We start from the raw sequence: 72,089 nt of genomic DNA, 5'->3' as shown, positions 1-72,089 counted from the left end.
TCACTGAGACAGAATACAGGTCTCACAGGAGACAGCACAGAGGAGCAACCCAACATACAGAGGGCTCTGACCCAAAACCCAGGGACCTGAGTCATCAGGGTTGTTCTCCACCACAATGCCCAATGACAAAAGACAAGTGAGGAAGGATATAGACTCTAAAAAAAAAAAAAAAAAACTCTAAGCAGAGAACTTTTCTCAAATATCCAAGAAAAACTCATGACAAAATTATTCATTTTACTTTATTTTTCCTTTATCTTCTGAAGCCAACAAGTAACTTTCAAATATGTACTATGAAACAAATTCTGAGACTTCATAGAAAAACATGCTAGTGTGTTCACCAATATATTTTTTCCTTTGTCCTCAAGTGCACAGATGTCAATTTTATTGCCCATCCCTCTTAAATGAGACCAGGGTCATAGGACTGGGTACTGGCCAATGAAATGCTGACAAGTTTGATGTATGAGTGCTCCTCAACTTAAGGTGGGGCCACATCCCATAAACCTAAAATTAGTTGAAGACATCATAAACCAAAAACGTATTTAAGCCTTTACCAGTGTGGCTCAGCTTGTTGGGCATCCTCCCACAAAGTGAAAGATAATCCACAGGTTCAATTCCTAGTCAGGGTCCATTCCTTGGTAGCATATTGGGTCCCTGGTCAGGGAATGAGCAAGTGGCAACCAAGCAATGTTTCTTTGTCATGTAGATGTTTCTCTCCCTCTCTTTCCCCCTCCTTTCCCTTCTATCTATAAACAAACAAGTAAATAAATAAACAAGTACATTTGATATGCATTTATAAAGCTTAGCCAAGCCCGCCTTAAATGTGCTCAGAGCACCTGAACTGGCCCACAGTTCAGCAAAATCTTCCAACATAATCAACACATTATAGAGTACAAGTTTTGACCCTCATGATTGTGGGTATGATGAGAAACTGTGTCTTGATGTGGCTGCTTAGCATCATGAGAAAGTATCTACTACAAATCTATAGCCCAGGGAAAATATCACCATTCAAGATTCAGGGTACAGTTTGTACTGAATGTATATCACTTTTGAATCATAATAATGTTGAGTCATAATAATTTTGTAAGTCAAATTATTGTTAGTCATGGAAGTAAGTATATAGATACCAGACCTGGTGACTCTTCTCCTTTATGTTCCTTGATGATTATGAATATCATACATCAAAGATAATCATCCAGTAGGACAGAAAGAGCTAAAATATCTGAATGACTTTTGGAGAAGAGCCCCCTTGACACTTGCAGTGGTTTGTCACACAAGCAAGTTACTGGACTAAGTAAGCCATTGATATTTGGAGTTTGTTGTAAGCAGTTAGCATCCCCTGATACATAGAGTTTGATACAAGAAATAGAGTACCACAGTAAAAGAACTTGTCCACATGGCATTGACTTTGTGACCAGAGACTGGACAGTGAAGAAACTGACTCAAAGCTTGGAAACTGAAAATCCATATTATATTGGGCAGAATTTTGGGTGATACCATCTTCTGCATTAACCTGGAAGAAATTCCATGCTAGGAGCTTCAGGGAAAGTGACTGGGAAGAGTTAAAAACTTACTCTGAGTAGACAACCATTGGCTATATTTGGCAAAAAGAAAATAACTTCAGAGAGCATTGGACACAATACAACATGAAAGAGAGAAGAGTCCAAAGGAGGAATAGTCTTGGAATTTGCGACATTGACATCATAGAAAATGTGTGTGCTTCTAAGCATAACAAAAGGGAAATTTGAGAAAACAGCAAAGACCTATTAAGAGTCAGGTTTTTATTTTTTCCACTGAAACTAGTTTAGCCTCAAAGTAGCAGGCATTTAGTTAATAGAAATAGATGTTTTCAAGGATGCAAAGACATGATGCAGTCTTTAAAAATATGACTATAAAAATACACACACACACACACACACACACACACACACACAGTTATTGGCACCAGAAATAGATGGACAACCGATAGATCAGAAGCCCATTAAGTTCTAGAGGAATTATGTGAGTCTTTCCACAAGGTATATAGCCATGTAATATGAAAAATATTCCTCATATCTTATATGAGGAACATGTAAGATACAAGAAACATTGTACATAGGACAATGAAACCTCAGACCCCTTCAAAGTAGGCACCTTGGGACCTCATACAGTTCTACCAATCTTTATCAGCTGCCCTATCATATTTTCCTGAATATCACTGATGATCTGAAACCTCTTACCTTTCAAAGATGATTTTAGTTTAGGGAAAATCCAGAAGTCACAGGGTGCCAAATCTGGTATGTAGTGAGACCTAGTCACCTGCGTGATTTGGAGTTTTGCCAAAAATTCTGCAGGAGACATGATGCATAATCAGGGGTGTTGTGGTTTTGAAGCTGCGAATCATCAGGTGTCCATAGCTAAGGCCTTCTGAATCATCCAAATATTTTTTATGGAAGAATGGTCAAGTTTAATACAAAATTTGATGCAGATTTGTTGCTCTCCTTAGTCATTTTGAATTTGATTGCAGCACAGTACACATGCTCACCCAATGGTGTCTACTGTTCTCATTGACTAGTCCAGTGGTGTTGTCATTGTTCATATGGCATGTGTGATGCACTTGCCTGTCTGCTCTCCTAGGCTGCTAGGTTACATTGATGTGCAAACCATTCTGGTTATATAACAATGGCTGTACTTTTTCTGGACAGACCTCATGCATGTGCACATGTGTGTGCATCATCGAAGACCTCTTTCAAATGTGGTCAAAGAAAACTTACTCCCATCCATTAAGGAGAGCAATAGAGTTCAGAAAAAAATGAAGAAATACTTCATTTGAAGAACTGGAACAGAACTAATGCAATAACATTCTTTCCTCCCAAGTCAGGGACCACACATTCACTCCTAAAGATCCTAGCAATTCTGGAACTGCTGAAAATAACTCATCTCATTTCTAATTGTTAGATTTTATAACAGTAATGCTAACCTTATATGCCTTATGTATGGGTGATATTCAGGGGCCTTTTAGATAGTAGGTTAGTTAAACCAAGAGGAATCACATTCTGACCAGTCTACAGTAGTGTACATTTGTCCTAGGTATTACACTGTATGCTTACTAGATGGTGGTATTCTGGGTGTTCTAGGTATAGAGGAGTATTAGTCCTCTATACATAGAATGAAGAATAAAGTAAGTGCTTGGTGGATGCAGAATACACTGACACAGACTCTGGTCCTAGATCAAGCCCATTTCCTCTTCTGATTCATGGACTGAGCCAACCTCCATTGTCTGTGATTTCTCTTCCACTTTATGGTTAATCTCAGAGGCTACATAAAAGCTGTGGTGACATAAGATGGAAAACATCTTTTCCTTGACTACAAGGAGCTGAAATTCTTTGTAATCTACTTGTGACATGAGTGAGGTTACCATGAAGTTGGAATCTCAAGTGACAGATATGAACCTATCCTGATGAATAGGAACCTTTTCCTAGGAATAGGATTCCTTTTAGAAACTTCTAGAACTCAACAACTAAATTTGTGGCTTAACTATAACCCTCTATACAAATGGTAGTTAAGATATTTTTATTTTCCATTACAGACTTTGCTGATATTTTTGTGTAATCAATACTCAGATATTTGCCTAAAAGACATTGAAAAATGAGGTTAATCATTTTTACATCATTATGCATTAAACATTAATTTATAATAAATTTTTAGAATAAGAATTTGTCTATATTAATATATGCTTTTAATTACACTAGGTAATTAAAGTTCACAGAAATGAGGAACATTAAAAAAGAGAAAATAGAGGTCCTGGCTGGCATAGCTCAGTGGATTGACCGCGGGCTGCAAACCAGTGTCGCAGGTTCGATTCCCAGTCAGGGTACATGCCTGGGTTGCAGGCCATGACCCCCAGCAACTGCACATTGATGTTTCTCTCTCTCTCTCTCTTTTCCCCTCCCTTCCCTCTCTAAAAATAAATAAATAAATAAGATCTTAAAAAAGAGAGAGAGAGAATAGGATCACTGAAACATGAAATACAGTAAGAAGTAAACGAAATAAAAATAGGACATTCAGAATCCAGTAATGAAAACAGGATGAAAGATATAAAAAGAAGCAGAAGAGGTACAAAATAAGTCCATCTTCCAGATGAGTTTTAAGAGGTTGGAGCAAATAGTTTCAAATATGGCAGAGATTTTACGGAGCTTAGGAACTAAGACAGATATCAAAAAGCTGAATGAATGTTTCACAAGTAAAACAACTTGTGAATAACAAGAAAAATACCTCCTGAAATTTTGTATACTTTATCTTTTTCAAAACTTATTTGCTTTGACATTTTCCCTAACTGTTCCAACCACATCAAAAAGTGCCATCTCAGGTAGACATAGCACTGCTTATTATGATATAAATATGCTCCTTTTTCAGGATATTGAAAACTTGGACTTTTTCTGGACTCTTCCCTATTTACTCACCACTTGCACATCTACAGATTATTTAGTTATTAATTGTAATTTATGGTTGATATAGTCATTATACCCTTGGACATTTAATGAAATCTGCACATAAATCAATTGTGTTTCTAAAATAAAATATATTTCTTCTTTGGGATGGCCTTTATAAGGATCTTTTATAATCTGTCTTCCCTTTTTAAAATATAGATTCACATACCACCTTAGAATCATTTTATAAAACTAAACAAGCAACCAAATGATAAGCATGTTCCCTTGTATAATTAAGAGCCACAGATTACTAATTAAATTTATACCCATGTGAACATTGAAACTTATGAATTGATATTATTTATTGAATGCATATAAAAGTAAAAAAAAGAAAAGATTATTCTTCAGCCTTCATTCTTTCCTCCTCCAATTCCTACTCCCAAGAGGCATCTACTTTGAAAGCCATTTAGTTGCTTGTTATGCTATTTGCCTTGTATTTCTAAATAACATGAGATGTCTACCCTTCACTTCAGCATGAATGGAACTGGAGGGCATTATGCTAAGTGAGATAAGCTAGGCAGTGAAAGACAGATACCATTTGATCTCACCTATAAGTGGAACTTAATCAACAAAACAAAACAAACAAGCAAAATATAACCAGAGACACTGAAATTAAGAACTGACAGTAACCAGAGGGGTTGGGGGAGAGGGATAATGGAGGAAAGAAGGGGAAGGGTCATCAAGGAACATGTATAAAGGATCCATGGACAGAGTGAAAGATAGGAAGGATTGTGCGTAGGATGGGGGGGGTGGGTGGGACAGTGGAAGTGGTGGTGTGAATATAGAGACAACTGTAACTGAACAATAAAAATATAACATGCAATGTTACTATTTATTGACTTTTTTGTTTTTAGTTTTTCTTGTTATCTTAGTGCTTCATGTTATAGCAGATGAGGATTTAGCTTTCTCATAATACCATTCTTAGACTCAAAAAGAGTGAGACCCTTGCTTTGCCTCAATGGGCTTCAGTGTTTAAGTGCTTTTCCTTTGTGTAAGACGCAACCTGACTCAGCAGTGCCTTCCAAGGTGAAGCACCAAAAGCCAACATCAGGTGTCAAGTTAACACAGGTCCCATTTTTTCCTCTTTGAGTTTCTTGATGACCTGCAGCTGTATCTAGGGTCAATCAGATATCCAAAAGTTAAGGACTCATGTCTACAAGGTATCCCAGACTTTAAGGCTGAACAGGATGGCATATGGTATAGATCATTCTTACCAGCTGATGTGGTATGTCATTCTGGAATTGTGGGGGATTAGACTGCCAGGCTATCTGAGACACTTATTTTTTATGACCTTTAGTCATGTCAAACACAGGATGACTACAGAGCTCTGGACTACCAACAGGCTAGAAGTCTGGACCTGAGGATTGAAGGCAGACTTGGGCTTGAGCTGTATGTAGGGATCTGTGTATCGACTCTTGCCTATTCATGCCTACACCCAAGAGCCCCCTCTGGTGTAGAACTCCTAAAACATAACTGATTTAGTGTAAGTTTAATGGGTACAACCTGATTATTTGATACATGTGTATATTGCAAAATGATTGCAAAAATAAGTTTAGTTAAAACATCCTAGCCCTGGCTGGCGTAGCTCAGTGGATTGAGCACAGGCTGGGAACCAAAGTGTCCCAGGTTCGATTCCCAGCCAGGGTACATTCCTGGGTTGCAGGCCATAATCCCCAGCAACCGCACATTGATGTTTCTCTCTCTCTCTCTCTCTCTCCCTCCCTTCCTTCCCTCTCTAAAAAATAAATAAATAAAATCTTAAAAAAAAAAAAAAACATCCTTCACCTCCCAAAATTATGTTTTGTGTGTAGAATTACTCTCCTACAAAAACATTAGTCTACAACTTTTCCTCAATCGCTGACTTACTCTTTTTTATTAAATTTATCGAGGTGCCAATGGTTAGTAAGATTATATAGTCTTTAAATGTAGATTTCTATGATAATTCATCTGTATATTGCATTGTGTGCTCACCAGCCAAAGTCAAACCATCTTCTGTCATCATGTATTTGAACTTCTTTACCCTTCACTAGCCCAACACCATTCCCTCTGGTAAATACCATACTGTTGTCTGTGTCTATGAGTTTTTGTTTGTTGCTTGCTTTCAGATTTATATCATACATATGAGTGAAATCATATGGTTCTTAGCTTTCTCTGACATTTCACTTAGTATAATATTTTCAAGATCCATTAATGTTCTTTCAAATGGCAAGATTTCATCTTTTCTTATGGTTGAGTAGTGTCCCATTGAATATTTGTACCATATCTGCTTTATCCAGTCCTCTATAGGGGAAAATTTTGGTTGTTTCTATTTCTTGGCCACCATGAATAATGCTGCAATAACCATAGGGGTCCATGCATCTTTGCAAATAAATGTGTTCAAATCTTTTAGGTAAATACCAGGAGAGGGATTGTTGGGTCATATGGTAACACTATTCTTAATTTTTTTAAATATTTTATTTATTTATTTTTAGAGAGGGAAATAGGGGGCGAGAGAGAGAGAGAGAGAGAGAGAGAGAGAGAGAGAGAGAGAGAGAGAGAGGGAGACATCAATGTGCGGTTGCTGGGGGTTCTGGCCTGCAACCCAGGAATGAACCCTGGCTGGGAATCGAACCTGGTTCACTTTGGTTCCCAGCCCATGCTCAATCCACTGAGCGATGCCAGCCAGGGTTTTATTCTTAATTTTTGGAGGAACTGCCAGACTTTTTCATTGTGGCTGTACCAGTCTGCATTCCCCTCAGCAGTGAATCAAATTTCCCTCTCCAACACTTGTTGTGACTTGTCTTGTTAATAATAGCCATTCTAACATGCATGAGGTGGTGTATCATAGTTTTTTGGGGGGGTTAGATTTTATTTATTTATTTTTAGAGAGAGGGAGGGAGAAGAAGAGACAGAAGATATGAGAAAAAAAAACATCAATCCATTCCCTCTTCTATGTGCCCTGACCCATACCAAATTGTAACCCAGGCATGTATCCTAACCTAGAGTAAAACCAGCAACCTTTCTTTTTGCAGAATGATGCCCAACCAAGTGACTATGTTGATCAGACCTCAGTGTAGTTTTAATTTGCATTTCCATAATAGCTAGTAAAGTTGAGCAACTTTTCATATGCTGTTTGCCATTTGTATGTATTTTTGGGAGAAGTGTCTGTTTAGTTCCTCTGCCCATTTTTAATTAGATTGTTTTATGTTGAGTTGTATAAAGTTTTTATATATTCTGAATATTAATTAACCCTTTGTCGGAGCTGTTGTTTGCAAGTATCATCTCCCATTTGGTTGGTTGCCTTTTTGTTTTATTGGTGGTTTCTGTTGCTGTACAGAAACTTTTTAGTTTGACATAGTTCCATTCACTTATTTTTGCATTTACTTCCCTTGCCTTTGGGGCCAAATATGCTTTTTGATAAAAGTTGGCATTGTAACCGGAAAAGACACCAGCATTTGGGCTACCTGTCACTACCAAATCCAATAAGCAATGACAGCAATTGAATCTTTTATGGGCACTTTATTCAGATGGCCATCTGTCTGAGAAGATGGTGGGTTCATACACTAACAAACCATCTTCCCTTCTCTTTCCTGGCCAGATCTTTTGTAAGGGGGTGGGGAAGGACAAACAAGGTGTAGTGAGGGCTTTGAGATTCAGAAGCTGCAACATTCCTGTCCTGGGCAGTTAGCTGATTCCCAAGGGGGAGGGGTGGTCATCTGTTCTCCCTGGAACAAAGGTTTGGATATCCCCAAGGCAGTAATCTTCTATCAGTGCCCCAGGAGGTCGGCTGTTTTTCCCAGGAGCCAGGATGGGCCTTATCTGTAGTTTCTGAAACAAAAGCTTTAACATACACATTATTTGCTATACTCATAACTTTTTACCTTAAGCTAAAATTTTCCAAGTCTTGAGTCCTCTATCAGCATGAGCTCTTATCCTCAGTATTCAAGGAATTTAAGAAAGAGACACCCCAAGTCGAAGGGGGTATTTGCAAAATATAATATACATATTAAAATATTATTAATCACTTTTGCAAAAAGATTATCAAAGGTAACACCAGAACACTTGTCACTTATTGACCTTAATATAGTAATAAATTCAGACAAACAACTATTTTTCTTCCATTCCTATGTATTTGCACGTTTCTTATTGAAATGTTTTGCTATTAAAAAAAACACTGAAAAAAATAACTATCTCTTGGAAAGACAAATATTTACCGGCTTTGGTTTTTTTCCTTTTAATTTAAAGTTATGTTATCAAAGTTTTAGGCAATTATTAAAAATACTGCCAACAGTTTTTACAATATGTTGTATTTTGCAAGCCAAATGTTTGCTACAATCTATCAAATTGTAATCTAAAAATGGAAAACATGTTTTGAAAATAAGAAATGCAAAAATGTTAGGTAGTTTTACTATAGGGCATAAATTTTATGATATCTATTGCTTCATGAATGAAAGATGATTTACTGATAAATATCAACTTGTCAAGTAGTTTTAAATGCACCCCATTAAGATTTTTAAAAAATGTTTCCTAAACAGTAAGTAAAAACTTGTGAAAAGAAAAAGAGGTAAAAGGATAGAAATACAAGCAGGCATAAGAACCATTTATGTCACTGTTCAGCATCAACATAATATATTTTAAATAACCAATTAAGTGCTAATTAACAAAGGTGCTGAAACTGTTTAGCTTTTTGGAAAGTCAATATCAGAAATACTAACAACCACAATTAAGGATTTTTAAATAACTAAAGGATTAACTAAGAACAAATAACACCCTTTCAATTTATCTCACTCAAGAGGGGGAATGGGTCAGAGTCCTTTAAAAAGAGACAATTAGAGGTTCTTCTTGCTTCAGCTATTTACATAGAGAATAAAAGTTTTGATAGTAAAGAAGGTTATAAAGTGTAAATCATAGGTAAAATATACTATGGATACTATGTTAATCCATAGTATTCCATACTATGTTAACATAGTATGGGATACTATTAATACTATGTTAATTGAACCCTAAAGAAAAAAATATATTAAAACATATTTAAAAATATAATTATTTAACGTGCAAGGTTATTTATTCTTATTTACATTTAAAGACTTTAGAGGGGAAAGAAAGCATTACCAAAGAGGGTTATCACCCTAAAGAATCTTGGGTTACAGATTCAAAATTAGGATGTATTTGGTCTGTACTATCTGAGGGAAAAAATTATGACTATGGGGTGCAAAAGCTCTCCCTCTCTCTCTTTTTTATTAAATAAACCTCTTTGGTGTGATTAAGTCATACTTTATAATGTTTCTTAAAATATTCCCCCAGTTCACACTTTAGTTCTTAAATTTTCAAGAAGCTTGATACTGGTGGCAAAATAGAGATTATATACATTTTAATTAATAGAATAAGATAATTACTTCATTAATTAAAGTAATTATATTTGTTTGTTTCCCCTTTTACTAGTATTTTTTTCCTTACTTTTTTAACATTTATTTTATCATGTGTTTGGCTCAGTCCTACTTCAAGATTGGACTATAGGGCCCTGGCTGACATAGCTCAGTGGATTGAGCGGGGGCTGCGAACCAAAATGTCGCAGGTTCGATTCCCAGCCAGGGTACATGCCTGGGTTGCAGGCTATAACCCCAGGCAACTGCACATTGATGTTTCTCTCTCTCTCTATCTCCCTCCTTTCCCTGTCTAAAAATAAATAAATAAAATCTTAAAAAAAAAGATTGGACTATAGGAGTACTTATATTGATAAACATTTGAATAATTTATTCTGATACAGATTTGACTACATGGAAAAACTAATGCTTATGCTTCAATATAGCAACAGTTGAAATCTATTATCTAAACATTGATCTTTTTCTGTAATAAATTGATTATACATGGAAAATAAGATTTACAATAAATCTCCAGATGAAATATGGCATCACAATGTTTAAAATTTCTTAAACCTGTCATTAATTAGAGGTGAACCATTGTCAAAGGCATGTAAACAAAGGATATGAGATGGTATGTAGCTTTGAAATCAGACATTTTATCTTATAATAGGAAGGTAGGTGTTTAGGAAATGAAATAAAATTAATACACATGAAAATATATATAATAAATGACAAGAATGCATTATGGAAGATAAAGATATAGGAATTTACAAAATTCAAAAGAGAGAATAAGTAATGCAAGATGTGAAATGTTGACTTATAAATATATTATAGAAATACAATGTGAATTTTAATGGTAAACTATTTAATTTGATGCAAATATTTTACTTGACCCAAATAGTGGAGTTCAAATATGAACATTATTTTTCCTACTGAATTATTTATAAAGAAAACTTGTTATGTTTATTTAGATATATCTGCAAATGTGCTATGTAAAAGCACTTACCTAAGGAAATTAGAATCCATGATAGATGTAGCATCCAGCACACGCGAAAACCAATATCAGAGACTTTCAGGGGTTCAAAGATGTTATTTTATTGGCCAAGTTTAACCTGCACAGGGGCGAACTCTCAAAGTGTCCAGCAACACAGAGCCCACAAGGAGCTGCAAACAAGAGCTGCCGCGAGTGCGTACAACTACTTTCTTATATAGGGGCGGGCAAGCAAGCGTTATACAGAAGCAGACGTGGCAGTTAGCAATTCGCTTACAGAGGCTGCGCACGGGAATTTCAAACCAAGCATTTTTGCATAAGGCGGGAAGGCAGGCTGTTTGTTCATTAACCTAGTAATCTCCTGGCTCTAGCTAGCTAGTTTTCTATTTTCTCATTAAAAACTACAAAGCACTGCTTATCTAGCCTACTCAGGGGAGAGTGTCTGCTAGACACGGGATGTTTGCTTAACTGCCATGTGTCTCCCTTATCATTTCCTTTTAGCTACATTGTGGTTCTTGTCTATTAGAGGGAATTTAGTTCTTAATTTCTTTATTCCCAACAATAGACACATGGAACAGAGAAAAATGTAATCCTAATTGTAATTGTAATTGTAAATGTAATCCTAATCTCTTCCAGAGATTATTAAGAAATATTGGAAACTATATTATTCCTTGATGAGATTGAGAACAACTGATATAGTTTTTTCCCTATAATCTATGTTCTGAAACATTTTAGTTAAAAATTAAGGTATAAATGGACATTTACAGATGATAAATAAACAGATAGGTAGATGATAGACAGATAGATAGATAGATAGATAGATAGATGGATAGATAGATGATAGAGCTTTCTGATACAATTTATACAGTATTTAGAAAGGCCATAATTTCAATAAGACATTAGCCCAGTAATACTGTGGTGATGTGGAACACTTTTGGTTAATCCATTTCATCACGGACTTACTAAAAATGCTACATAGGTCAATAACTGATGCTTGATTAATTTCACAGGAATTTATTACAAGTTAATTATACCAACCGAGCTATTCTCCTACCATTGTCAAAATTTTACAATAGAAAGGATGAATGTTTATTTGACCAATTCCAATCATTTTAATTATTAACGCATTTTTTTTTACTCGTATTGATTTTTCTAACTTGAAATCAGATAAATTATGTTAAGTTTACAGATATTTACAACAGGATACAAATTTCCCATTTATTTATTTATATACTTTAATGAATTTATTAGGTGACATTGGTTAACAAAATTATATGTTTCAAGTATGCAATTCAATAATACTTTGTTTGTACACTGTAGTGTGTTTACCACCCCAAGTCAAGTCTCCTTCCAACACCATTTATCCCCATTTACCCACTTCTACCTTCCCCCTACTCCTGCTGAATTCGCTGTAGTAATCATCATACTACTGTCTCAGTCTATGAGGTTTTCCTTTTCTTTTTCTTTTTTACTTAATCCTTTCACCTTTTTCATGCAGCCCCACAACCCCCCTCCCTTCTGACAACTGTCAGTTTATTCTCTGGATCTAAGAGTCTTCTGTTTTGTTTGTTAGGTTATTTTGCTCATTATATTTCACATATAAGTGACACCATATGGCAGACTGGTATAGCCACTGCATAAAACAGTATGGATTTTCCTCAAAAAATTAAAAATGGAACTTTCTTATGACCAAGTGATTCCACTCTGGGAATATATCCAAAAAGAAGCCCCAAACTAATTTGAAAGAATATATGCACCTTATATTCATTGCAGTGTTTATTATTTGTTTATTACTTGTTATTTATTCCAGCCACGATTTAGAAACAGCCCATGTTCAAGAGTTGATGAGTGGATTAAAAAGCTATGGTGCATTTACAAAATAGAACACTACTCAGTCATAAAAAAGAAGGAATCTTACCCTTTGTGACAACATGGATGGACCTGGAAAATACTATGATAAGTGAAACAAGCCAGTTAGAGAAAGATAAGAAACAGGATATAAATTTAAATATTATTTATTTATATGTCAGGCTATGATCAAAGAGAAGGGGCATTCTGTGTAGTTAAAATGAAATACCAGTTGTAAAAAAGCAAATCTGTTGAGACTCAGTGCCATAGTGTCCTAGGAACAATAATGCACATGGAAGACATAAGCTAAGTAAGTAACTTCAGTCCTCAGTATTCACGTATATTGGAAATACCTAGAAAACATACTTCATATCACAATCAAGCAAAGTCTGTGAGGTAATTTTTTTCATTGATTTAACAGTGGGTAAAGGGGGAATAAATGGTGATGGAAGGAGAATTGACTTGGGGTGGTGAACACAAAATATAATGTATAGGTGATATTTTATAAAACTATATACATGAAACCTATATAATTTTATTAACCAATGTCATCCAAAAAGCAATTAAAATAAATAAAATCCTTTAACAAATGGAAAAAATCTTGTATTTCCATCTAGGACCACTCCCTGCAATTCCATAGGTATTTTCTCATCCAGCATAATATGGACCTGACTTCTACAAAAGCTGAAGCTCAAAAATCTTCAGAGCTTATAATTAAGGCACTAAGAAATATATTTAAATTGATAACTACAATCATGCTCTCAAATGTTTAACACAACTGGTTTTATAAATACTGTTAAAACTTTACAGTACCTGCACAATGGAAATGTAAAAAATATTTTCTTTAATTTTCTTAAATGCATACTCTCAAGATCATAAGCCATGGTTTTCTTAATAAATAATGTTTTGAGCCCTGGTATAGCTCAGTGGATTGAGTGCGGGCTGCAAACCAAAGTGTTGCAGGTTCGATTCCCAGTCAGGGTACATGCCTGGGTTGCAGGCCATGACCCCCAGCAACCACACATTGATCTCTCTCTCTCTATCTTTCTCCCTCCATTCACTCTCTAAAAATAGATAAATAAAATCTTTAAAATAAATAAATATTTTTTTGAATTTTTTCTGGAAGATGACAATAATAAGGAACTCCTAATAATCTTTGCTGTTATTTCTTTATTTTTACCTACCCATTGTTAAAATAATTTATATGATGTGAGGTATTAACAAACATAACTTGAAATGAAATACAATGAAATATATTTATAAATCTTTGATTTCTGATAAAAAAATTGTATATTCTTTAGTATCTTGCTGAATATTTGATTACAAAATTAAAGTAGGGAGAAAGTAGGTATAACTTTACTCATAATAAATCCTAGTATTTAAGTTGATTTAATATAATTTTTAATAAAGATTCCAGTGTTATCTGAATATAGCAGATAGATGAAAGTTCATATCTTCTTTAAAATTCAGACTTTTGCAATTCAGTTACATTTACTTCCCTTTATTTATATAAAGTGCCATAAGCTTGCATTAAGAATATGAAAATGAGCTTGTCACAAACATCAATTTCAAGAATAGTATCAAATTGAGATAATTTGGTATTCGTCTTTCACTGCCTGGCTTATTTCATTTAGCATAATGCTCTTCAGACAAACAAGCAAAATATAACTGAAGACCTTGAAATTAAAAAACAAACTAACAGTAACCAGAGGGGGAGGAGAGAGGGGATAATGGGAAGAAAAGGGGGAAGTTTTGTCAAGGAACCTGTATAAAGTACACATGGACAAAGCCAAAGAGGGGTAAGATTGAGGGTGGGAGGTGAAGATGACTGGGGAGGGTGGAAATGGTGGGGGTGAAATGGAGACAACTGTACTTGAACAACAATAAAAAAAGATTAAAAAAAGAATCGTATCAGATTGAGCTTCATGTGATGTTTTAAGATCAAAGCATAATTCAAATTCCCTTGCTTTTGTAAGTGGGTGCAGCCGGGGGGGGGCAAAATGAAGGATTTGTAATGGGGTCCAGAACTCAGGGTGTCCAGGAAATATTAAAATATGGGATGTCCTCACCCCTATAAGTCTGAACTGGGGGATGGGACACATGGACCATTGAGAATTGATTTGCATAGCAACAGTTTTGCAAATAACCTCTAGAATGGTCATTTAACATATCTAAACCTTTAACTGGTTTCACAGATATGTTAAATAGCTGAAGCCATACTTTGAGCTAGGGAGATAGGAATGACTTCTACCCAGGATGTAACTGGGAGGCAACTCCCTCTGGTTACAGAGCCTGAATAAGAGCTTGGAGATCACTGGCTCCATACCACAGAGCCACACCTGCCCAGACTTATTATGGAAGCCCAGGAAAGCTGGAAAAATAGAGGAATGCTGGCAAGTGTAGCCTTTTGTGGGAGGAATCAGAAATGGGGCTGCAGAAGAAGACTGGTACTGGCATTTAAACCCAGGCATGACAGCCAGGTCAGGAAGAACCACAGGGCTCTGGCAGAGAAGAACCATGTAGCTTTAGCAGGAGAGAACCACGTGGCTTTGAGTCTCCATTTGCCACTCAGCTTAGGAAGCCAGAAAGCAGGATATAGCAGCGATGCAGAGCTCTTTCTTAGGAGTTTGGAAGAATGCAGGAAAGATGCTGTGGGAAGGAAAGGGGTGAAAGGACTCTTACTGGTGGCCATGAGAAGGCACCATGTGGTTTTAGAATAAGAACTGGAGATCCTGCTGACATAGCTGATAGTCCTGGGAACCTAGGGAGGCCTGCCAGCTGATCATGGATTACTGAGAACTAGGGGCCACCTGAGCCACAGACCTCTATTCCTTTTCCTGAGATATGGTACTCTGGACTAGGAAAAGGGGGGAAGGAAGGACTGTGTGTGTTTGTGGGTGTTTTAAAGGACTTTGGGATTTTAATGAAGACTTTAAGTCATTACTCTTGTTTGTATAATTTTTGAATAAATAATCCCTTTCCTTTTCACCAATCTCTGACATGGAGAACTATAATTCCCTGGTGGCAGGCAAGGCAAATCTAGTCCCCTTCTCCAGGGGACCCCAGGAGAAGAGGGGGTCCATTCAATAACATTGTGTGACCCCTTCTCAGATGGCCAATCGAGGAAAACCATGGGACGCCACATGCTCAGCAGCTTTAAAGTAATATGACTACTTGTACATGCCCAATAAAAGCCCACCAAAACTAGCCAGGAAGGATACTCCCTATAAGAATAGAATCTCTCTAGCCCCTGAGGTCAGTCTCTGCTCGGAGTTGGCCCACTCCCATGTTCTATAGAGTATACTGTTGCTTAACAAATCTGCTCTCTCTCTTTATGCTATCAACTCTGAGTGTTTGGTTTAATGCTTTGTCCAAGATCACCAAGAACCTGGTTACCTGTGCCCACCTGTTAAACTTACTTACATAGCCAATACAAAACATACAACAAGTAGATTTCCATCTAAGGAATGGGGGTGACTAACAGTTCTACCCATCTCTGTGGGCAGAACTACAACAATCAGACATAGAGATATATAGGCATGTGCAACTAAGGCATCTGATCAAATTCTTCCCCTAAAAACCATGAACAGAGTATAAAGATGTATCTAGACCCAGTCTTGAGTCACATTTATTCAACTCACACATTCCTTTGTGGATCAGTATTTGATACTGAACAAAAGCCATAGTTAAAAAAATTCAGTTTAGTGTTCTTATTGATATTTAATGTCTATGTGCATAATACAATTTCTACAATGAATCTAAAGAGAAGTAAAAATTACAACTAAAATGATTAGAACACCCTTAATTCAATGGAGGTTTAACATTTTGTTTCTTCTGTCTGGAAAGCCTGTTTTCTAGGAAAGCACCTGAGGTCCTGTTTCTTACTTCAGTGTAACAGGGTGCAGCCAGAGCCTCCTGCAAATGAAGGATTTGAAATGGGGCCTAAAACTCCTATAAAAGCATAGGCTATCCCTATACCCACAAGTCTGGACTGAGGGATTGGACACATGGAGCAAGGTCATTGAGAGTTATTTTGCATATCAACAGCTGTCCAGCTTCATAACTGATACGCAAAAATGGTTATTTTACATATCTATAATAGCTGGCTAGCCTCATAGATATGTTAGGTAGCTGTTACCTTGCTTTGAGCCAGGAAGATGGGAGTGACTTTGACCCTTGACATAACTGGGAGGTAGCTCCACTTAAAGCTCCTGTGTGAGAGCTTGGAGATGGTCACTCCACTGCCACAGAGCCATGCCTGCTCAGACTTATTATGGGAGCCCAGAAAGACTGAAAACTTCAGGAGTGCTGGCAGGTGTAGCCAGTTTTGGGAGGAGATGGAAATGGGGTTGGAGAGGAAGATCTGCACCAGGACTTAAACCCAGGCACAGAAGCCATGCAGGTGCTAACCACGTGGTTTTGGGACTCCCTTTACTACTTGGTTTAGAAAGCAGGAAAGCAAGATGTAATAGACATACAGAGCTCTCTTTTAGTTCAGAAGAATGAAGGAGAGACAATGTGGGAAGGAAAGGGGTGAAAGGACTCTTGCTGGTGGGCCATGAGAAAGTACCATGTGGTTTTGGATTAAGAATTGGAGATCACAGCTACACAGCTGATGGTGCTGGAAACCAAGGGGGGCCTGCCAGCCGAGCACAGATTACTGGAAAGAACTGGGAGTCTGGCTGAGCTAAGGACTTCCATTTTTCCCTGAGATAAGGTATACCTGACTGGCCTGACTGGGCAAAGGTGGGAAGGATGGACTGTGTTTATGTTTGTGGGTGCTTTAAGGGACTTTGAGATTTTTAACAGCAACATTCCACCATTGCTCTAAATATGTATAACTTTTGAATAAATAGTTCCTTTCCCTTTTACCAAACTCTGGCATTGAGAGCCACAATTCCTAAGGGTGGTAGGCAAGGCAAACCTAATAAAGAGGGACCCCAGGAGTAGGAGGTAGTCCATTCAGTAACAGTATCTTGTCCCCCATCATGGGTCCATTCCATAACATCAGGGGCTGCTCAAAGTACTACCTAGTGTAGTCTTCTTACTGAAACTGTACCCTTAGTCTATTGCTAGATGCAATAGGATTCTTTCAAGCTATCACAGGAAATGCATTTCAGGGACACATCACATAGAAACATTCAAGGTAAGTTGCAAAATTTATTGGAGTAAAGACAAAGAAGGGCTTAGGCAATATCTCATCCATAACCAGGTGGCTGATCTCTATCTATTTGTGGAAGAAATCCAGCCTCTGGGTCCCACAAGTTCATACTTGGGCCCACCAAACCCAGGAGGATGTCTAGGACCCAGCACTATGATGCCCTAAGGTCAGCATCTGAGGGTCTAGCAAACTAGTTTAGTCTTTATTCCAAGGGCAGTCTCTGCCCTTGAATGGAGTTGCGCTTGGGTATGCAGTGCTACTGGAAAGAGCTTAAGAGACTCAGGCTTCTGTTAAGCTTTGATTAAATTAATATTTCCCTGGGCTTGAGTGAAAGCAGGCTTTTTTTTCAAACTATCCAATCTCTTTCCTGGATCTTTCCCAGCCAGTGCCCTTATTTTATCATATTTTTTCCTCAGATTTTCCCAGGGTAGACTTCCTTTTATGGTACCCAGTTTGCCTCCTATGGTGTAAGACTCAAAGTTTTACTTCACTATCTGGCTTCTACTGTGAGTGCACCAAGTGAAGAAATTTCCCTCTTCCCTCTCACTGTTTTCCCCTCACCATTTAAGCTATAGGAATAAGCAAGGTATTCCTTGGGTAGATTGGAAAACCATATTTCCTGCCTACTCCAGGATTAGCATCCCCTTGGCAAAACATGTGGCTCTTCTCTGAAGTATCTGTGAAGCTGCCCCTTCCTAGGTAATGAGCTTAATTAGCTGACTCCCTTCTCTTTCTTGAATATGTAACTAGCTGCCTAGTGTAATGTTTTTGCTCCCAACATCTCTTTCTTACCTTATTTTTCTTTGTGGATTTTTGATATTTGGGATGGTCCTTTTCATAGAATATTTTGTCATTATTTTATATAATATGTTTATTATATATGCATAAATATATTTAAACCAAGGAAAGTTCATATATAAATACATGTTCCATGAGGTTGAAAATGTTTGTGAAGCAAATCAAATAACATTTTCTGTTGAAAAGAAACCTTTCCTCAAGTCTAAAATTTAAAATGATTATTTGCATATAAAAATTACATTGTGGTTTTAATTTGCATTTCTCTGATGATTAATGATGTTTCACATTGGTCATTTGTATATCCTCTTTGGAAACTTGTCTATTCAGGTATTTTCCCATTTTTTTTAATTGTGTTGCTTTTTTTTTTTTTTTGGTATTGACTTTTGTAAGTATATGATAAATTTTGGATATTAGCTGCTTATCAGATGTATCAGCTAATATATTCTCCCATTCTGTAGGTTGTCTTTTTATTCAGTTGATGATTTCCTTTGCTGTTCAAAGCTTTTTAATTTGATGTAGTCCCATTTGTTGACATGTTCTTTGTTTCCCTTGCCTGATAAAAATCTGATAAAATATTGCCACAGTCAATGTCTGAGATTTTCCTGCCTATGTTTTATTCTAGGATTTTTATGATTTTAGGTATAACATTTAAGTATTTGATACATTTTGAATTTATTCTTGTGTGTGGTGTAAGAAGGTGGTCTAGTTTTATTTTTCTGTGCTTATCTGTCCAATTTTCCCAATGCCATCTATTTAATAAACTATCTTTAGCCCATTTTATGTGCTTGCTTCCTCTTTTAAATATTAATTGAGTATAAAAGTGTCTTTATTTCTGGGCTTTCTATTCTGTTCCATTGACCTATGTGTCTTTTTTTCTGCTAGTACTATGCTGTTTTGATTACTATGGCCTTATAGTATAATTTGATATAGGTGGTATGATTCCTTGAACTATGTTCTTCTTTCTCAGGATCTCTGTTGCTATGCAGGGCCTTCTGGGGTCCCATATAAATTTTTGAAATATTTGTTCTAGCACTGTGAAATATGTCATTGGAGTCTTTATAGGAATTGTGTTGAATCTATAGAGTGTTTGGAGTAGCAGAGACATTTTATTCTTCCTGTCCATGAACATGGTATGTGCTTCCATTTATTTGTGTCTTCTTCAATTTCTTTCTTCAGTGACTTATAATTTTTTGAGTACAGATCTTTTACATCTTTAGTTAGGTTTATTTCTGGATATTTTATTCTTTTTGAAATAACCATGAATAGAATCACTTTCTTAATTTCTCTTTCTTTTAGTTCATTATTGGCACATAAACATGCAACTGATTTCTGAATATTAATTTTGTATTCTGCTACTTTGCTGAATTAATTTCTCAGTTCTAGTAGCTTCTTGCTAGAATCTATGATGAATAAGAGTGGTGAAATTGAATACCCCTGTCTTGTTCCGAGTCTTAAGGGGAATGCTTGTAGTTTTTGGCCATTGAGTATGATGCTGGAAGTGAGTTTGCAATATATAGCCTTTATTATGTTTATGAATGTTCCCTCTATTCCCACTATGGTGAGAGTTTTTATCATAAAATGGTGCTAGATTTTATTAAATGCTCTTTCTGCATGTATTTATATGATCATGTGGTTTTTATCTTTCATTTCATTTATGTGGTGAATCACATTTATTGATTTGCAAATGTTGTAGCAATTTTGCATTTCCAGAATAAATTTCACTTGACCATGATGTATGGTCTTTTTGATGCATTGCTGTATTCAGTTTGCTTCTATTTTGTTGAGGATTTTAGCATCTATGTTCACCAGGGATACTGACCTATAATTTTTTTTTGTAGTGCCCTTATCTGGTTTTGTAACTAGGATAATCCTGTCCTCATAAAATGAGTTTAGAGCCTTACCCTCTCTTGAATATTATGAAATTGTTTGAAGAGCAGAGGTGTCAGTTCTTCTTGGAATGTTTAGTAAAATTCCCCTGTGAAGCCATCTGGTCTAGGGCTTTTGTTCGTTGGGAGTTTTTTTTTTATTACTGCTTCAATTTCACTAGGTGTAGTCTGTCCATCCAGATTATCTGATACTTCCTGATTTAGTTTTGGAAGGTTATTTGTTTCTTGGAATTTATCCATTTTGTCCAGGGGGTCAAGTTTGTTGGAAAATAATTATTCATAATATTGTCTTACAGTCATTTGTATTTACATGATATCAGTTGTTATTTCTTCTCTTTCATTTCTGATTTTATTTGTTTGGGTGCTTTCTATTTTTTTCTTAATGAGTCTCATTAAAGGCTTGTCAATCTTGTTTACCTTTTCAAAGAACCAGTTCTTGAATTCATTGATCTTTTATATTTTTTAAGACTTCATTTTATTTATTTCCACTCTGATCTTTATTATTTGCTGCCTTCTACTTTCTTTGGTATTTTTGTTGTTGTTATTGTTCTTTTTCAAGTTCTTTTAAGTATGAAGTTAGATTGTTTTTTTTAGCTGTTTCTTTTTCTTTTTTAAAAAAGATAGTCCAGTAATGCTATGAATCTCCCTCTTAAGATTGCCTTTCCAGTATCCAAACAGATTTTGGATTGTTGTGTCCTCATTCTCATTTATTTCAAGATATCTTTTGATTTCTTCCTTGATCTCATTTTTGATCCATTCGTTATTTATAAAATGTTATTCAACTTCAATATATTTGTGGGTTTTACAATGTATACTGTGATTGATTTCTAGTTTCTTAGCAGTGTGGCCAAAGAAGTTGCCTGATATGATTTCAATCTTCTTAAATCTTACACATCTCAGAATGGCTATCATCAATAAATCAACAAACAAGTGCTGGTGAGTATGTGGGAAAAGGAGAACATTTTTACATTGTTACTGAGAATGCAGACTGGTACAGCCAATGTGGAAAGTATTATGGAGATACCTCAAACAATTAAAAATAGATCTGCTTTTTTACCCAGAGATTCCACTTGTGAGATTGTATCTGAACAAACCCAAAACATTAATTCAAAAGAACATGAGCACTCTTATCTTCATTGAAGCATAATGCATAATTTATAATCAGTAAGATATGGAAGCACCCCAAGGCTCCATCAGTAGGAGTGAATGAAACTATGGGATATTTACACAATGAAATAGTAGTTGGCCATAAAAAATAAAAAAGAAAAAAGATTTACCCTTTGGAACAGTATGGATAGAACTAGAGTACTTATGCTAAGTGAAATAAGCCAGTCAGAGAAATACAAATACCATATGATTTCACTCATATGTGGAATCTAATGAACAAACTGAACTAATAAGTAAAATTGGGACAGACTCATAGATGGAATGCAAATGACAAGTGGGGAGGTTAGGGGGTGCAAGGATTGTGCAAAAAGGATTCATGGACATGGAAAACTGTGGTAATTGCTGGAGGGGAGGGGGTATAAAGGGACTAAAAGTTAATGTAAAAAATACAATAAAATGAAATTAAAAATAAAGACAGTTATATAAAAATGAAAATTCATTGTATAAAAAGAGTACTGTTTGGTTTTCAGATTATTCTTTGATATTCATAACATCCAATTTAATGCCATGTTATATTTGGAGCATATTATCTTTGTAGATAAACATTTGATTGTCAATATGATAAGGTAAAATCTGGAGTCTTAGCAAGTATGCCAGAATTCTCATGTATGATACATATCACTTTACATTGAAGTTTGGTTTCTTGGATTTCAGACACCTCTAGACCTTTCCTTTGGTAGGAGGTCTGCACTTAGATCTCCCATGGCCTTCAGGGGAACCCATTTATAAGATCCCAGGAGCTTCAGAGCCTCGAGCTATCTTCCCTTAATAAGGACATTTGGCCAGCAAAGATGCTCGCAGGTGAAGAGAAAATATTTTTCTCAATGCTGTTAAATTATTTCTGAGACTGTAATACTCAGAATGGATCAAAACTGAATTAGGATGCTTCCTTTGAGAAAGATAACATCATATGAATCCTGAGAGGATTTTAGCCATCCAAACAGAGAATTAAGGTGAATAGGGACTGGTTTATCAATCTAAAGAAACTACATTTAGAAACTGTTCTAATAGCAAATAAGAAACTTGAGAACTATGGTTCAGAGTAAATGTACACTGTGGGCGAGCTTCATCCAGCAAAGCTCTCCCAACCATGGTGGGTGACAGTAAGTCTACCAAGACATGATCTGCTTGGGGAGGAAAGGCTGACCAGTCTCAGAGGAGAAAGGGAGTAAGCCTCTTTCCCAATGGGCTTTTATTGGGTTTACTTTGCATAGGAATACAGGGCATATATGTAAAGCTCATCAGTCATTGTCAGCTAGTAATGGCCAAAGAATAGATAACATTTAAAGAAGTATAAGGGCTTATTCTGAGTCAGAGTTAGATAGAGTGACACCAAAGTACCACAAAACTTTGGGAAACAAAGTCATTTTATCCTGGGAACCTTAACATTTAAGTTGAAGGTATTCTTAACAAAGCAAGTTTCAGTGTATTTTATGCATTCTTTCATAGGCCTGATCACCCTGGGTAACCACCCTTTCCAGCACAGGGCTGCACCCCCTTCTGGCATTGTTTCAGGCCTGAATCAGGTGGGAGATGTGGGCAACCAAGAGATTAGGAGACTTGGCTATGAGGACTCGGGCTATGACAAAGCTGAGGGATTAAGGTCCATCGCCCCTTTTCTACAGTCTCCTAAGTCCTTCCCTGATGGTCCCTTTGCAACAATGCCTGTCTTATGTTGTTCCTTCCTTGAGGAATCTTACCCATCATTCACAATCCAGCCATCCTCCAGGGGCTAAGCAGGGTAAAGTAAAGGGAGTGGAGGCTGCCCCCCTGATGTAAGGATAAATTTTGTTTCTTTAGTGGCTTATGGTTTCAAGGTATTTTTACTCAGCCTTAGCTAAGTGGAGTTACAGCTTCTGAAACCAGGCAGGGCAATTCCCAATAGTACACAATGATTAACATATGTACTATTGATTCTATATGAGGCTCAAACAATTTTCTGTTAAGTAAATTTGGTTAATAGAGCAGAATATTTAAAAAGTAAGGTATTAGTCATATGTGCTATATAAATAAATCATTTAGGGTTTATGTTAATTATAGCTGTTGGGTATTCATTCAATTATATATTATGTATATATATAAAATGAGAGAGTGAGAGGGATAGAATGGCATTTGATAAATGTAGGTTTGAATCTCATCTTTTTTCATACCAACTGTATCTTCATGGATATGATGTTTATTCTTCACCCATCAGAGTAGTAATTTCCCTAGATGCTTGTGAGAATTTAATGAGATCAGTCTTGAAAATTGGTTCTATAATGTCTGGCTCTTATTATATACCAAGTAAATAATAGTTTAGTAAATAATAGTCTTTTCCATTGACTTCTTTTCCATTGATTTTGCTAGTTGTGTAGTTTATGAACATACATTGGGTTGTTGGTAAAAATTCATACATTCTTTTGAAGAACCAATGATCTAATAAAATGAGGCATTTATTATACTCTTTTCAATAGAATAAAAATATACATAAAGTAATTACACAAGATAATTTGATGATTAAAAAATGAATCACTTGCAGTATGGTCAGCCCTTTTTTTAAGTACAAAATATGTTTTTGTCTTTATAGCTTTGTATTATGAGAAGGAAAAGACTAATGAGGTATAAACACCGTCTAAAGAAAAGAAAACTGGGGGAGAAATGCATCCTGAAGTAAGCCTGCAGACGTATTATTGTTAATGGTTTTATTCAACTTTAGTCATTTGCTTAAATAATGTATTGAAATGGTGTCCTTGTAGAATATTCCATAACAACTTTTAAAAGTTTGTAAGTAAATTAACTTGACATCAAATTTTTGCTGAGACTGTAAATAGTAAAAATAACCAGCTGAAATAAAACTTTAGGTGATTTATTTCCAGTTGGAAAAACTATACACATTTTTACATACCATTAACATTCAGATAGAAATGATATTAATTAGAGGAATGACGTCCAAAGAAACTAACTCTAGGGAAATATAAGAAAATCCTTGCTAATTAACACTGACTATGAGAGGGAGAGTGATGGGGTGTAAATGCAGACAACTGTACTTGAACAACAATAAAATAATTTTAAAAAACACTGTGATTTCAAACAAGTAGAATTTTTGGCGAGATACAGAATTTTTAAGGAAACTGTGGACCAGGTCATTATATTTTCTTAAATTATTTATGACTTCTTTGACAATTCCATGCAGCTTGAAATTTACTTTAAAAGAAAATTATTATATTTTGTATTTAAAGGTTTTCCCACAAGAGGTAAATGGTGAGAAGAAATTCTGACATAAATTGTAACTGACCCAAATCCATGTTTAGACTAATATGAAAAGGTAGACTCTGCTTGTTTTTACCAGGAAGCCACCTGACTAAGTAGACAAGCAAATATAGTGCCCATAGCAGGTTAGTAGTGGCACTAGTGTTACTTGTTACTAGTGTTAAAAACAGGGCTAAAGTGAAATTCTATTTTCACTTTACTTATTTTCACTATTGTCTGCATTATTTTTTCTTATTATTCTTATGTTGTCCTTAGAAGAATCCTTTCCAACATCTGCCATATCTTGTCTTTTTAATAACAGGAATTCTAATAGGTGTGAGGCTATAGCTCACTGTGGTTTTGATTTGCATTTCTTTGATTATTAGTGATCTTGAATACATTTTCATAACTTGTTGGCCATTTGTGTCTCTTCTTCAGAAAAAGCTTATTCAAGTGCTGCAGGGTGCGAACTCATGATGTTAGCATGAGGTTTGAGTGGGCTGTGCTGGCTGTTGGTTTGTTTGGTGGCAAATGCTGCTGGGTTTATTTGCAGAGCAGGTCACTGGGAACCTCAATTGCTCTCGCTCTGTAGCTGCTATGGGAGCCCCTCCTTTTCTTCCTTGTTCTTAGCCATCTCTATACCTCTCAGGATTTGCAAGGCTCTAGGTGGAGTGAAACTAAAGTGAAACTTTCATATGGTGTCTGCTCCCAAAGGCTAGGAAGCTGGTCAGTCACCCTTCTCTCTCCTCCTCCATGAAGGGAACTCTTAACTCGGGAGTTTCTGCTTAGCATTGAGAAAAGCTGGCTGGAGGGATAGGATAAAACAGGTATCTTCCTCCTCTTTTTGCATGGTTATTCTCAAGTGTTTTGTTCCACTGTGACTGGCATTTCCTAAATGGTCTCCAGAGCTATCTCTGAGCTGTCTCTGTTAGTGGACAGAGGTGTCATTGCTGAAGTTTGTAGGGGAGGAGGCTGAGGTTTCTTGCTCTGCCATCTTGTTCATGCCACTCTACTGACAGTTTTCTATGACTGATTCAGTAGCATTGCTTGCCCCTCAATTAACATGAAGATAAAAATATTAATTTGGGAACAAGAAAACCCACAACTATTTAAAAAAATATTTTTATACAACATTAGTGTGGAGTCTGCCCTCATTGAGACCTGTGGAAGGAGGTAAAGCATATATTTCTCTTTGTTATGTATTACCCCTATTCTAAGTATTATTCATACATTTATCTTCCAGTCTTGTAGGTGAACTCACACAAACAGAGAGTAGATTGCTGGTTGCCAGGGGATGGAGGACTGTGTGGGGAAATGGGAGATGGTGGTCAAAGGGTGCATTCTTCCAGTTTTAAGATGACTCAGTACAGGGGAACTCATGGACAGCATGTTGACTATAGCTAATAATACTGTGTATTATATATGTGTTTAGTAAATAAATTTCAAATGTTCTGTTCTCATAATAAAACATGGCAATTACATTGGATGATGGAGGTGTTAACTAACATTGTGGTTATCATTTCACAATATATGTATCAATTATCACCATTGTACATCTTAAATTTACATAATTATTACATATCAATTCTATTTCAATAAACTCTTAATCTTAGAAAAATAATAAAAGAAGTCTCCAAAGCAATTTCAATGTGAAAACAATCACATGACTTTCAACCTCTCAGTTAGCTGCCATTGTCATCCCCAAGAAGCCTAACAATGAAATGGGTTATGAGCATTTCATAATAAAGACATTATTTTCAACAACACAAATAAATAAACTGCTCTATATGTGGATGTTTATCCTTTCATGTTAGGGTTTTACATAAAATAAGGACATTACTTCTACCTATACTAGAAATATCTTGGATAATACTTTTGATGCACTATTACTAATGGATATAATTGTAATGATTCTTCACCTATAAATGAGCTTTAAATCTTAATGACATGAAACACATTATCTTAATTTTTGTTAATTTTTAAAAATCTACTCTATGTCTCTGGGCCCTCTGTATATCTTCCTTGGAGAAGTGTCTGTTCAAGTCCTTTGCCCATTTTTTAATTGGGTTGTTTGTCTTCCAGGAGTGGAGTTGTGTGCGTTCTTTATATATTTTGGAGATTAAACATTTGTCCAAGATATCATTGGCAAATATGTTTTGCCTTATGGTTGATTCTCCTTTCATTTTAATGCTGTTTTCTTTACCTATGCAAAAACTTTTTATTTGGATGAGATCCCATTTGTTTATTTTTTCCTTTTGTCTCCATTTTTTTAAATATTTTATTTATTTATTTTTTAGAGAGGGAAGGGAGGGAGATAGAGAGAGAGAGAGAAACATCAATGTGCGGTTGCTGGGGGTTATGGCCTGCAACCCAGGAATGTACCCTGGCTGGGAATTGAACCTGGGACACTTTGGTTCCCAGCCCGCACTCAATCCATTGAGCTACGCCAGCCAGGGCTTCCTTTTGTCTCTTGCTCTAGGGGACACAGCAGTGAAAATATTGCTGTGCAGAATATCTGAGATTTTCCTACATATGTTTTTCTGTAGGACTTTTATGATGTCACAACTTACATTTAAGTCTTTCATCCACCTTGAATTTGTTTTTGTTTATGGGGATGTTCAACATCACTAGCTGTGAGAGAGATGCAAATTAAAACCACAATGAGCCCTGGCTGCCGTAGCTCAGTGGATTGAGCGCGGGCTGCGAACCAAAGTGTCGCAGGTTTGATTCCCAGTCAGGGCACACGCCTGGGTTGCAGGCCATGACCCCCAGCAACTGCGCATTGATGTTTCTCTCTCTCTCTCTCCTTCCCTCCCCTCTCTAAAAATAAATAAATAAAATCTTAAAAAAAAAACACACAATGAGATACCATTTCATGCTGGTAAGAATGGCCATCATAAACAAATCAACAAGCAACTATTGTTGGAGAGGGTGTTGAGAAAAGGGAGCGCTGGTGTATTGTTGGGGGGAATGCAGACTGGTGCAGCCACCGTGGAAAACACTATGGAATTTCCTCAGGAAGCTAAAAATAGAACTTGCTTTTCACCCAGCAATTCCACTGCTGGTATTATACATTAAGAGCCCTGAAACACCAATCCAAAAGAACCTATGTACCCCAATGTTCATAGCAGCATAATTTACAATAGCCAAGTGCTGGAAGCAAACTAAGTGCCCATCAGTAAATGAATGAATCAAAAAATTGTGGTACATTTTGTGGTACAGGATGAGATACTATGCAGCAGAAAGAAAGAAGGAGCTCCTGTTCTTTGTGACAGCATGAATGGAACTGGAGAGCATTATGTTAAGTGAAATAAGCCAAGCAGTGAAAGACAAATACCATATGATTTCACCTATAAGTGGAACAGAATCTATAAAACTAACAAGCAAGCAAAATATAACAAGAGACATTGAAATTAAGAACAAACTGACAGTAACCAGAGGAGAGGTAGGAGGGGATAATGAGGAGCGGTAAGAGGAAGGGTTTTCAGGAACATCTATGAAGGACATATGGACAAAGCCAAAGAGGGGTAGGATCAAGGGTGGGAGGTGGGGATGGCTGGGGTGGAGGGGAGTGGAGAGGAAAGAAAAATAAATAAATAAAAACCTACTCTAATCCTGTTTCTTGAGGAATGGGAAGCCAAAATGTTAATTTCCCAACTTTAGGAATAAATGTAAATGTTTCATTTAGTATGAACATATTGCATTTTAAAAAATTAAATTCACATTTAATTATTCTCAGATTGGCATTTGGACAGGACTGTGAAGATCTTACACTTCTGAAATTCCCAAACCCGCTTGCTCCTTAATGTATCAATGTTTTTATCACAGTTTCCCTAACTAAAAGAAATGCCTGAGAAATTCTCTTTTAAAATATTTATGTTCACCCTGAATGGTGTGGTCAGTGGACTGAGCGTCAGCCTGCAAACCAAAGGGTCACCAGTTCAATTCCCAGTCAGGGCACATGCCTGGATTGTGGGCCAGGTCCCCGGCGAGGGATGGGTGAGAAGCAACCGCATGTTGAAGTTTCTCTCCCTCTTTCTCCCTTCCTTCCTCTCTCTCTAAAAACAAATTAAAAATCTCTAAAAATTTATGTCTAAAGTACCAGATAATATTAATTTGTGTAGTGAACAAAGATATAGCTGTTTTTCCCTAAAATATTGAAATCTGCCATGCTGTCTTTATAAGTTTTCTGAGGTTCTATGGGGTTCCTCAGCAGACACTGTTTCTGATACAATCATCTAGCTTCCTTTGTGTTTTTGGTATTGATTGTGCACCACATATATGCAAGGTAGTTTCATAGACAAATAAAAAGCAAACCTTAGTAGAAATTAAGTGATTGCTCAAGGCATGTATCTCATTAGTTAGATACATATGTTCAGAGTATAGGTTTTATGAAATTTCTACCACCATATTTTTCTGACTATAAGATGCACATTTCCCCCCACAAATTTGGGAGGGATAATGGTTGTTAATGCTGCTGTTGAGCTCTGTTTATATTTACATTGGTGAAATGTTATGTTATTTTTGTTATTAAATATTTTACCACATTTTTACTTCAAAATGTTTTTCTATTTTCCTCCTTTAAAACCTAGGTTCATCTTATGGTCCAAAAAATATGGTATATTAACCATTATTTTGACTTTATGCATGACTCTTAAACATCAGTGTATCAGTAAATGTAGTATGCTTTATATTTCATGTATTTATATTTTCCTTTGATTAAAGTTTTAACTCAATATTTTATAGAAACATATTCATAGAGTAAAGGCACTTGTGTTAGTTATCATTTATTGTTTATGTGATCCATTTGTTCTATTTTACAAAGGACACATGTTTGCAGGCTGAGACATTTTCAGTTATTCATTTGCATATGTTATTGAGGTTTTTCAACTCATAGATTTTACACTTTGAACCAACCTAATTTAACCCTTTCTTAAATAGCTAAAATCTATTCCTTAAAACTCCTTCCCTTAAAAAAGTAGTTTTTCTGTAGTGTTTATTCTTCCTTATTTCTATTTGTTCTATATTTGTTTTGTGTGTGTATGTGTGTGTTTTCTGTAGTGAGACCCACTGAACTGACTAGAGCACCCTGTGGATAGATTCCTGCCTTTTCTCATTTAATTTGGCTTTAGTGCTAGATGTTTGTTCCCTGTCTGCTTTGCATCAGCTTTCTTGCAGTGGTGAAGTGTTTGACCACTTTCAACAAAATTTTATTTCACCAGTGTCTCTACTGATGCAATTAAAGGTTTCCAACAAGTAATACACAAAGGACAGGGTGAATGAGACAGCACAGTTACTCTAAAGATATTACTGGGATATGAGTCCATAGACCTTGTTAGTTTCTCTAGATTTTCCACAAAACTATTTTTATCAATCTGGGCCTAAAGCTCTCTACATTACTGTCCTCACTGTAGCATGAACTGATTGGAATCTTTGATCCATAAGGTCTTATTAGCAATAACAGTTTCTGTTTGGATAGTTTAAGATATTGTGAAGAATTGGGGATAGTACTATAAAGAAAGTGATATTGCAACAAGTTTTGACAATTCATAATAAGGAGTTTTCTGGGTTCATTAACTCTTAATTTGCTTGTTAGACTATTATTTTTATAGTTTTTTCTGTGACATTACATATGACATTTTTCTGTTGAATGGTTATCATCCACCCAAATTATTTCTTACCAGAAATCATGCTAGATATAAAATAACTTTCACTTGAGTTCTTACATAAAATATTAACTCTAAGTCACTTGTCTCTCTTGTTTATTTATTTATTTTTGAAGAACATATTAATGGAACCATCTTCCCATATAGGCAGCACCCACAATGACACTATCTGTTTTATCTGTTCTTAAACGTCCATGAGTCAAAGACATTACAAGTTCCTAACAATGGAGAACCACTTATCCCTAACCAAATTGACTTGTGTATCAGTGGAATATGTTGTCTTTGATGTATGTCTTCCAGTGCTTTCAAACTCATGTCCAGTACTGAAATGTTTAAGTTTATATTAGGTATAACATTTAAAATATAAAATTTTTGTATAGAAAATTTGTTCTCTAAAAGAACAAAGTGGAAAACACCAGGTATTTGCTTAATTTGCACATATATGAAAACAATACTTATTTGACAATCATTGAAAGAACTTCATCTCATATGAACCCTGAAAGTTAATAGTATAAATAAAAAATTGATTAAGCATCCATATCTGGTATGCCAATGATATGGATTATAGAACAGTACTTTTCTAGTATGTTTCTCCTTTTCTGCTTGTAGGTAGATGTAGTTGAAATATACAAATTTACAAATCTGATATTTATATATTCTACATTGTATTTTGCTAACATTTATTTCCATTCTCAAAGTTTCTCTGCATTTAAATAATATTTCAACTCTGCAACATGAATCACAATATAATTCAATTCTGAAGAGTTCAGTTTCTAATCTTTAAAATGTACTTTATGTGTGAAACACAATATTTAGCTGATTTTTTATTTCAGTTTACTAAGAGTCCTGCCTTTAGAATAGCAAATAATTTTTGTCCCAGATCTCACACTGACATATGTTTTAAACTAAAACAACTCATTTTGTCATTCTATTTACTAAAGCATTGAGTTTGTGTGTGTGTGTTTCTGTCTGTATATAAATCAAGATGATTCTTTACTCCTGCTTGATGCGTAAACTAGAATATAGTAAAATAAGTCATATCATTTTAACTGTAAAATATTTTAAATATAATTTATTTTATTCTCTCCTTTTCTCTCTGACTCTACTCTGTTGTATTAGAAGTTGGATAACTATTTAAGGATAAGAGACAAGAGGAAGGATTTTATCTCTGGCCAGCCCAGCTGTTTCATATGACTTTGTGCCTCACTGGGGTCAGGACTGTGGCCCAGAGCCCATGCAGAAAGATCTGAGGAACACTCATGAATATGCTAGAGTGTGTGTCTCAAACTGAAAGCAAAGGAAATTTCAGGTTTTTTTTTTAAAAAGATTTTATTTATTTATTTTAGAGAGATGGGAAAGGGAGGAGAAAGAGAGGGAGTCAAACATCAATGTATTGTTGACTCTAGCCCACCCTATACTGGGGATGTGGCCTGCAACCCAGCCATGTGCCCTGACTGGGAATCAAACCGGTGATGCTTTGGTTCACAGGCCTGCACTCAGTCCACTGAGCTACACTAGCCAGGGCCTTCAGGGGCTTTTAATAGTATTTGTTTAATTTTTATTTTTAACTCCCTTGTGATAAGGGGTTCCCAACTAGTCCTACAGTAGAAATCTGGGAAAAGAGCACATGTTTGTGCACTGAGAAAAGTGAAGTCACATAGTAATACAGCTTTACCAAGAAAGTAATTCTTAAAGTCAAAAGCAAACTCGGGTTCTTTTTTCTTTTTGTCTGACAACTCAATGCTGTAATTGATAATGTGAACAGAAATAATACTTAAAAAACATCCACTGAATGCTCATTACAAACCAGACTGTGTAGCAATTAAATTATCAATGTTCTGAGAGATCCCAGCGGGCAGGGGATAGGTGAAAACTACACTAACCTTCTTCCATGGCCAAACTGGAATTAAAACTAGCTGGAGAGAATCCTTATAACCAAGGAATTATGGAAGAAACAACACCACCTCAATAAGACTGTTAGGAAGTGGGGAGGCTCAAGAAGGTTGGTCGGGTTCTCCATGGGCAGCAGTGGAAGTACTGGAGGGATATTGCAGCAGCCTTGAGGGGGACCCTTTTAGAAGTGTGGAGTCTAAACCCCATGCTGAGCTCCACAGCCTAGAGCACAATAACAGGGAAAAGAAACCAAATAACATCCAGCAATGAAAAGCAGCAGGGTTTCTATCCACCAGGGGGAGATGGTAAGAGATGCAAAGAGCGTCTTAAAGGCCCACATACAAAATTTTGTCTGCAGCTACTTACCCAAGGCTCTGGCACAGGAAGGGCAGAGTGGTAGAAACATGTGAGGAGAGTTTGGGGTTGATGGTTCTGGGGAGACAGTTAAAGGGTCAACCACCAGGATTCCTATGTTGAGACATTCACCATACTGCAGAAGCTATCTTTCATGGGCAGAGCACTACCCTCCAAGTAACATTAGCCTGAGGTGAAGCAATAGCCTCACCCACAAGAATCCCTTTTGCCCCACCCTATGGAACTTAAATCAGGCTGCTGAGGAGTAGAGCTGAGAGTGTTTCAGTGACAAAGCATAACATAGAGCCTGCAGACCAAAGAAGATCCCTTGGAGCTTTGAGACTTTAGCTGACCAGTCCCAGTGCTGGTAAAAGACAGTCTTGGTTCTTTCTGCACTCAGCTAAGCCCAGGAGAGGGAGTCAGAAGCTGTGGAAGACTGATAGCTCCAAAAAGGTTGTTCAGGGCATTATAGGCAGTAATTGACATAGGTCTTCATCAGACTCTGCGGAGATATACTTAATACATAGAAAGAAACACAAAGTAGCAGCCAAAAAGGGAAGACAAAGAAGCAGACCCTAAATGAAAGAACAAGAGAATCCTCTAGAAGAACTAAATGAAATGGAGGTAGCAATTTATCAGATATATAGTTTAGAGTTATGATTATAAGGATAATCGACAGCATGAAAAAAGACAAAGGAATCATAAAAAAGAACCAGTCAGAAATAAAGAATGCAATACAAGAAATAAATAATATATTAGAAGGAATAAAGACTGATCTGATGAAACAGAAGATCAACTTGGTAATTTGAAAGAGAAGGTAGAAAAAACACCCAAACAGAGTAATAAAAATAAAAAATAATAATTTTAAAGAATTAGAAGAGTTTAAGAAAACTTAAGGACAACATAAAATGTAACAACATCTGCATCATAGGAATTCTATAAAGAGAGAAATAACAAGGGATTGAGAACTTATTTGTAGAAATAATGACCAAAAAGTTTGCTAACCTGGTGAAAGAAAACATACAAGTCCAAGATGCATAGAGAGCCCAAAACAAAATGATGAACCCAAGGAGACCCACACCAAGACATATGTCAATTTAAATGGCAAAGCTAAAAGATGATGAGAGAATCTTAAAAGCTACAAGAGTAAAGTAGTCAGTCACCTACAAGGGAGCTGATTTCTCAACAGAAATAATTCAGGAAGTATTCAAGGTGATGAAAAGCAAGGACCTCTAATTAAGGCGTACGTTACCCAGTAAGGCTACATCTTAAAATTGAAGGAGAAGTAAAGGGCTTCACAGATAAGAGAAAGCTAAAGGAATTTGTTAAGACAGAAGCAGTATTGCAACAAATGTTAAAAGGCTTGTTCTGAGAAGCAGAAGAAAAAAAGGGAAAGTAGTTAAAATACAAAATGGCAATGAATACATTACTTTTCAATAATCACGCTTAAATGTTCCAGCCAAAAAACATAGGGTAGCTGAATGGATAAGAAAACAAGACCCCTATATATACTGTCTCTGATAGACCCACCTGAGAAGAAAGGATACACACAGACTACAAGGAAAGGGATAGAAAAAGATATTTCATGCAAATAGAAAGGGAAAAATATCTGAGGTATCAGTACTAGTATCCAACAAAATAGACTTTAAAACCAAGGCTCTAGTAAGAGACAAAAAAGGATACTACATAATGATAAAGGGAACAAGAGGATATAAGAGGATATAAACCCAATGAACATTTATGCACCCAACATGGGAGCACTTAAATATGTAAAGCAAATTTTGAAGGAGATACAGAGACAGTTTGATGAAAATACAGCCATAGTAGCAGATTTTAATACCCCATTGACCTCAATAGATAAATCTTCCGGACAGAAAATCAACAAGGGATAGTGGCATTAAATGGTATACTGGATCAAATTGATTTAATTGATATTTACAGAGCACTTTATCCCAAACCTGCAGAATATACATTCTTGTCAAATGCACATGAAAAATATTCTAGAATTGGACATAAAACAGGTCTCAATAAATTGAAAAAGGTTGATATTATGTCAAGTGTCTTCTCTGACCACAATTTTATGAAACTACAAATCAATCACAAGGAAGCAACTGGAGAAATACACAAAGATATGAAGGTAAATAACATGTAATTTTAAAAAATGAAAGTATCCAAAATGAGATCAAGGAAGAAATCATAAGATACATTGAAACAAACTGAAAATGAATTTGAAATAAAATGAAAACACAATAACATAAAATCTGTTGGACACAGGAAAAGTCCTAAGAGGGAAATTTATAGCATTACAAATCTACTTAAAAAACTGAAAGAAAGAAAAACCTCAAATAAACAATCTAATTTAAAGCAGCTTGAAAAAGAATAATTAAAAAAGTCCAAAGTGAAAGGAAGGAAATAATAAAGATCCAAGCCAAAATAAATGATATGGAGTGTAAAAAGTACAAAAATTTAATGACTCCAAGGGCTAGTTCTTAGAAAAGATAAACAAAATTGACAAATATTTAACCAGACTCATCAAGAAAAAAAGGGAGAGGACCCAAATGAACAAAATCAGAAAGAAAAAAAAGTGAAATAACAACTGACACCAAAGAAAGACAAAGCATTGTAAGAAAATATAATATGCAACTATATGCAGATGAATTGGACAACCTGGATGAAATGGATAAATTTCTAGAAACATACATTTTTCCAAAACTAAATCAGGAAGAATAAGAGACTCTGAATAGACAAATTGCACCCTGTGAAATTGAAAGAGTAATAAAAATAAAAACTCTCACAATCAATAGCCCTGGACTAGACAGCTTCACAGGTGAATTTTACAAAACATTCTGAGAAGAACTTATAACTCTCCTTCTCAGACTAATTTTAAAAATTCAATAGGGGTTAAATTCCCAAGTAATTTTATAAGGCTAACATTATCCTAACTCCAAAACCAGATAAAGACACTACAAAAAAAGAAAATTATAGGCCAAATCCCTGATGGACATACATGCTAAATTCCTCAACAAAATAGAAACAAACTGAATACAGCAATGCATCAAAAAGATCATATACCATGATGAAGTGGGTATTTATTCTGGGTATGCAAACTTAATACATTATTCACAAGTCAATAAATGTGATGCACCACATGAACAAAATGAAGGATAAAAACCACAAGATCAAGCCCTGGCTGGCATAGCTCAGTGGATTGAGCGTGGGCCACAAACCAAAGTGTTACAGGTTTGATTCCCAGTCAGGGTGCATGCCTGGGTTGCAGGTCATGACCCCCAGCAACCACACATTGATGTCTCTCTCTTTCTCTCTATCTCCCTCCCTTCCCTCTCTAAAAAAATAAATAAATAAAATCTTTTAAAAAATCCTTTAAATAGAAAATAAATAAATAAACAAACCCTACAAGACCATGTCAATAGATATAGAAAAGCATTTGATAAAATCTAGGACCAGCTTATTATAAAAACTCTCAATGAAATAAGAATAGAGGGAACATTCTTAAACATAATAAAGGCTATACATGACAAACCCACTGCCAGCATCATACTACCCAGGCAAAACTGACAAGAATTCTCCTTAATATCAGGAACAAGATAGACAGGGATACCTGTTTTCTTTCTCTTATTCAACATAGTACTGGAAGTCCTAGCCATAGCCAACAACAACAACAAAAAAAGAGGGTAAATAAAAGACATCCAACTTGGAAAGAAAGAAGTAAAATTGTCTTTATTTGTAGATGACATGATACTGTACATAAAGAACTCTAAAAACTCCACCAAGAAACCACTGGAACAGATTAATGGATTCAGAAAAGTAGCATAATACAAAATTAATATCCAGAAATGAGTTGCACTGTATATGCTAATAATGGACTATCATAACAGGAAATGAAGAAAACAATTGTATTCATAATTGCTTCAAAAAGAATGACATACGTGGGAACCACAAAAGGCCCCACATATAAACATCAATCTTTTAAAACTTTTTTCATTCATTAATGGTTGTACCAATTCCCCCCCCCCGCCCCGTTGCTCTCCCCTGCCCCATCAACTGCCCCCAGCACTGCTCCTTCAATCAATTCCCACACTGTTGTCCATTAGCATGGGTCCTTTATACATGTGTCCTTCCTAGACTCACTCCTTCTTTCCCCCATTTTCCTTCTCCCCCATTCCCTCTGGTCACTATTAGTTTGTTCTTTATTACTGTGTCTCTGGTTCTATTTTGCTCCTTGTCCATTTTGTTCATCAGGTTCCAATTATAGGTGAAATCATATGGTATTTGTCTTTCACCACCTGGCTTATTTCACTTAGCATAATACTCTCCAGTTCCATCCATACTATCTCAAAAAGTAGGAGTTCCTTCTTTATTTTTGCTGCATAGTATTCTATTGTGTAAATGCAGTAAAGTTCTTTGATCTACTAATTTACTGGTGGGTACTTGGGCTATTTCCAGTACTTGGTTATTGTAAGTAATGCTGCTATGAACATTGGGATGCATAGGTTCTTTTGAATTGGTGTTTCAGGATTCTTAGGGTATAGTTCCAGCAGTGGAAATACTAGATCAAGAGGTAGTTCCATCTTTTTTTTTGAGGAAATTCCACACTGTTTTCCACAGTGGTTCTACCAGTTTGCATTCTTATCAACAGTGCACAATAGGTCCCTTTTCCCCACATTCTTACCAGCACTTACCATTGATTTGTTACTGATGGCCATTCTGACTTGTGTGAATTGTATCTCATTGTGGTTTTAATTTGCATCTCTCTGGTGGCTAGTAATGGTGGCAGAGATATGTGAATGTTTTCTTTGGAGAAGGGTCTGTTCAGGTCTTATGCACATTTTTAGTTTGTCTTCTCAGTGTGCAGTCCTGGGAGTTCTTTATATGTTTTGGAGATCAAACCCTTGTCCAGGGCATAGTTGGAAAATATGTTTTCCCATACAGTTGCATACATTTTCATTTTGCTGATGTTTTCTTTAGTTGTGCAGATAATTTTTAATGGAGTTATATTTGTTTACTCTTTCTTTTATTTCCCTTGCATAGGAGATATGTCAGTGAAGATATTGCTACACAGGATATATGACATTTTACTGCCTATGCTCTCCTCTAGGACTTTCATGGTGTCACAACTTATATTTAAGTCTTTTATCAATATTGAGTTTAATTTGGTGTATGGCATAAGTTGGTTTTCCTGTTTCCTATTTTTGCATGTATTTTCCCAAATCTCCCAACACCACTTATTGACGAGGCTATTTTTGCTTCATTTTATGGCCTTGCCCTCTTTGTTGAATATTAATTGACCATAGATTCATGGATTTTTTTTTTCTAAGCTCTCTGTTCTGTTCCATGGATCTAGGTGTCTTTTCTTATGCCAGTACCAGACTGTTTAGATTACAGTGGCCTTGTGATATAATTTTATAACCTGTGTTGTGATCCCTCCTACTTTGTTCTTCTTTTTCAAAATCACTGGGGCTATTTGGGATGCTAATAGTTTGATATACATTTTTGAAATATTTATTCTGTATTTGTGAAATATGTGATTGGTATTTTGACCACATATGAGATTGTATTAAAATCTATAGATTGTTTTGGGTACTGGACATTTTAATGATGTTAATTCATCCAATCCATGAACTTAATATATGCTTCCATTAATTTGTGTCTTCCTTAAATTTTTCTTTACTGTTCTGCATTTTTTTGAGTATGGGTCTTTTACCTTCTTTGTTAAGTTTATTCCTAAGTATTTTTTTCTGTTTCAGTAGAGAATGGGATTTTCCCCCTAATTTCTGTTTCAGATATTTCATTGATGGTGTACAATAATGCCTTCAATTTCTGAAAGTTGACTTTGTATCCTGCTATTTTGTCAAATTCATTTATTAGGTCAAGTAGATTTTTTAGTAGAGTCTATAGGGCTTTCTACATATACTATCATGATATCTGCAAACAACTGCAGTTTTATTTTTCCCTTTCCAATTTGGATGCCTTTTCTTTATTTTTTTTCTTGTCTGTTGTTGTGGCTAGAATGTCCAATTTTATGTTGCATAGAAGTGGTGAAAGCAGACACCCTACTCTTGTGCCTGATCTTATTGGGAAGGATTTTACTTTTTGCCCATGAATATAATGTTAGCTATAAGTTTCTTGTATATGGCCTTTATTATTTTGAGGTATATTCTCTCTATTCCCATTTACTGAGTGTTTTTATCATAAATGTATGCTCTAGTTTATCAAATGCTTTATCAGCATCTATTGATACAATCATGTGGTTTCTGTCTTTCCTTTTGTTTATGTGATATGTTATGTTTACTGACTTGTGATTATTGTGCTAATCTTACAACCTTGGGATGAATTCTTCTTGATTATGGTGTATGATCTCTTTAATGTATTGCTGGATGTAGTTTGCCAATATTGTGCTGATGATTTTAGCATCTATGTTCATCAGTGATGTTGGCCTATAGTTTTCTTTCTTTGTTGTGTCTTTATCTTGTTTTCTTATTAGGGTAATATTGGCCTCATAAAATGAGTTTTGAGGTCTTTCTTTTAATAGCTTGAGAAGTATAGGGGTTAGCTCTTCCTTAAATGTTTGGTAAAATTCTCCTGTGATGCTATCTGGTCCAGGGATTTTATGTGCCAGGAGCTTTTTTTTAATTAATTTTTCAGTTTTACTAGCTGTTATTGGTCTATTCAGGCTTTCTGCTTCTTCTTGATTCAGTTTTTCAGTATTACATGTTTATAGAAATTTGTCCATTTTCCCCAGGTTTTGAAATTTTTTGGCATATCATTGTCTATAGTAATTTTTTACAATCCTTTGCATTCTGTCGTGTCAGTTGTAATTTCTCCTCTTTTGTTTCTGATTTTATCTATTTGGGTCCTCTCCCTTTTTTTTTCTTGATAGTCTGGTTAAAGACTTGGTAATTTTTTTTATCTTTTGAAAGAACCAGACTCTGGATTTATTGATCCTTTGAATTGTTCTTTTAGTTTCTATGTCATTTAATTCTGCTCTGATCTTGATTATTTCCTTTGTTCTACTTACTCTGGGATTTGTTTGTTGTCATTCTAGCTCTTGCAGATGTAGAGTTAGGTTGATTATTTGAAAATTTTAATATCTTTTTTAGGTAAACCTGTATTGCTATGACCTTCCCTCTCAGGGCTGCCTTTCACTGGTTTCCATAGGTTTTGGGCTTTTGTGTGTTCATTTTAATTTGTTTCCAGAAACTTTTTTATTTCTTCTTTGAGGTCATTATTAATCCACTCATTGTTTAATAGCATTCTATTAAATCTACATGAATTTGAATGTTTTTGAGTTTCTCCTTGATAGTGGGTTTTAGGTTCATTCCCTTGTGGTCAGAGAAAATATTTGATATGATTTCAATTGTCTTGAATTTTTTTGAGATTGGTTTTGTGTCCTACCAAGTGCTGTATCTTTGAAAATGTTCCATGTGCACTTGAAAAGAATGTATATTTTGCTTTTTGGGAGTGAAAGTTTCTGTACATAAAATTGTCAATTTATTCTATATTGTCTTTCAATGCCACAAATTATTGATGATACAATAATTTGTTTGGAAGATCTGTCCATTGTTGACAGTGAGATGTAAAGATCCCCTACTATAAGTGTGTTGCTATCTATATTTTTCTTGAAGTAGTCCAAGATTTTCTGTGTATATTTGGGTGCTCCTATGTTGGATGTGTATATATTTACAATGGTTATATCTTCTTGATAGATGCTTCCTGTAATTCTTTGAAGTGTCTCTTTTTATGGCCTTTGTTTTAAAATCTATTTTGTCTAGTATGACTATTGCTCCCCAGCTTCTTTTGTGTGTGTCCATTTGTTAGGAATATTTTTTTCATCCCTTCACTTACAGTCTGTATACATCCTTTTCTGAGGTGAGCCTATTGTAGACAGCATATGCACAAATCATGTTTTCTTACCCATTCAGCTACTTTATGTCTATTGATTGGAGCAGTTAATCCATTTACATGGATTAAGATAATTATTCATAGGTACTTATTCATTGCCATTTGTGCCACATGTTCTTCTCTTTTTATTGGTCTCTCTTTTTCTCTCTCTTTCTCCCTCTTTCTTTCTTCTTTTTATAGGAGTCCCTTTAGCATTTATCGCAGTGGTGACTTGGTGGAGATATACTCTTTTAGCCTTCTTTTGTCTGAGAAGCTTTTTATTTCACCATGTGTTTTTAATGAAGCCTTGCTGGATAGAGTAATCTTGGATGCATATCTGCTGATGGCCTTATCAGAGCTCCCTTGTATGCTACTTGCTATTTCTCCTCTGATGCCTTTAAGATTTTCCCTTTGTGTTTAAAATTCAGCATTCTAATTATGATGTGACTTGGAGTAGGTCTCTTTGGGTCATCTTGTTTGGGACCCTCTATGCTTCCTGAGCTGAATGGCTTTTCTCCTTTCCAGGTTAAGGAAATTTTTCAAACAGATTTTCTATCCTTTTCTCCTTTTCTTCTTCTGATAATCCTATGATGTGAATATTGTTGTGTTTCATGATTTCCTGAAGTTCCCTTATATTATCTTCATTATTTTTGAGTCTTTTTCCATTTTGTTGTTCTGCCTGGGTATTTCTTTCTATCTTGTCTTCCAGCTCACTGATCAGTCTTCTGCTTAATCCAGCCTGCTTGTAATTCCTTGTAGTGTATTTTTCATTTCATATATTGTATTCTTTATTTCATCCTATTTTTTCATAGTTTCTATCCCCTTTTTCATGCTGCTGTCATTCCCACTCAGTTCTATGTAGTTGTCACTGAATTCCCTGTGCATCCTTGTGACAATTTTTTTGAATTCTATATCTGATAGATTGCTTGCCTCAATTTCATTTAGACCTTTTACTGTGGATTCCTTCATCCCTTTCAATTGGGAATTCTTTCTTTGTGTTCCCATTTTAGGTAACTTTTTGTTTGTGTGCATGTCAGGATGATCTGCTTTGGCTGTCTGTCTTCATGCAGGGTACTTCTATGGTAGGAGTTCTGTGGCACTCAGTAATGTGGTTTCTCTGAGCTCTTGATCCCTTGTACTTGGCCTTGGTTGTTGGTGTCTCATTCATTGGTAGGTTGTCTTCTTCATCTGTCTGACTGGTAGTCAAAACTCCTGCTACATCTTGTATGCTCAACAGCAATCTTGAGAAAGAAGAACAAATTTGGGGGAATCAGGCTACCTAATATCAAACTAAAATATAAGGCCATAGTAATCCAAACAGTATGGTACAGACACATAGAGTAATAAATTTACATTAATCAAAAACATAAATGTATACCCCAAACCATAAAAATCCTAGAATAAAACAGGCGGGAAAATCTCAGACATTGCTTATAGCAATTTTTATTGGATATATCCCCAGGAAAGAGAAACAAAAGAAAAAATAAACACATGAAACTATGTCACATTAAAAAAATGTTTGTACAGCAAAGGAAATCATCAACAAAATAAGAGACACCCCACAGTATGAGAGAACATATTAGCCAATTCAACTGATAAAGGGTTAATATTCAAGATTTATAAAGTACTTACAAATCTCAACACGAAAAAAACAAACAACTCAATTAAAAGATGGGCAAAGGACCTGAAAAGACACTTCTTCAAAAGGGACAGGCAGATAGCCAATAAACATATGAATAGATGCTCAATGTCACTAGTCATCAGAGTAATGCAAATTAAAACCACAATGAGATATCACTTCACACCAGACAGAATGGTGATCATTAATAAATCAACAAATAACAAGTGCTGGTGAGGATGTAGATAAAGGGGAATCTTTCTGCATTCTTGTTGGGAACACAGATTGATGCAATCACTGTGAAAATCAATATGAAGATCCTCAAAAAATTAATAACGGAACTGCCTTATAACCCATCAATTACACTCCTGGGAATTTATCTGAAGAACCCTGGAATACTGATTTGAAAAAACATAAACACCTCTATGTTCATTGCAACATTATTTACAATCGCCAAGATAGAGAAGCAGTTCAACTGGCCATCAGTGTATGAGTGGATAAAACAACTATGGGCATTTAGACAATGGAAAAAATAAATAAATAAGAATATACTTTTACCCTGGCCATAAATAAGAATAAATTTTTTACCCTTTGGGTCAGCATAAACAGAACTGGAGAAAATTATGCCAAGCCAGAGAAATACAAATACCACATGATTTCACTCATATGTGGAATCTAATGAATTGAACTCACAAGCAAAATAGAGATAACTCATAGATAGAGAGCAAACTGACAGCTCAGGGTGGCGGGGGGTGTGGTTAGGAGTTTGAGGAATCAAGCAGAAAGGAAAAAAGACTGATGGATATAGACAACAGTATGCTGATTGTGGGGTGTGGGAGGGTAGTATAAGGGGAATAAATGGTATGAAAAAATGCATTAAAAATAAATTATGGTTTTTCCAATTAGATTTTAAAAATCATTGGTATTTTAAAATCAATTCCAAGATATTCTCGTTCCTTAACTAAGTTGGTTTAATTTATTTATAACTTTTAAAGCATTCATCAAAACATATACATCTGTATAACTAAAGATATAAATCTGTGTAAGGAAATTTAAAGTAAAATAATGAATTTGTGTGAAATTAAAATTTACATTAATTTTTAGGCACAATAAACTTCTGTAATTTGAAAATTATTTTATTCCAAACTTTTTGTTTTCTTTATGTTTACATTGTGAACTTTTCTTGTTTGTTAGCACTCTTATCTGGATGGTAAACTGAGGGCATGATATAAATTTAAAAACTCAAGTCAACCTACTATATGTTTGTATACAGGGCTGCATTCAGTGAGGATCCCAGGGTGACGGTGGACAATATTCCACCATTATTGGTACACTTGGGTGAATTTTTAATAATGAATTTCTGAGCACAAGTTAACATGGCTGTTCACTTCAGCTTGATCTGTGCACGCACAGCTTGGGCATTTTTCCTAAAGCAGTGACATTTTTTTAAAAACCACTTCAAAAATCTTTGAAATGAAATTTTAATTGCCAACTAAGTTATTGACGTCGATGCAATTGGAAATCAAATTAATTTTAACAGTGTTAAGCATATCACTTTCCATGAGGAGGGAGAATATATAGTGGAGGAGAGCCCGTTAGCATAAGCATTATTTGTACTACAGTCATTTGTTGAGGCTGACACAGTAGGGTTTCTTAAGTTGCCAAAGAGATATACATAGATTTAAACAGGCAAGGACTTTTTTTTTCAAAACTATTGCAACAGAGAAGAGAGATTGAACTCCATTCCCATGAAACAAAAGTCTGGAGGATTTTTAAATCCTGAAGTCAGTTAATGGAAAAGTACTGGATAAATTGGCAGTTACAATTAGTCATGGGCTGTACAATAAAATAGAGCATAGGAAATATAGTCAATAATGTAATAACTGTATGGTGTCAGGTAGGCACTTGAAATATTGGAAGGATCATTTCCAATATGATAATGTGTAACCACTATGCTGTACACATAAAACTAATATAAACTAATATGAACATCAACTGTAATTTTTTAAAAAGTGTACAGAGGACATTGAAGACTATGTTGGTTAAGGTTATCAGGCCATCATTATTTGCTGATTGTTTTCTGTAGGCTGCTACCCTCTCACAGAGACTAGTGGTATTGGGGGGACTATCTCCATAGATGACTGAAATTCAAGACTCCCAGGGCCTTAAGAAACATATTATCCCTGTGGTGTAAAGCTGTCCAGAAGCTGGAAGAACATTTATGTCTCAAAGGTTAAGAATTCACATCTATAAGTTTTTAAGGTAAATGTTCTAGGAAAAAGAAAGTCAGTGGCTCAAAGCCAGGGAGAACCACATCTAAGTTTTTGTCAAGCTGAAGGGAATGTTGGGTCCTCTTGGTTACAGTGTACATATAAATATTAAAAAAAAAAACATTTCTGAAAAGGTATACATTATTAATTGTAATCTGCAAACCAATAAGGTCTAGTCACTTAACTTGACTCTATGGCATAAAATGTAATGTTCAAATATATTACCTATCTTTATCGAATCCAGTTGTTAGAATTTCATATAGCCATATACACATCTACTTAATTTAGTATAGCATGGGAAGTTTTAATGAGCAGTCCTTCCCTTGTATTTGCAAAATAAAATTGCATTTTCTCTTTCGTATTCATTCAGCTGTCAGCTGAAGAAAGACAAACACTTTGTTTTCAAAGATTTGTAGCAAACAGTTCAAGTTGCAATCTGCTGTACTACAGAATTGTCCAGTAATTCAAAAGCTGAAAATAGCTCAAGAAATGTTATCCTTGGGCTGTTTATGTCTTTGGTGAAGAAAGTTCATTTAATATAATTACCTATTTTTTACAATTTACATGGAATATGTCAGTCTCCAACTCATTGTCTCTAGGCAGTAAATTCCACATTCCCTGAAGCAGATCTTTTTGAAATGGTGGGGAAAGAAGATTTTGAGACCAGCAAGGATTTTATGAACTGACTTTTGTACTATATAAGTAACACTAGCTCATAACTGTGAGTTCTGACTTTAAAATAGTTAAAACAAGTTATCTACAACAAATTTCTGCTAGAACCCCTGAGACTTCCATGTATGGGTATTGATTGGCATATCTTCTTAGAATATGTAAATATACAAGCAGAAAAACACTAAAAACTAGAAACCTCCTGTGACAAAATGGAATTGTGGGTTCAATCAGTGTACATTTAGAACAACAGACAGTGAAACCATCACAGGCAGTAAAAAAGTTCTCCTGAGGTAATTTTATCTCTAATCCATAATCCATAAAAAGGGAATGAATTATGTGCAATCCATCGTCTTTTAACTGAGCTGTGAATTTGAACTGTTTTAGAAATAATTATATTCAATCCATTTGCACAATTATCTAAATGTATAGTTCCTGTTATATGACTAAAATTATTATTTTGTGGATGATGAACCTTGAACAGTAAATTGTGATGTTGAATATTAAAACTGAGTTTTAACATCATACAATAATTTATAACTGTATAATTATACAATTATTATAATGTGGCTTCTTGGAATTATTAATATTTAGGGGGTTTCTCTGAAAGAGTAAAACACAGTAAGTAACTATGTCTCTGAGTTTTAAATACTCATAAGTGTGGAAGAACAACTCAGTGGGCAGATGGCAGTCAATTTTTATCTTTTAAATTTAGATATTCTGACTACACAGGGGTCTAATAATGGTGTCTACCAAGTCACCTTTCAAGATGAAACAACAGTGGGAAAAATTAATCCTGGCAAGTTAATACAACTAATCATCACATTCTCATCTATCTATGTGACTAATTTACATTCAGCCAATAATCGGGCTTAGTGTTTATTAAAAAAACTGGAACCCTAAAAGAATTACTTGAATTCAACTGATTTTTGAAAGTGTGAAGAGAATAAAACTTGTTATGAATATAAGGCCTAAACCAGTCTTCCTGAATAATTAACTCCTCTTTGAGCATCAGGGAACAGAGTATTTAATTCCACATAGTAAAATTATGGAAAAATATAAAATACAAGGAACTGTTAAAACCGAAGAGAAAACTAGAAATTTTAACTATGATTTTCAAATATAGCACTCTTTACTAACATCAAACATTATACATGCTCTTAATAGCAGATGACAGAGTTGTGTATTATTTTCATATCAGTGTTAGAAGTAATCTTTGTATTTTATAAATATTTTCTGGTGCCAATTCTTGTCCTGTTGAATTATTTGAAATATGCTGTTATCACCATCATAATTTTACAAGAAAGTGATGAACAGGAGTTGATATAATAATAGAAATCTATAAACAGAAGAAACTACACAAAACGCATAAAGTCTCTGCAACAAAATATTTTGTAGTTTCTTATTTTAATCAAATCCATTGTTTGGGAAATGTTTAGGGCCAGAGAATCTTTTTGGGAACCCATCTTCCATCTCAGGAACATCCAAGAACATAGAAAAGTCTTTCATTGATTGAACCTAGAGAAACCCTTATAGCAATTTTATACTATTTTTAGTGTACAATGAGATAAAATGCTTGTTTCCACATTTTCTGATGAAGTTCAGAACCTTCTTCAAAACTATGTTTGAATATAAAGGAGAATAGGTGATACAGAGTAAAAGCAAATGTCACCTCTAAAGACCACCTAATCCTATAGTGAATGATTAACCAGATGTATTGAGCACATACAACTTATAGAATGACCAACAAAGCAGAGATGCAGCTCTGGAATGCCTTCAGCAAAAAACAGAATATATGACTTCACAAATTCATAATTGAAGATATATTTCATTTCTATATCCTCTGTCCTTTCCTGGTATTGAGGTCATCCTTGCCATATTCATTCTTATACTTATCTTTATTATGAGATTTAACAAATAATAGTAAGGAATAATGGTTTATTAAATGATGGGATATCAAATTAATATTTTTTCTTCTTATTTTTCCTCTTATTTTTTATTTGAAGTTACATTTTAACAATTTTTTAACTTTTTTAAACATGTTGTTTTAATTGAATATATTACCTTTAAATACCAGTGTTATTCTATAAGTAAATTGAAAGACTTCAAATTTTGAGAGACACTTGCTGTCATGGAATCTATCATTGACTGGTCTACCATGAACCTTTATGAAATTACAAGGGGTACATGAGAAAAGTAAAACAAAACATAGAAAATGAATTGAAGCTTATGAAGTCATCTTGTGGTGGATTTACCATCCCATCCACACACTAAAATGCTCAAAAATAGTCTTGAAATTTCATGTATCCCCATTATGTCTGCTGTAATGGTTATAACAATAGGGTAAAATGTTTGGTTAAAACAAACTTTTAAGCAATTTTCTTCTGTCACTTCTTTGCAATCAGAGATTTGTAATGTGACATATAATACCACATCAGTGGCAAATATTATAACATATGTAAATACAAAAAGAAAAGGACATTGAAAGATAGTGGGCACACCATGAAATATGCAGATGATATATCACAAAACTGTATACTTAAAACGTATATAATCCTATTAATTGATGCCACCCCATGAAATTTAATTTTAAAAGGTAACAAAATAAATGTAGATATTAAAAAAAGATTAAATGGTAACATGTTTCATGCAGAGTAAGCAACTCAGATTTAAAGAAAATAAATTTCAGATTATATTTATGGTTAATGATCACTGACACATGTAGACCTTTCATGATTCTCAGAAAGCATACCCTATTTACCAATCCATTTTATGCCACAAGTCTACTTGGCCATTTTAAGTATCCTCCTCTCTTCTCTGAATTCACACATATCCTCAGACTTGCCATATCACTGTTTTTCTTTTGAAGGAGAAAATAGAAATGATGAGATGGAACAACCATTACATCTCCCACACCACCCTCTTCCCTATGTTTCTGTCCACAGTCAGCCTTGTCTTCAGTTAGCTGTGGAATCTGTCCACAGGCTTAGGTAGTAGTGTCAGGGCAGCTGGCTTAGGTGAGTTTCTCTGCATATCTCCCTGAAACATAACTCGTTTCCTGGTGGTATACTTGGAAGGTGATTCCCAGGGAAAAAAGTAAGAGAATGGGAAAAGTGGTGGTGGTCGGGGCGGGGGGGGAGTCTACCCTGGAACTTGTGATTGTTACCATATTTAGAAAAAAAATCTTTGCAGATGTGATTAAAGAATTTTGAGATAAGAAGGTTAGATTGATTGATCCAAGTGGGTCCTAAATAACATCAAAAGAGGCCTTAAAAGAGAGACAGAAAGGTTAACACCAAGAAAAAGGAAAGACAGTATGACCACAAAGGCAGAGACTGGAAGGATTCAAATACAAATGAGAGTTTGGGCGGAAAGCAGGGTCTCCCACAGAGCCTGAACCCTGACTTCAGCTCAAGGATACTGATTTCAGACTTTTGGCCTTAATACTGTAAGAGGATAAATTTCTGTTGTTTGAGGCCATTATGGTGCTTTGTTATAGTAGCCAAAGAAAGCTAAAACAGGTTTCTACAAATGCATCTATGATTATTTCTTATTGAAAGTAGATTATTAATTACGGTATCAACAGGTTTCCCCTGGCTTTTTTCTTCTCTGACATTTGATTAAATGAAAAATGGACTCTGGCATTTGCTATCAATTCAAGAAACTAAACTTCTGTCAACATTCTATATTTCTATAATTGTACTTTTTAAAAGAACCAGACCCAAGCTTTTGTAATAAAAATCGAGAAATTTAAATTATTTTGGTAAATGTAATGTATTTCATTTGTACTGGTTTGGACTGTGGATTTATAATGAAATATATATGTATGAAGCTAATTTTGTTATGCTAAAATAAATATTTTGGATCAGCACTTATATAAGTTAAATGCTTCAGCAATCTTGTTAAAATTCTTGTGTAGGAGTGGCTAGAAGATATTAGCTAATACAAATTAAGACAGAACCTAGCTCAGGTCCACAACTTAATATATTTTTCATAAAAATAACTTTAATTTTACAAGGCTTTATACTCTATTAATGCCATTAATGAACCTTAATGTATTGCTTGTCTGAATTGATCTAGGTCAGAATTATTGTTCTTATCTACCTGCTTATGATGTTCTTTCTCTTGAATATACCATTATTTGCTAAAATTTTCCTCAGGACAATATTTAAAATGTCATGTGTAGGTCAAGGAATTAGTAATTTTTGAAGAGAGATTCTTTATACTATATGTAAACTTTAAATACCTTGGAAAGAAGATTTGGAGCTGAAAAATATAACATCATAAAGAGAGATCTTTTGATTTAGAGTATGTAAAACATTTTAAAACATGGGTATGCATTATCTCAATTTTGTCAATAACTGCTTTTTATACTCTATATCTTATTGTACTTAGTTATTACTAATTTGAGTCCCTTCATTACTATAATCCCAAAGCAATATAAATCACTTTATAATCACTGCTATCCTCCTGACAAACAGCATATTCTCTGTCATATAGTAGTCACTCAGGCATCTATCAATACATCAATATATTGGTCTATGTATCTATCGTCTATCCACCTACAATTATTTTATAATAACTGAAATAGTCTTGACAAATAGCACTGCTTCTGTCATATGGTAGGCACTTGGGAATCCTCATTAAAGAACTGTAACTATTATGTAAATACTGAAAAAATATCCAGGCCATTATACAAGTGATAAGAAAGCAGTTTTTAAAATCTTGCCCAAATAGAATTGCTATGATCTGGAGTTACTTTTAGAAGTTAATCCATTTCATCCTCAACAAAATATTGGAAAATTGCATCCAGCAATACATTTAAAAGATCACACAACATGATCAAGTGATATTCATCCCACCAATGCAAGGATGGTGCAACATTCACAAATCAATAAACATAACACACCACATAAACAAAATGGAAGACAGAAACCACATGATTATATCAACAGATGTGGAAAAAGAATTTGATAAGGTACAGCACCCATTTATGATAAAAGCTCTCAGTAAAGAGTGAGTAGAGGGAACATTCTTCAACATGATAAAAGCCATATACAAAAGCCTACAGACAATACAATACACAATGGGCAAAAACTAAAAGCTTTCCCACTAAGATCAGGAACAAGACAAGAACGTCAACTTTCACCACTTCTATTCAACATAGTATTGGAAGCCCCAGCCATGGCAATCAGATAAGAAAGAGAAATAAAAGGCATCTAAATTGGAAAGGAGGAAGTAAAACTGCCATTGTTTGCAGATGATATGATAGTGTACATAGAGAATCCTACAGACACCACCAAAAAACCTACCCAACCTAATTTGGCAAAATAGCAGGGTTCAAAGTCAATATTCAGAATTCAAAGGCATTTTTATACACTAACAATGAAAGATCAGAATAATAAATCAGGAAAAAATCATGTTTGCAATAGCAACAACAAAAATAAAGTACCTAGGAAGAAACCTTACCAAGGAGGTGAAAGACCTATACTCAGAAAACTACACAACACTGAAGAAAGAAATTAAGGAAGACACACATAAATGGAAGCATATACCGTGTTCATGGATTAGAGGAATCAACATAATCAAAATGTCCATATTACCCAAAATGATTTATAGATTCAATGCAATGCTTTTTAAAATATCAGTGAGATATTTCACAGATATAGACCAAACATTTCAAAAATCTATATGGAACCGTAAGTGACCCAAAATAGCAACAGCAATTTTTAGAAAGAAAAATAAAGTAGAAGAGATCACAATGCCTGATATCAAACTATATTACAAGGCTAATGTAATCTAAACAGTCTGGCACTGACATAAGATAAGATCATAGACCAATGGACCAAAAGATTAGAGAACCCAGAAATAAACCCAAGACTCCATGGCCAATTAATATTCCACAAAAAAGAGATGAAGCATAAAATGGAGTTAAAATAGCCTTTTCAACAAGTGATTTTGGGAGATCTGGACAGCTACATACAAAAAAATAAAACTCAGTCATCAACTTACACCATATGCAAAAGTAAATTCAAGGTTATAAAAGACTTAAATATGGGTTGTGACACCACAGAACTCCTAGGGGAAAACATAGGCAGGAAAATCTCAGATATCCCATGCAGCAATATTTTCATCACTATGTCCCCTAGAGCAAGGAACACAAAGAAAAGAATAAACAAATGAGACCTCATCAAAATAAAAAGCTTCTCATGGCTAAAGAAAACAGCACTAAAATGGAAAGATAACCAACCGTAAGAGAAAACATATTTGTCAGTAATACCTTGGGCAAGGGTTTGATCTTCAAAATATGTAAAGAATTCACACAACTACATTCCAGGAAGACAAAGAACGTAATTTAAAAAATGGGCAGAGAACTTGAACAGATATTTCTCTAAGGAGAACATACAGAGGGCCCAGAGTCATATGAAAGGATGCTCAGCATCTAGCCTCAGAGGGATGCAAATTAAAACCACAATGAGATATCACTTCACACTGGAGAGAATGGTCGTTACAAATAATTCAGCAAACAACAAGTGCTGGAGAGGTTGTGGAGAAAAGGGAACACTAGTAGTGCACACTTTGTGGGAATGCAGACTGGTACAGTCCCTGTGGAAAACAGTATAGAATATTCTCAGAATATTAAATATGGAACTGCCTTTTGACCTAGCAATCCCACTGCCAGAATTATACCCCAAGAATCCTGAAACACCAGTTCAAAAGAATCTGTGCACCCCAATTTTCATAGTAGCACAATATACAATAATCAAGTTCTGGAAGCAACCTAAGTGCCAATCAGTAAATGCGTGGATCAAAAAACTGTGGTACACTTACATGATGGAATACTACACAGCAGAAAGAAAGGAGCTTGTACCCTTTATGACAGTATTGATAGAACTAGAAAGCATTATACTGAGTAAAATAAGACAGGCAGTGAAAGAAATACCATATGATATCACCTATAAGTGGAACCTAATCAACAGAACAAACAAACTAGCAAAATACAGCCAGAGACATTGAAATTAAGAACAATCTATCAGTAATCAGAGGAGTAGTGGGAGGGGATAATGGTAGGGGAGAAGGGAATGGACAAAGCCAGAAGGTGTAGGTTCAAGGGTGGAAGATAGGGATCGGTGGGGTGGGGGGACTAGTGTGGTGAAAATGGAGAAAACTGTACTTGAACAACAATAAAATAGAGTTAATCCCTTTCATATAGATTTTAAAATAATTTAATGTCTATTTTAAAAAGTCACAGAAGTATATTTTATTGAGGTATAAATAAAATAAAATGCACAGATTTTAAGTTACAGATAAATGAGTTTTGATATATTAAGCTTAAATTTCATCATTTAATTCTTATTGAGCACATTTTAATGTGTGCCTTATCATATCTTTTTTTGTGGAGTGTCTTTTTAGATCTTTATGCCAATTTGTAATTTGGGATGGGTTTCTATCATTGACTTATAGGAATCTTTACATGTTATAGATACTACCACTTTGTGAAATGTAGGTGCTAAGGATATTTTCTCATGATAAGATTTACCTGTTCTATTTTACTATCTTTAGATAATTAGAAATTATTATCCTGATTAAGTAAATTGTATCATTTTAATCTAATGTTTAGTGGTTTTTATTACATCTTTGTTTATTCCAAGATCACAGGTAAACTGCTATGTTTTCTTCAGAAGGTCTATAGCTCCAGTTTGGTTCAGGTCCACGATTCATCTTGAGTTATTTTTCATCTTAATATTAAGGTAGGTTCTAAGGTTTATTTCTGCATGTGGGTATCCAGCTGTCAAAGACCATTTCTAAAATTAATTTTCCTTTCCTGGGGGGCTCTGCCCACAGAGCTCCCCTGCTGGTGTGGATGAGAATGAGTCTACCAAGACACAATCTGCTTGGGGAGAGAAGGCTGACCAGTCTCTCAAAGGAGAAAGATCTTGAGCCTGTTTTTCAATGGGCTTTTATTGAGTTCAGCTACACAGACATACATAGTATGCACGTAAAGCTCATCAATCAATGTCCAAAAGCTACAGTCATGGAAAATTGACATCATCTACACATAATAATTGAAGAAACACAGGGATTGTCTTTGGTCAGGGTCAGTGGAATATGCTGACACCAGAAGGTTGTTGAAGTGTGTATTATGAAGTAGGGAGTTTCAATCTTTATGCTTTGAGCTCAAACATCTAGTTCATAACAACAGGGCTATCAAGCAAGCCTCAAAGGAAACAATATATATTCTTTTTCTGGCCAGATCCCCCATAGGAGCAGTTTGTTCCAGTACAAGGCCACAACTGAGTTTTCAGGCTGAGTCAGGTGGGGGGAGCAAAGCAGCCAAGAGATTAAGAAACTTCTTACAGATAGAATGAGGACCCAGGCTATGACAATGCTGAAGGGTGAGGGTCTTTCTGTCCCTTCTCTATAGTCCCCTAAGTCCTTCCCTGAATGGTCCCTTTGCAACTGTGCCTGTCATAGGTTGTTCCTCCCTTGAGGAATCTTATCCATCATTGGCTAACCAGTCATCTGCCTGGGCCAATCAGGGTGAGGTGAGGGAGGCAGGGGCTGTGCTCCTCCCAGGAGGATAGGTTTCTGTCTCCTTAGCAGCTTATGTCCCCAAGGCCTTTTCACTCAGCCCTAGCCACAGAACCCTTTTGCCTGTTAATGAGGCTACAGATCCTGAAACCAGGCAGGACTGCTCCCAACAGTTCCCTGTCAAATTGCCTAATCATGTGTCAAAAAATCAATTAATGATATGAGTCTATGAGTGGGTCTATTCCAACTTTTTAAATTTTGTTCCATTGGTCAATTTGTCTACACTTGAAATATTTTAAGATTGAATAAAAATTGTCTCCCCACTGCAACCCCACCAGTTTTGGGGCAAGGCTTGAATTCTGAGTAATGATAATACTCCAGTGCTTTCTTTTCTTAACCACCCACTCACCACTTCTGAAGATGTTCAGGTACTTACTTTGTGTTCTTCAGGATGCCCTTCTTGATCATATTGTCTTTCCACCTCCTTTATTGGGTGTTCCTGTCAGTTGTTGAGGACTTTGTGTATGTCAAGGGATATTGTTCAATGATTCTGGTATATTTGCTGCTTCTTTGGGCAGCCATTGTGATCTCAGCAAAGTCCCTGTGATGTTTTGAGGATCTCTCTCGGCTTTCTTTTTCTACTGCCAATCACTTTCAAAATGCTGCCATGTGCTTAGAATGGGCTGCTTTGTGAATAATTTATTTAAATTTTCCTGTACTACCCCAAGCCTTCGGTGACCAGGAAAAAGTTTCTATGAGCTCCTCTGACCTGCCTCTGTCTTGATCTCTCAAGGTACAACTAATTATACTTCTGGATATTTCTCTCAACAATCTTATCCTGCTCAGAGTCCTTGGCTACTGGCTGAACTTCAGTTTTCAAAAAACTCATGTTCCTGGAAGTTCTTTCTGAGTCCTCTTTCCTTGCCTCTACTTTCAATGCACTGTTCTGTGCTCATAAAGATTCTTAAATAATTCACTTGATAATTTGCAAGTGAATTATTCTCACTGTGGTTCCCTAAATTTGCAACCTGTCAGGCTAGTCCTGACATGGACATTAAATGTCTGTTGGAAGTTTCTTTGATTCCTCCACCCTGTTCTATGCAGTGTTTGTTTCTTCTTATGTTGTGCTCACACTTGTTAGCAATGTGGACTTTTCCTCTCCTTCAATTAAAGCTTCTTTGCTTGTTTAGCTCACTGATTAGTTTTTTCATAATTAGGAATCTTTTCTTCATTGTTATTATGGACATGATGGTCTCTTATAAATATCTAACCAGAATGGAAAACCATGTGATATAAATTTTACCTTATGCAATTTTTTCTGTATGGATTAACTGCTTGAGGGGGATGATTAATATCATTTTATAGGCTCATCCAGTATTAAACTAACCTTTTTACCAAAAATATTCTACTTTTATGATACTTGATGAAATTAATGTGCTTTTCCTGAAACACAGCAAATGACAACAATCTTGAGTGAATCTGTGATTAGAAAAATATAAAGCTAACGATTAAATTTATTTGTGCTGCAACTAGTCATTTGTTGCTGGCCCTCTCCCTATGTTAAATGCAGTGGCTCTTAATAAAATGAAATACAATTTGGGCTTTTTAACTGTCATAAAGGCTTTAGTTCATCACAAAACACTGCTGTTCTGACTAGTGTAATGATCTCTGCTCCTACTTTTAATACACCAGTTGATGATACTGTCCTATAATAGCATATCATTAAAAGTAATTATAGAAGGAAAAGAATCTCCAAAATATATATTACTAGGGATATTAGAGGTTTTTTTATAGTATTGTGAAAAATAGTTTATTTTAGTATCAGTAGATTAGTAAAATGTATCCTACTCCACTTAGAGTCCTTATTTTCCACAACATAAAGTGAAAACTTATTAAAATATACACCCATATGCATTAAAAGTCATTATATTGTGATCTCACACCAATTTTGCTGAAATAATTCTGAGCTTAACTTTATAATTTTACTCTATTAGATTTGAAACATTTTGTCCTAGTGCTTCCAGTTACATTAATGTAATAGATATTCTTGCTGTGATTACTGGGGTCCATTGATTTTACCTTCACACTCAAAATGATTTTCTTATTTAAAAGATGATTATAATTTTCAAGAATGCTTTGCTTTTTGAAGTGATAACATCTACACTTTGAATTTAACTAAGCAAACTGTATTATAAAAATGTCTAATAATATAAATTCATTTTCTCAAAACAGTGTTTTTCATCTAAGTTGTTTAGAAACTGTTAGGGTCAGAGAAACTTTCCCTTAACCTATGATTTTTTTGACTGACTGAATAATTCAAACAACACTCAGCAGATTAATGGGAGAAAATCAAATATTGATATGTGTACAGAGGAAATTCACAAGAACATGAAAATTCCAAACACAATGAGGCAAAATGAGATATATGAGATATATCATTTTGAATAAAGGACAAAGGGGTAATCATGTTTGGGGTTTCAAAGGGGAAATAGGCAACGCACAGATAGCCAAGAAAGTAGCAGTTTTTGTTAGGCAACAAAAACAGTGGGACCAGGGGAACTCTAGTGAACAGATTTGCATGGATTTTTTGTAGATGCTAAAGTGAATATACAATGGCAAATATGCAATGCTCATGTTCTCTCCCTGAAGCAGGTTTTTCTATATGAATGTGTTTAAAGAAAGGAAGAGGGGAAAAACAAACAAACTCTTCCTGAATTTGGGGGTTTTAATTGTTTACAGCTGGAAATAATCTGTATGCCAGGGGGGACAATCCTCGGGCACTCCAATCTCCACAGAACCTACTAATGCTTTCAGAATTGTCTAATTCAGTTTCCTCAGGCTTTTGGTTTTAGGACCCTTTTATATTCTTACAAATTATTAAGTATCCCAAAGATCTTTAGTTAATGTCATCTATATTTATATAAAAAATAAAACAAATTTAATAACATATTTATTATTTCATCATATATTACGTGTTATATGTTAACATAAATTACTTTTTATGAAAGGTAATTATGTTTTTCAAAAATGTGCCTCCTCTTTAAAGTTTGACTTAATATACATCAATTGGCTTTTCAAGTCCACTTTTTCATTTTTTTGTAAGATCACATGTAATATGTGCTTGGGGAAACTCTATTGTCTGCTCTTGAAAGAATGAGAGTAGAAAGGCAAATTATGTCTTTATATTACTATGGAAATAGTTATAGGCAGGAAGACACATTGGGGTGTCCTTTGGTACCTGCACCACATTCCTACAACTGAACCATTAAGACAATGAAATATAATCCATTAAGTATGTAAAAGTTTGAAGATAATTCTTCTCTTAAAACCTTATCTTCATACCTCTATGGTTGTCCCTTATGGATTTAAATTTTCTGCAAGGGACTGGCACCATAAAGATTCTCCAGCCTCCTTGGAAAAACCTCTGTCATGGCTCCCAGTGACCTTCCTTTTGTGGGGGAGCTTTGTCCGCAGAGTCCCCCATCCACCACAGATGAGAATAAGTCTACCAAGACATGATCTTCTTGGGGAGGAAAAATGTCTAAGCTTATTATTCCCTCATATCAACTTCCTCTTCATATGGGCTTCTTCCATTTTAGCAAATCACTTCAACAATTACATGTCTCCAGTGAAGACAGCATCTTGTGCAGAGCAAGCTTCACATTGAATGACCCATGACTAGACTCCTTTAGCCAGGGAGATACCATGCTGCAATTATTTCAGGTTTGGTTTTCTTAGTACCATCACTATAGTAAGGAATAGGCTGAATTCACTGGTTTATCACCCAAATAAAAACACTCTTGCCACACAGGGAAATGGTAGGTATGTGAATATAATTACAAGAAACAGTATAAACTGTTAATAAAGGGAAATGCTAATCTACTTCATTTTTAAAAAAATATTGCTTTTTACTTACATGTTAGAAGAATTTCCTAAGGTAGTTGCTAAAATAAAATCGCCTATTATACACTGGATCCAGCTATTTATATTACCAATCCTTCTCCTCTACTGACTCTTTTCCATGAGCATACAAAAATGCCACTATTTATTCACTATTAAAAATAAATAAAACAATAACATAAAACTCTTGACTTTATTCTTTCCTCCAATCATTGCCTGATTTCTGTCTTTCATTTGATAGCAAACTCCTCAAAATAATGATCCATGTATACAATTCTAAGTTCTCTCTACTGTGGCTTTATAAACCCACCTCAGTAAAACAATTGCATCCACTATCTCAAAGATGAGTAATGACCTGTGTGTTTTAAAGGCCAATGTCAATTTGTAGTCCATATCGTACCTGACCGTGGGAACCTGATATCTGGCCAAATTGTTCTTCCATGAAATGTTTCTGATACTTGGCTTCCAGAACAACATAATCTGTATTTCTTTTTTTCCCTACAAATTTACTAGCAATTTCTTGTCATTTTCCCTTATCAATACATTTATGTCCAAAAATTATTAGTACAAAAATACCTTAGGTGTCTTTTTTCTATTGACACTGGTTTCTTGGTGATCAAATATAATTTCATGGTTCTAAATTGCATCTATATAAAGAAACTTCCCAAATATTTACATCAATAATTTTGTATTGTCACTTTAATTATAGATTTGCATCTATTAGATATGTCTACTAGACAAAATAGAATCACAAACAATATCCTTTCCTCCAAGTTCACCTCCGATATTTCATTCAGAAACATCTCTGATATTCCCTATCAAAGTAAATGGCAATTCCATTTTTTCTAATTATTCATGACCAAAAACTAGGCAACACATTATCGATTCTTTTATTTTTAACAAGGACAGGTATAAACCTTCCAAATTCACCCTTTTTTAAACTCTCACTGGATGGTACATTTATTGATTCTATAGAGAAAGGAAGGGAGGGAGAAAAGCTTAGACATGAGGGAGAAACATCAGTTGGCTGCCTCTCCAATGTGCCCTGGGGACCAAACTCATAACCTAGGTATGTGTGCTGAATGGAAATCCAGCCCTCAACCTTTAAGTTTATAGGAGGACACTCTAGCCAACTGAGCCACACTTGCAGGGACTCAAACTCCCATTTTGATTTACAAATATAAATAATTTGCTGAATTTTTTCATGTTAACCCACCAATTAAAAATGTTTTTAACTGAAATTTAGTTACCATTCTTTTTTATACCAGACCCTGAACACATCTCTCATTATCTAACAAGAGTGGAATTAGGGCTAAAAAGATTAACGAGAAATTTGACAGGTTGATGAAAATATGCTATAAAAATCAGTTGCATAAAAAAGTTGTAAATAGGTGTTTGAAAATCTTATTCATGAAATCATTAAAACAAACTGCACCAGCAGTTCCTGTTATTAATTAAAAATGTCAGGGAACTACTTTTTAATGCTTGGTTCCATTCTGCAAATCAGGCAATCAGCTTGTTCTATGCCTAGTACACTTATGTAATTGTTTCTGTTAAAAGCCTACAGTGTATACTTTAGATGACTAAAGGACACAGGGATGGATGGCACTAAGCAGCCATTCACAGTAATTGAAACAGAGTAATTTACAGCTTGTCCAGACTGCTGCAGATGTCAGAGCTCTGGGTGCACAACCTACTCTTCACTCCTTGTGGAAAAATTACCTTACTCCTTAGAATATGCTGTCTTCTCTATGCTATCTTGTGATTTCCATTTCCCATGTAAGCATGATTAATGCATTATATATTAATTCCCAGTTCTCCTAGTAAATGCAGGTAAAGTCATTAATTAAAGCAACCACGCCAGTCTATAAAGTATAGTTTCAACAAAACTGGCAGATGTTACCTGATTTGTTTCTCTCTGTAACAGAATTTAACAAGAAATATAATTAACCTTTTCCTCACCATACTTGTACAATTGTATACCTACTTTATGTAATACTGAAACACACGCACATACACACACACACACATTTTCGTTGGATGTGAAACAATTACACAAGCAGATATTAAACACTGGTATGTGGTTATAAATGTGATCTTTATGTGAAAAATATATTATTAAATTTTGTCAGTGTAAATATCTGATTTTCCCATTTAATACATTTCAAATATATGAAATGTGTTATCATTAAACAACATAGATGAATTTGATGTTTACGACACCTAATAAAAAGGAGGTAATTATGCATTTAAATAAAATTTAATGATATTTTAATGACCCAGGGGAATAGTTCAAATAAGCAAAAACTGTAATTGTTACAACTTTTCCAACCCAGAGACAAATAATTGCCAAATTTCTACTTGCAGTTTTAAAATTGTTTTGTACACATTAGTCAGATTCTACTAATAAAAAATATTTGTACCACATTCTCTTATTCCATTGGATTTATAAAAAAACTAATTAATATTCACTTTACATAATTTTTATAGCAAATATTAATTTTAGCATTTATACTAATTATCAGCTGCCTTTTTAGTCACTGAAAATGAGGTGCTTTTTAACACTAAGAAATAAAGTAGTGGGTTTTAGTCTTTGACACTTATTCCAACCTTAAATATCCTATTATAATTCTAATAAAATAATTGTATTAAACTTTTGTCCAGAAATTATGACATTACATAATTTTCTATTTTTTAAATTGTGTACATGCAAAGCGGTATTATTTTAATGCTGCATGAGGGAATGAGGCAGAATGAGTGTGTCTATGGTGATACCAATTTTAAGTCAATTGCAATGTTTTATTATTCTCCCCAAAATACATAGAATGTGAATCTGGAATAATTTTTGGATGGCTTCCAATTTTAAAAATAAATATTTAATCCTAATCATCTTGCTAAATGAGCTCTCTATATCCCCAAAAATAAGGCTCTTAAGTACCCTCTCTTAATGAAACAAATTGTTTATGCATAACTTACCTAACAATTAAAATATAAAATAAGTATTTATTGCAACACTTCTTGGGATAATCCTACAGTAGCTGAGGGATTAGATCCAAGTCTATGAACTCTTGTATTAAGTCAATTTACTGTTAGGAATAGTCAATCAAACTGTCAAGATTAGGTAATAGGTGTATCAATAATTAATGGCACAAAATCTATGTGACTGACAGTTTTACAGAGTTTTGTGATTATGTTAAATAAATAATCACCAGCTTCTATTTTTGTTTCTGTCTATTTTTTGAGAATGATTGATACCTTTTTTAACTCTGTGGTTTTGTTTTTATAATACAGTTTTACTTATTCATTCTCTATCAGTTTTAAGAATCTGACAAGTCCAAATGTTGATTTAGGCAGTAGGTAGTTATTATACCTATGTTCTAATAAGCCTGGGTGGCTATGTAGACACTAATTTGCATTGTGGTCTTGGTCAGAAGCTCTGATACCTCTTCTAAACTAGAATATCTATAAATACTTTTAATACCAGGTAAAATATATTAGCACAGTGATTAATAATCTTAATAAACTTTATGAAAGACTGAAATTCTGTATTTAAAGAACTCACTCAATACATGTTTAATACAGACCTGCTATAAACTAGGACATATTCTAGGCTGGGGGTATCATGGATGGACTTAATAGGCACAAATACCCTCTTACTACTTAAATTCTGCTGGGAGTCCACAACTAATTAAATGAGTAAGAAAAATATATAGCAGGATAGATCATGGTAATTACTTTAGAGAACACAAATGAGAAAAAGTGTAAAGCATGTTGTTAGTTAAGTGAAATATAAAAAACTTAGTCAGGGAAGGTTTCACTAGGAGATTGAAGCAACGACCAGAAAAAAAGTGAAGGAGTGAACATGGTGATGAATTATGGTGAAGAAATTCCAGGCAGAGATAACAGCAAGTACAAAAGTGGAGACGGAGTAAAATACTAATTTAAATTACCAGTGGGAGAGTGAGGTAGAATAAGGAGTCAGATTGGAAAGAAGCTTATAGGCCACTGTGTTATAGGAGACTATTCTGCATGACATGGGCCCAGCTCCCACTCGGAGATTAACAGGACCCACACCCACTGATAGGTTCTCCCATGGGGAATCAAGCCTGCATTGTATCTAGGCTGCTTTGAGGCTTGCTTTTTCTAAAACTCCCTCACCCTGAATTGAGACAGCAAGTGCTTACTGTAATTTCCTAAAATCCAAGCTAAAACTCCTCAGTATGGTGTATAACCTGTCCAACCACTTTTCCCTTTGCATTTGCAAATATCCTTCTGTGATGTGATTAGAGGCATCTACTCTTTGTTTTCTGTAAAAGGTAACCACCTAAAGCCAACCTGTGCATAATAAATGAGGACCATCATGTAATGTGCTGAGAAACCCAAGAAAGGCCGGTCATGGCAAAGGCCATGGCTTTTGCTCCCTTTGAGAGAAAAGCCATGTTCACTCTTTTCCTCCACTGGACTCAGTAATTCATGTGAATGTCTCTCCCCCATCCATAATGTCGAGGACCCCAGGAGCCAGGGTCTGTATCATTGTGTCACTTTGTTTTGAATTGTAAATTCTTAGAAGAATTAAATACACTCTTACTTACATTTTAGTAAGATGCTTGTAGCTTCTGTGTCAAAACTATACAAAGGAAGAAAAATTGGAATTATTGAAACCAGTTAGGAGGCCAGAGGACTAATCCACTGTTATAATGGATGGTGACTTAAATCACAGTAGGTTTTAAAGGAGTTAAAATTGTATTTATTTTATATTTTTCTTTTTCTTTTAAAATATTTTCACTTTTATTGAAATATAATTGACACATAACATTGTGTAAGATTAAGGTATACACCGTAGTAATTACATATGTATATCTATAATTATATGTATAATATATATATAGCAAAATAATTATCATAGGATTAGTTCACATATCCATCACCTCACATAACTGACAATATTTTGTGTGTGTGAGAACTTTTAAAATATACCCTCTCAGAAACTTCAAGTATATAATACAGTGTTATTAACCGTAATCACCATGCTGTATATTATATCCCTGGGACTTATTTATTTCTAACTGGATGTTTGCATCCATTGGTGAACTCACCCTTTTTGGGGGGCGGGGGGGAGACTTTGTTATAAATATTAGTACATAATGAAAACTTGGACTTTATTTTTGAGTGGATTTCCTAAAAATAGTAACCTATGTTATTTGAGACATTATCAGGTGCTCTCTGGTTAGATCATGATAGATCCATATGTGAGCTAAGAAAAAAATAATAACCTCCTCTCTGATGACTGAATGTAGGAGCAGAGAAAGAGGTTCTGGAAAGGTCAACATTTGCATTTGACAGGAGATTAGCATATTGGAAAAGTTCTCTGCATTCTCTTTAAATGCTACAAGTATTTCACATTTCCTTCTGAAAGAATATTGAGTCAGTATAGTTAGAAGGTTGACAATTTGGTTTAGTATTTAGTTTATTTTTCTATATCTATCTTTTTCAAAAATATTGTGAGATTAGATAAACACATTTAACCCAGTTTCTCCTGGCCTCATCAGCCTAAGGGTAAAAATTTGATTATTTAACAGCAATTTTCAAAATTCTTATTCTTGCCTTTGCCTGTGCACACAGGATGTTTATCTTCTTCAGTGTGTTCCTGACTTATTTCTAGGAGTGCACAGTGAGTTTTAGTTTTATTTTAAAACCAGTCTACTCACAATGGCAACAGAATTTTTCATTTTTACTTTTTATAAACTCCACTGAGCACCACATTCATTTGCTTTTCATTCACTTGACATTCCTGAGACCCAGATGCATGAACATCTCTTTGAGTACTGGCACTCTTTTCCAGTCTTCTAAAATGATGGTGCTTAGGTCCATTGTTTCATTATATATTTTCATAAAACAGTGACTACCTATTTGTGTTTTAATTTATAATCATAGCCCCATTGAAACCCAGAAAGATCATCTTTTTGGTTACTCTGAACCAAGTCAATTGTTTTTTTTGTGTGAATGTGATGCAAAACACTCAGCAACTAAATTTATGTGTTCTCAGAATTTTTGTGTATCTACAGATTTCTTTATTTGTAATTCATGCACAATATATGTCACTTTAACCATGAAAACATATGAAAATTAAAAATTCAAATTACTCATTATACATGAGACAGAAGTTATTTCTGTGACACTTGCCATAAGCAATTTTGTGTGTTATCCTCTGTTAGTAGTCTCTGTTGACTCTCACTCTTTTTACTATGGGATAAATTCCACATTCTTAAGATTATTATAAAAGATACATTACAATGTTTAAGGGTTTTCTTTGTGATGAATTCTTTTAGAGATATGGTTGTGTGCAGAGACTGGAATAAAGGAAAAGAAAAACCAGGTGGAGTTTGGGAATATCTCTACTGATTATTGATGTGATTATCCCATCAGAAGACATATGAGAAGATACAGAATTTGGTAGCTGCTGAGCAGTCCTCACAGGAGAATATTTTGGTTTCAAGTAAAACAAAACCTACCTTTTTTAGATTAATTCATAAAAATAGGACCCTTACTGCCTTCACCAGGTGTTTGAAAGAATTAACTCTCAAGTGGAAATCTTGGGAGAAATTGGCCATCTCAATGTGTAAGTTGTTGATTGGTAAATGTTTCTGATAAGAGGGTTGAGCCAGTTGTAAATTCCTTACTGAGATGGTACTTTAGACATAACTCCAATTTTCTCTGACTTTGTTGAAAAGTGGTGTCCAACAGTGAAGCTTAGATACAATTAAATCACAGTCTTGGAAGGATCATCAGTGTTGTATTTCTTTCACACCATATTCCTCCCAGAGGAGTTTGCTGGTATGCCAGTTTAGGTTTTGGAGCAAACATAAAAACTTAAAGCAATGTGCAATTATGCTATTTCTCTTTCCTGCCTTTGCCTATAGCTACCCTTTTTTTTAGTCCTCACCCAAGGACATGTTTATTGATTTTTTTTAAAGAGAGAGAGGAAAGGGTGGTAAGAGAAAGACTTCGATGTAAGAGAGAAATATCAATTTGTTGTCTCCTGTATACTCCTTGACTGGGGGTTGAACCCACAACCTTGTTATATACCCTGACTGGGGATAAAACCTGCAACCTTTTGGTGCACAAATGACACTCCAACCAACTGAGCCCCTGGCCAGGACAATAGCTACTCTTTTTTAAAGTGGATTTTACATGCTGTAATTTATTTGATACATGAGAGCAGGCTGTACAAAATTAAAATAATCCCATCTCAATGTGAAAACCCCCAGTCAGGTGTTATGATCTAACTCGTCCTTTTTTTCTTTAATTTTTGCTTACTGATTTTTGTTTGTATTTATTATTTAATTTTAATTTTAATTTTTGATTTTAGAGAGAGAAGAAAAGAATAAGAGAAGAAAAGAAATATTGATGTGAGAGAGAAATATTGATTGCTTGCCTTCCATGCCCGCCTGGACTGGGGACTAAACCTGAAAACCAGGCATATGTCCTGACCCAGAACTGAACCAGCAAAATTTCAGTTTGTGAGAAGACACCCAGCCAACTGAGCCACATCTACTGAGTTGTTTATTGGTTTTTAGAGATAGATAGAGAAAGATTAATTTGTTGTTCCACTCATTTATGCATTCATTGTTTCCCTCTTGTACATGCCCTGACCAGGGATTGAACCTACACCCTTTGCATATCTGGATAACATTGTAACCAACTGAACACCTGGCCAGGGCTAACTTCCATTTTTTAAGCTCTTCAGACAATATCAAGGTGTTTTCACCCTTCTTTCTTCTGTAGCAACATATAGATCATCCCCACATTATATTAGTTTTGCATATTTATATGTATGGCTCTTTTACTAGCTTATCCATTTTCATGATAGGGAATTTTTGTTTATCCATCTTGTGTCACTCAAAAAGACATTGTGATCAGTACATGAAGGGTACTTGGTAAATTTTCTTGATTGAATGAGTGAATGAGTGAGAAAAAATTGTCCTAACTTGCTTTATAATTTAATTTCAGTTCTTTCTTATAAAGTATTTATCCTCTCATGATCAATGTATCATTTTAATATTTCAGGATCTGCTGCCACTAATATGAAATAAGCTTTTGCCAATAAAATTGAATGGATCAAATAATTTTTGAACCAGTTCATACCAAACTATTAGATACCAGGAAATGGAGTTTAACTTCAGTTATATTTACTGTGTTATTTTGAGTTAGGTAAAAGTCAGTGGAATCTAGTAGAAAAATCAAATGATAAAGAACTTTCAGATCTGGAACTCTATTAAAGATGTGACCTTTTGTTTTGGTCTATCTTACACATATTAAAACAATATTCTCTCATTGTTCAAACTGTTAATGTAATGAAGCTTATTGCTTTGGTTATACACTACTTTAAAGTATTGCCACATATAAAAAATATTTAGATATATAGAAATGAAAAGCAATTGATGGAAATGCAATTTGCCTCTTGAAATAATTGTGTTTATACCCAGTACATTTCATTTAAAAAAAAATATACTATTATACCATAACTATTTAAATAATTTGAAAAGACACAGGAAAGCTATTATTGTGTAATCATTCATAGCTTTTTAAATAAGACAATTATTTTTATTATAGTAGTCATATAATATTATATTTGTTTCATGCATAAAACATAGAAATTCAACATTTATATAACTTACAAAGTGATCACCTCTAAATATCTAGTGACTATTTGTCACTGTGCATAGTTATGATGATATTACTTATTCTTTGTGCTATACATTATATCCCTGTGACTTATTTTATAACTGTAAGTTTATCCTTCATTCATGGTTTTGATTTATTACTAATTTTTTATTTAGCCAGAAAATAATTTTAGAGTCAATATAATGATAGAAAATTTTAGTAATATTTCCAGCCTTCAATATTTCTCACTAAATACAGACATGGGTAACAGAAAAGTGCTACAGTTCTTATATTGTGAGAGTAAAAGGACTCACAAAAATGTGAACAAACTTTCCATTTTGATAATAGGGACTATTAGATTTGTCAACAATAACATAGCTTGCTATTCAAAACATTGGTTGAGTATGATTCTATTCTTTTGTTTTCATTACCAAAATCTAAATATTGTTTGAATGGCCTTGAAGCAGAGCCATTTATATCTTCTGGAAATAGGCCTTTAGAGACTAAAGTGTACCAAGTACAATGAAGAAGGAAACACTTTGCTAATCTCACTCGCAGTTCCATATTTCCAAGGACAATCAGATAAAATATGTGTGACCTTCCATCTTTATTTTTTTAAATGAACCGTGATTGAAACATTTATATATAATACATTCTTTAGAAGAGACCTTGCTAATAACAAGGTTTTAAAAGATTGATGTTCAGAATTAAAATGACTTTGACCTTCAACTCCTAACTTCACAATGCCTTTGAAAAGAAGCACTTGAAATTTCAATAAAAAATTCAAAAACTATATTTAACATATAACTAATGTAGACAGAAGATGTTTTATTATAATAATAATCTTGGATATAAATGATTCATGTTTAATACCTACAGTTATTGTTTATTTAAATAAAAAAAAGTTGTAATGAACAGGGTAGGCAGACAGCCAAACCTGAAAGATGCAATGAAGTATCACTCCAGCAGGGTGCTGGGCAGAGCTGGACCTTGTGGGGAAATGAGACAGGTAGGACAAGTCCAGCAGCAGAGAAAGCCATCAGAAAGGGACAGATTCCTGTGGAATAAAGATTTGAAGCAAATTTCAGGTTTATAATAGTCAAAGATGAACCAAAGTATAAAATAAAATAAAATAAAATAAAATAAAATAAAATAAATAAAATAAAATAAAATAAAATAAAAAGTTAAGGTGTATCCAGAATAAAAGAAACTGTGATCATGGTTTCTTCAATATAGTCAACATTTTAAATAGCCTTTTATTGTGAATAAAATATTTAAAAAGTTTATGTGAACTAATAATCTTTGTTATCAAACACATTTTCTTGGACTTAGAAAATATAACTGCACTATGGCTAGTGTTTCTCAAGTGTGTATCTCAAGAAACAGAGAATGTTTTACCTATCAACTATGACCAGCCATGTCTTGAAGGTCAAGATAACTATTCAGTGTGAAAAGTGGTACAGATTATTAATTACTAATTTTAGCTGTCAAACATAGCTGTCAGTCTTTTACTGCTATTTTGATAGTTCACTTGTCTACAAAAGTTTGAAGCAGATCTGTTTTAGTGGCTGCCTAGATGGTAACCCTCATGTATCAAGATTGAAAAACACATTGCCTTGATTAAAGAAGTGGCTCAGAGGGTTCCCTGAGAATTGGATGTTATGCTTTTAATCAGATAAAGCAGGCACCTTGGTAATAGCTGACTAAATCTGAAATGGTAGGGACTCTGTGGGCTTGACAGTGGCCTGTAAGTGTTGCTGGGCAAGAAAGCTTTGCAAAGTAGAGCAGAATTATACTTGTGGCAATATGATTCTCTCTAAAATTTGAGTTGGAGATATGAGAGAGAGAGAAAGTTGTCCAGTACTAATTGGAGATGGCACTGGATAGGAACAGAAGTCAATTCTGAGAATGAGCCTGCAATCCAGCTGTAATTAGGCAGATGTTGATGATGGGCTGAGAATAAAATCTAGACCTTGGATCTTTTTTTTTAATACTTACTCAAGGACATATTTATTAATTTGAGAGAGAGAAGAAAGGTTGGAGAAGATAGAGAGAGACAGACAGACAAGCAGGCAGACATTGTTTGATTGCCTCCCATACATACCCTGATTGGAATTGAACCTACAACCTGGATATGTTCCCTGACTGGGATTGAACCCACAACTGTTTTTGTACTGATGATACTACAACCAACTCAGACAGAGCTAGTCCTTTGATCTCTTTAAAAAAAACAGTTTGTGAAATAAGCCAGGTGGTGAAAAGCAAATACCATATGATCTCACTTATAAATGGAACATAGTCAACAAAACAAGCAAGCAAGCAAAATACAACCAGAGATATTGATATTAAGAACAAACTGACAGTAACCAGAGAGGAGTATGGAGAAGGACAAGAGTGGATTATAGGGGAATGGTCATCAAGGAACATGCATAAAGGACATATAGACAAAGCCAAAGGAGGTAGGTTCTAGGGTGGGAGGTAGGGATGGGTGGGACAGTGGACATAGTGGGGTGAAAATGGAGACAACTGTACTTGAACAACAATAAAAAAATTGTTTAGTCTTTTAGCTGCAATGCTATCTTCTTGTCTTCATGAGATTCTTAAAAATCGTGTTGCCAACAAGACCCTGTCAGTGGATTACCAGATTGAGTATTTTTTCCCATAACATTTATTCTCACCTTCCTTAAATCTCATTACTCTTTTTAGGACCCATTATCAATACTTAAGAACCTGTGATTTTTTTTCACCAATGTTTCATAATCTTGTTATAAATTATGTCCTCCAGAATGCATAGTGAATAGCAGCCACTCCAAAATTCTCAGTAATTAAACTACTAAACAATTAAAACATATTATGAAAATCTAATGGTTTTCCAGTTTATAAGACTTTCATTTTAACATACACTATTTGCTTTGCTCTTCAAATCTCTGTGATCAAAGTACAGAGACTGCTAATTCTTCAAGCACAGCCCCCAAAACTAAATTATTACAAAGAAAATATACTACTCCAAGAAAGGCAAAAGGGAGTTTGTGACTCCAAATCCAATACCCATATTTGTTTTCATATGCCATTAAATTTATATATTTAGATTTTAACAAAGAAAGATTTAATTAATAAACTTCTCCCGCTTTCCTTATTCTCTCTTATCTGTGAGTTTTAGTTTCTTACCAGTCCGATACAGAACAAAGACTAAAGTGCACTGAAACTTATTTGAGGATTTCAAAGAAACTTACTATGTGCTTCAGGTTTAAAAATGAAGCTCACTTTTAGGTATATGAAGACACAGGAAAAATTGAAGTATCCCCTGAGCATTAAACAAGAAGTACAAAGCAACCAGAAACAGAAAATGATCCAGTTTTGAAATATATATATATATATATATATATATATATATATATATATATAATCTCCACAAGATTAGATTGAAGAAGACTCCATAATAGTTGGGAGAACAAATTTCTTAATATCTGTAGAAAAATCTTATAGCTTGCATTAACTACACATTTTTGCCTGTCCTCTGTTATAGACTGAATGTTTGTGTCACCCCAAATTTATATTTTGAAATTCTAATTTCTCAGGTGCTGATATTAGGAGATAGGGCCTGTGGTAATTATTAAGGTCATAAGGGTGAACCCCTCATGAATGGGATTAGTGTCCTCATAAAAAGGACGGATGATCTCTTTCACTATCTACCTCCTCCATATGAAAATATGGTTATTTATAAGCCAGGAAGAGAGCCCTCATTAAACATGGGATCTACCAGGACCTTGGTCTTTAATGCCTCAACATCTAGAACTTTGAGAAATAAATGTTTATTTTTAAGCCACCAAGTCTATGGATGATTCATTACATATGCCCAAGCTGAGATAATCTGGACTCTTTACTAATGGTTCTTGGTCTTTAGAAAAAACAGGAATGTTAAGACATAAGAATGATGAAAGAAATTATATGGAAGCCATGCTTCCCCAAGAAAAGGCATAAGGGCTTTTCACTTTTCCACTTACATACTGTAAAAAATTTTTCCATCTTCCCCTTCAATAACATCTAAATATTTTGCCTGATAAGCAAATGTAAGATTCACTTTCTCGGTCGATTACTCCTCTTCCCAAACATACTTCTTAGTGGGTAGTTGTCCAAGAGACCCATTTACATATAAATTCTGTTTTTAAAAAAAAGTCTGCAGGACAGAAAGCACTCCAGCAGAACTTTTCAGAACTGACAAAATGCCATCAAATAATTTGAGGTATTTTTAGTATGGTATTTACACTGAGGATAAGGTGAGACAAACAAATCTTGATCCTGCTGAAGTTTCTACATGGAGACTTTTTCTTGGGAGAATTACCCTTGTTTCTGCATCCCATTTTCTCCTGAAGCCTTGGTTAATCCAGTAAATTAATAATGGCCTTTGTTTATTTAGTGGTTTGATTTCTAAAGCTGTCACTACAGGGTGGAGAAATAATTTTATTTTACATATACATTCCTATTTTTAAATCTGAAGCTTCGAAATTCTAGATTTGTATTGAATTAAAATCCTCCCAGAGGGCTCATGGTCAGGTCAAAGAAAATTGATGCATATAATGTTGTGATTTCTGAATGTGACTCTATATTACCTTCCTATGAGATCCATTGAAAGTTACTGGATTGCATTTTACATGCCTTAAGGTTCTTTGGTGAACTTTAGGTAACACACAAACTTTAGGTAACAGACAAATGATTGTTGAATTTGTTTTACATATTTCAGCTAAATAGTTTCTTCATTGGTTTTGACTGCATTCTCAAAAGATCACCAGATATGCATGGCAGAATTAAATATCTCACTTTTTTCTCCAATGTATTCTTTTTTTTTTAATTTTAATTCTTGTTCAAGTACAGTTTTCTGCCTTTTACCCCCATCCCAACTCACTCCCCAGCCCTTCCCACCTCCCTCCCATTTCCACCTCCCTTGTTATTGTCCATGTGTCCTTTATACTTGTTCCTGAAAACCCTTTCCCCTGAAATTCCCTCCCCTCTTCCCTCTGGTCACTGTCAGCCTGTTCTCAATTTCAGTGTCTTTGGTTATATTTTGCTTGTTTGTTTGTTTTGTTGATTAGGTTCCCGTTAAAGGTGAGATCATATGGTATCTCACTTACTTTTGCATAAAGCTAAAATATTACTCTGTATTAAATGATAATTAAGTGGGGCAAAAGAATGTCTCCCTGTGAAAGAAAACTATGTTTCAAAGTTCCTGTCATTTTACTTGTCATCATATCGGTGTGCTACCTCAGCATATATGAGATTTCTGGAGTACCTATCAGGGAAGAAATAGCAGCATTAGCAAATTGTAAATCCACTAAAGGAAATAAACTAGATTTCATCTTCTGTTGTCTTATAAAAATTCCTCCACAATGTTATATAAAATGCAAATCGAACCAAGTTCAGTTCACCAAATGCATCTATTTAAAATTATTGGTTTTAATAGGAAGTAGATATATAGAATAAATAAGAAAACAATAGAATAAGAAAATTAAAAACAAGAATTACATTGAACAGGCAAATAATAATAAAAACAATTTCATCCATATCTTCTCATGACTAATTTGCTACTTTTTTAAAAAGATTTTCTTTATTTTTTAGAGAGAGAGGAAAGGAAGGAGAAGGAGAAGGACAGATTCATTAATGTGTGGCTGCTTCCCACACACTTCCCCTACTGGGACCTGGCCTGCAACCCAGGCATGTGCCCTGAATGGGAATTGAACTG

Source organism: Phyllostomus discolor, chromosome 7 (assembly GCF_004126475.2).
Source record: "Phyllostomus discolor isolate MPI-MPIP mPhyDis1 chromosome 7, mPhyDis1.pri.v3, whole genome shotgun sequence".
NCBI classification, from domain to species: domain Eukaryota; kingdom Metazoa; phylum Chordata; class Mammalia; order Chiroptera; family Phyllostomidae; genus Phyllostomus; species Phyllostomus discolor.
Note: the sequence above shows the minus strand (reverse complement) of the source record.